The following is a 72089-nucleotide window of genomic DNA, read 5'->3' on the forward strand; positions in this document are numbered from 1 at the left end:
GAGCCAATGGTGTTTGGATTCTTGGATGCAGTAAGGCAGTCTCCTCTCATATTTACAACTGCACAAAATGCAGGAAGTTTAGACGGAACACTGAAGGACAAAGGATGGCGAACCTCCCACAAGAACGCACGGAGTTGTCTCCACCCTTCACATATTGTGGGATGGACTGCTTCGGGCCTATCTATGTCAAGGATGGCAGAAAGGAGCTTAAGCGTTATGGGCTTTTACTCACATGCATGTGCTCAAGAGCCATACATATTGAGATGCTTGAGGACTTAACAACTGATGCATTCATCAATGCCTTGCGTTCGTTTATTGCATTGCGTGGAAGTGTCAGGCAAATTCGATGTGATCAAGGCAGCAATTTCATTGGTGCAAGGCACGAGTTCGCTGAAGCCATGAAGGAGATGGATGGAGAGAACCTCAAGAAAATTGGATGTGAGTTTGTTATGAACACACCATCTGCAAGTCATAAAGGTGGGGTTTGGGAACGCCAAATACGCACCGTGCGTAATGTTCTGGCATCCGTTCTCGACCAAGCAGTTAAAAGGCTCGACAGCAGTTCGTTAAGAACCTTCCTCTACGAAGTTATGGCAATTGTGAATAGCAGGCCATTAACATCAGAGCATTTGCACAATCCATCTGGTCCAGAACCCTTGACACCTAACCACATTCTGACAATGAAGTCAAGCATTATTCCCCCACCTCCTGGAAAGTTTATCAAGGAAGATGTGTACCTGCAAAAACGATGGCGCAGAGTACAGTTCCTAGCCAACAGCTTCTGGGAACGGTGGAAAAGGGAATATCTGTTGAATCTTCAGAGCAGACAAAAATGGAACAGAGCAAGACGAAATGCGAAAGTCAATGATATTGTGCTTCTCAAGGATGATTCTGCTCCACGTAGTCAATGGAAGATGGGAAGGATCATAGATGTCTATCTGGGACAGGATGGAAAGGTGAGAAGTGTGAGGTTGTTGATCAGTGACTCAACTCTAGATGCTAGAGGAAGGCGCACCACAAAACCAACCTATCTGGAGAGACCTATTCAAAAGACTGTAACTCTACTGGAGGCTAATTGAAGAGTCACTTTGCCAATCCACAAGTTCAATTAATGTTAAATGTGATTTCTTGTTATATCCATACATGTTACGTTTTATGGGAAAATCACAGGTGATTTGGTGGGAGTGTAACTAACAGTGAAGTGTTCCAATGTTTTTCTTGTGTTTATATTTGTAAGTTTCCTTTAATTGTGGAACTTTGTTTTGTAATTGGTGGTAGCGGAAGTAACGTGCAGCACGGACTGAGTTTGTGGTGACACTAGAGCAGAGAAGCATGGCGCTCTGTGAGTTCAGCTGCATCGTCCTACTGCTTTAAACTGGACTTAAGTTTTAAAGAACACATAAGTTAAGTTAAGTTAAATTAAACCCAATTGTGGACTCACCGTTGAGAGGAGTAGCGGCTCGCGCGAAGAACGGACTTTCTCCCGTTTGGCTACAGCAGGCAATGAGGTGTGTTCAGGGTGCCTCTGTTAATTTCAGTTTCAATGAAAGTGCCATAAAAGGGCATTTATGTGTCTATACCTTTATTGTTTGGATTTACTGTGATAAGAGTTATTGTAAACATGTTGCTTATTGCAATCGTTTTCTTTGGGTAGTTCTCACGATGATGATGATGATGATGACGACGCTGAGTGATCTTGTCGCCGAACATTGAATAAATCATCTGTAAACAAGAACTTGTCCGGGTGGTGGCTAACGGGAGCTACAACCTCACCCAGGAGGCGCCCAGGGGGCATCCTTGTCAGATGCCCGAACCACCTCAGCTGGCTCCTTTCGATGTGGAGCAGCAGCTGCTCTACTCTGAGCCCCTCCCGGATGGCCGAACTTCTCACCCTATCTCTAAGGGAGAGGCCAGCCACCCTTCGGAGGAAGCTCATTTCTGCCGCTTGTATCCGCGATCTCGTTCTTTCGGTCACTACCCACAGCTCGTGGACATATTAAACAGTTTTTTTTAAAATGGCACAAGGAAAATGACATATCCAGAGTATTTTATTGACAAAAATGGTGACAATTATAATATAAATATGCTAGCAAATGGATTTAATGACTTTTTTGTAAATGTTTAGCAGCAAAGATTCCAGAACATAGAAGAGATGACAAAAGTGAAACTTTAATTTGAAATCAACCATATTCATTTTTTCTTTCTACAGTGGATGAGTTGGAAGTACAATCTATTGTTAATATGTTAAAAAAAATAAATTATCTACTGATTGTGATGGTATTGGTGTGACATTGATAAAAAAGTAGCTTTTAACATGCACAATCCCAATCAAAAGTTTAAGACCACTTGAAAAAATGGCACCAAAAATAATAATAATAATAAAAATAAACAAGAAGAAATGGGAGTAGACAGAACATTTTTTTGAGCATGTAATTTATCAAAAGCGACACTTACACTGAAACATGCTGTTTTACATGTGATAAAAAGTTTAGGACCCCACCTCCTAAAAATCCTGTAAAGCCCTAAAATACAAAAATCAATGTTCCAAACATGAACTCAGTAATGAGTAGCTCCACCGTTATTGTTCATCACTTCAGAAACTCGTTGCAGCATGCTTGATGCAAGTGTTTCCATGAGGTGAGTGGGAACATTTCTCCAAGTGGTGAAGACAGCCGCATGACGTGCATTTACTGTCTGCAACCGTTGTCCATTTTTGTAAACTTCCCTTGCCATCCATCACTGAAGGTTCTCAGTTGGATTTAGATCAGGGGAACACGCATGCATTGTGTACTGTAGCGCTGTCCTGTTGAAAAAACCAGCCGTTACCAAAAAGACCAGGGCCCTCAGTCAAGAGGGACACTCTCTGCAACATCTGGACATAGACAACGGCCGTTTGATGCCCCTGCACATCCTGAAGCTCCATTGTTCCAGTGAAGGAAAAAGCACCCCAGACCATTATGGCCCCCCTCCACTGTGGCGCATGGAAAACATCTCTGTTGGGATCTGATTGTCATGCCAGTACACATCAGGACCATCAAGCTTACATTTTTTCTCATCAGAGAATAAACCTTTCTTCCACCTTTTAATGCCCCATGTTCGGTGCTCTCTTGCAAAGTCCAAACGGTCGGTTCTGTGGCGTTCAACGAGACGAGACCTTTGAAGACATTTTTTGTTTTTGAAGCCCTTCAGTCCGATGCCTGTCTGATGGTTATGGGGCTGCAGTTGGCTCCAGTAATGGCCTTAATTTGGGTTGAGGATCGTCCAGTGTCTTGACGGACAGCTAATTGGATCCTCTGGCTCAGTGTTGGTGAAATATTTTGCGGTCTTCCACTTGGCGGTTTTGTTCCATAACCCTCAGGATAATTTAAGAAATTCCAATGGACTTACTGCATCCCTCAGCAGTGATGGCGAGCTGCGAGGGACCCTTCTAATGCAGTTCAGCTCAGTTATTTTTGAACGTGATCGGGTTGACCACAAAAAGGGATTTTTTTTGCCTTTGCCATCAGAACATCATGACTGTGTGACTACCTGACAGAAAATGACAATGAATACACATTTTTTAATCAATTTGGCCTTATAAAGGCACATGGTCCTAAAATTTTGATCAGCTGTAAAACAGCCAGTTTCAGGTTAAGTGTTGTTTTCGATTAATTACATGCTCAAAAAATGTTTTGTCTCGCTCCCGTTTCTTACTGTTGCATGTTGAAGCACTACTAGGAACCTTGTTAAGATCCAGCCATGTCAAATGTGAATGTTTGTCATTTTTCAAGTGGTCTTAAACTTTTGATTGGGACTGTATTTGCAAATTATCTTTTTAAACTGGTTAATTTCAAATAAAATGAAATTGTGAAGGTAATACTGATATTTAAGGCAGGAAATAAACATCTTTTCACAACTGCAGGCCAACATTACTCCTCTCCCAATTCTCAAAAAGTTTGGAAAAAGTTTTTAGCAATCAACTAGAAAAATAAATCACAAATAAATATGATTTAGTTAACCAAAGTCAGTATGGATTCAGCGCAAAGAGTTCAACTTCATTGGCAATAACTGAACCAATCGAAGCAATAACAAATGCACTGGACCTAAAACAATATGCAGTTGGAATATCTTTTGATTTTAAGAAAGCATTTTGTGCTGGTGTAGTTCTTCTTCCCACCAGCAAGAGTCACTACAGTTCTTTCTGAACCAAGAGAGGATAAAGCATCATCTGTCCGTTCAGAGAAATCATATGTGTCAAAAGGTACAAGTAGGTCATCTGCCAGTATGGTCGCCGTAAACGCTCGAGCCAAAGCTGAAGCAGCACGCAAAAGAGCTGAATATGCTAAAAAGGAAATCAAAATGCAAGTTAAGAAAGCAGAGCTTAACGTAGAAGAAACACGTCTAAAGGCCACATTACAAGCCCTCCAACAAGAACGTGATGCGGAAGCGGCACACGCCGAAGCAATAGTTTTTGAAACAGCAGTCAATGATTTTGAAGAAGAACCTCAAAGGGTTGACACTTTGGAACGCACCTTTAAGTATGTGAAAGACCAGCTCATCATCAAAGACAGCACAAGCCCAATTGGCCATACCGAGTATAATTCAATGCCTGCACCAAATGTCACATTCCTCACGCCAAAACAAGAGCCAACCAGGTCGGACACCTTAAAGGAATATATCCTTCAACCTCTGAGTACTGACAAAGGAGAAAACGTTTTCCAGTCTCCGAAATTAATGCAGAAAATGTCACCAGGTACTTCACCGAGATTTGAACATAAGGTGAGCATGCAACAAGGAAACATTTCTGACATAGCCAGGTTTCTTGCAAGACGCGACTTACTCACTGGTGGCCTCCGAAGGTTCAGTGACAAGGCAGGAGATTACTGGGGATGGAAATCTTCGTTTGAGAACGCGATTTGTGACTTAAACCTAACGGCCAGTGAGGAACTGGATTTGCTGATTAAATGGCTCGGCACAGAATCAGTGCAATATGCATATCGTTTAAGAGCTGTGCATATTAACAATCCCTCTGAAAGACATGCTAAGGTGTGGGAAAGATTAAATGAGTGCTACGGCTCCCCCGAAGCTCTAGAGAATGCACTGCTTGACAGATTGGACCGTTTCCCAAAAATTTCATACAAAGATCCACAACTACAGGACCTGCTCCTAGAGATAGATGAGGGTTGAGTGAAGGTTACATTCCAGGTCTACTCTACCTCGATACAGCGAGAGGCATTAATCCAGTGGTGGAAAAACTCCCCTATGCTATGCAAGAAAAATTGATGAACTATGGTTCTAAATACAAAGAGGACCATTGTGTGTCATTTCCACCATTCTCTGCATTTGTGGCCTGCATCAGTAGAGAAGCAAAAATGCGCAACGACCCCAGCTTTAAGCAGTCTGTGCCGCCGCCTCCTGCCCTTTCAAAGATGAATAAACTTTACGAAAAACACGCTAAAAGAGAACCTAGCTCAGTCATCAGAAACGAAGTTGTCAGTACGGAGCCGAAATCAACTCTTACAAACATTGAGGACCCAAATAAGGAATGTCCTATCCACAAAAGACCTCATGCTCTCAAAAAAATGCAGAGCATTCAGGGAAATGCCACTGGAGGAGCGAAAGGCCTATCTCAGGGGTGCCCAATCCCGGTCCTCGAGAGCTACCGTCCTGCAGCTTTTAGATGCACCCTTGTTCCCACACACCCGAATCAAATGAATGGCTTGTTATCAGGCCTTTGCCAAACATGATGGCATGCTGAAGAGGTTTGATTCAGCTGTGTTGGAGTAGGGATGCATCTAAAAGCTGCAGGATAGTAGCTCTCGAGGACTGGGATTGGGCAGCCCTGGCCTATCTCAAGAAAAACATGATATGCTTCAAATGCTGTGCTTCTACAAACCACCAGGCAAAGACATGTAAGTCAGAAATACATTGTACATAATGTGATTCAAAATTACACATTACAGCTCTTCATCCGGGACTGGCACCAACGACTACTGCAACAGCTACTATTGCAGAGCCCCTAACAGTTGACGGCGGGGAGTGCAATGCGGCACGGCCCACAGCTATCTCGACATGCACACAAGTCTGTGGAAGTGAATTTGAAAGTCACTCATGTGCCAAGATCTGTCTTGTGTTCATTTACCCAAAGAACTCACCTGAAAAGAAACTTAAGGCCTATGCCATCCTAGATGACCAAAGCAACAGGTCACTCGCAAAATCATTGGTTTTTGACACATTTGGCGTCACCAGGAACTCCTTTCCATATAAATTGAGAACCTGTGCTGGATTGGAGGAAGTGACAGGGAGGAGAGCTTTTAACTTCATTGTGGAATCGGCAGATTGCACATCACCTCTTGAGCTCCAGACATTTATCAAGTGTGATATGCTACCCGACAATCGCAGTGAGATTCCCACAGCTGAAGCTGCTTGAAACCACACCCACCTTCAGGAAATCGCAACCGAAATCCCGGCTCTTGGCCAGAGCACTCAGATCCTGCTGCTCATTGGAAGGGACGTTATTCAAGCACACAAAGTTCTTGACCAAACGCGCCATTTGCACAGAAGCTAGCTCTTGGATGGGTGATCATTGGGAACGTTTGCCTGGGTGGAGCTCACAAACCCGCGCGTGCTAACATTTTCAAAATGAACATCTTAGACAATGGTCGTCCAAGTCACTTCCTTCCATGCAAAAATGCCATTCAGGTAAAGGAAAGTTTCAACTCGCAAGGCTACAACAAGGTCAACTCCCCAATGCGAACAAAGCACTCTTCAATTGCAGAAACAGTTTTCAAACAAACAAGTTTGGACGAGAGCCTTGGCTACTCACAGGAGGAAAGGGCCTTTTTACAGATAATGGATAAGGAAGTCTACCAGGACAGTGCTAACAGTTGGGTCGCGCCGCTACCTTTTCGTTCACCCAGGCCACGCCTGCCGAACAATAAGCGGCAGGCTATGCAACGCCTCACGTCGGTACGCCACATGCTGAACAAACGCCCTCAGGTAAAAGGTCAGTTTACAGACTTTATGCAAACTTTGTTTGACAATGGCCACGCTGAGATAGCGCCACCACTTACTAAAGAAGAAGAGTGCTGGTACCTCCCCTTCTTCGGAGTGTACCCCCCGCCCAAACCGGAACAAATACGCATTGTCTTCGACTCAAGTGCACAACACAATGGAGTATCCCTCAACGATGTTCTTCTTACTGGGCCCAACCTCAACAATAGCTTGTTGGGTGTGTTAATGCAACTCCGTGAAGAAAACCACCATTTAACTACTCTACTAATCCGACACTACCACCAACAGGTGCAGCACCAGGGACGCCATTTCACAGAGGGAGCCATGAGATCGGCTGGCTTCTGGATTGTCAGTGGGAAACGGAGCATCAGCTCAGTCATCCACCACTGTGTAATTTGCCGCAAGCTCAGGTGGAATACAGAAACGCAAAAAATGTCAGACTTACCCATCGATCGTGTGACAGTCTGCCCCCCGTTTACCTACATTGGAGTTGACGTCTTTGGACCATGGACAATAAGCTCTCTGAGAACAAGAGGAGGCCTTGTCAGCAGCGAACGCTGGGCCATCATCTTCACCTGCTTGGGCATCAGGGCCATTCATGTTGAGGTCATCGAGACGATGGAGTCGTCTAGTTTTATCAATGCTCTGAGACGATTCATCTCTATCCGAGGACCAGTAAAGCAGTTGAGGTCCGACTGTGGGACCAACTTTCTGGGAGTGTGCAAGGAGCTCGGAATAACTTCAAAACATTGCAACAACCAGGAAATTCAAGACTTTTTATCCAAGAATAAATACACATGGATCTTCAACCCTCCTCATAGTTCTCATATGGGAGGAAGGTGGGAGTGCATGATCGGCATCGGGAAGCGCATACTGGACTAACTGTCAACCCAGTTCGCCTGTTGACCCATGAGGTTCTCGTTACCCTTCTAGCAGAGGTAACCACTATACCACTATTGTAAACTCTCGACCGCAACTACCAGTCTTGTCAGATCCAGATTGCCCCTTTCTTCTTACGCCTGCTACCCTCCTTACGCAGAAAACTGGATTACCACCTACACCACCCGGGCACTTTGACAATAAATATTTGTTCGGACCCCAATGGAGACAAGTGCAACATCTTTCAAATGTCTTCTGGCACCGTTGGAAAACACAATACCTGCCGACACTCCAAGAGCGAAGAAAATGGCAATCTGTGAGTCAAAATCTTCAAAAGGGAGATCTAGTTCTTCTAAAGGACAGTCGAGCTAAAAGAAACCACTGGCCCATGGGGGTGGTTGTTGAGACCTTTCCTAGCCAAGATGGACATGTCAGAAAGATTCAGGTAACGGTTACTTCTGGAGGAAGATCTAAAACCTTCTTAAGACCAGTGACAGAGACTGTACTCCTGCTATGAAATACTAATAGAGACATTGATCCTTAAAGATGGTGATGACATCCAATAGATGTCAGACAGGGAGTGTGCTGGTGTAGTTCTTCTTCCCAACAGCAAGAGTCACTACAGTTCTTTCATGCCAATATTTGTTTGTTATTAGCTGCAGAGTTAGTAATGCAGCACACTTTGAGAAAAGACTGACGATGTCATGGTCCTGGGCCATGTGGGCCCAGTATTCTTAGTTCCTTGTATTTTTGTATTTCGTTCCTTATTTAGGCCATGTTTCCTGAGTTGCCCTGTTGTGTTGTTCCCTAAGTGTTTTCCCTTCATGGCTTTTACCCCCTGTGTGCCCCTCTGTGTATCTGTGAGCCCTCGTCTCTCCTTATGTTTTATTCCATGTTTCCCCTGCCCGTTATGTCTAAGTTCTCCCCGTGCTCTCTCTCCCCCCTGTGTGCCCTCTGTGTATTTATGAGCCCTCGTCTCCCTTTGTGGTTGTTTCATGTTTCCCCGGCCCGTTATGTCTGTGTTCTCCCCGTGCTCTCTCTCCTCCTGTCTGAACCTCTGTGCACTTCCTGTTTACTTTGTGACTCTCACGCCTGTACATGTCATGTTCAGTTCACCCCGCCCTGTCTCGTTATGATTATCAGTGTCACCTGTGTTCCCCGTGTGTTCCCTCTTTCCTCGTTAACCCTCTGTGTATTTCTGTCTGCGTCTCCCTTTGTTCGGCGTCGCGTTCTCCCTCATGTTGTGTGGATCTTCCTGTGTCTTCCTGCGAGTGTTAGTTTACTTTTCCCAGTTAGTTCTGTATGTCCTGTATTCTACCGTGCCAGCATTAAAGCTGTGTTCTTTAAGTTTATCCCCGTGTCTGTGAGTCTGCATCTTGGGTCCTTCTCCTGCCTGCCACACAACGAACCATGACAGAAGAACGCGACCACGACATGGACCCAGCGATTCACAACCCCTCCGCTGAGCTCCGTGAGGATCTAATCCACACGGTGGTATATGACTGTCAGAAGTGGTTGACGCTGCCAAGGGGAGGATACCGGGAGATCTTAGCCAGCCGTCTACAGCGGATGGTGTCCGGACTCCCCTGGTTATTCGGCGCGCTACACCCCCGCATCCGGGACTTCCTCGTGTCCACCATGGGCATCCGCCCGGAACTGCCTCTCCGGTGGGAAGAGTCGGAGGACGTTCAGTCCGGTCCGCTGGAGGATTCGCGGCCCGGCTCAGCTCCTCCACCATCCCGGAGAAAACGGCGTTCACGCCGCCGTCGCACCACCCCACAGCCGGACATTCGGACTTCTAATTCACCTGCTGTGGTGAGTGAGGACTCTGTGTCTTTTCCAGACATTATGACTGTTCATTCAGGAGCTGTGTCTTGTGTGGCGGATGTCAAAGCGAGCTGCTTATCGCCTGTGCAGCTACCAGCGGCTCAGTTAGCACCCTCGCAGCCACCCTCAGTTCAGTTAGCTCCCTCGCAGCCACCCTCAGTTCAGTTAGCTCCCTCGCAGCCACCCTCAGTTCAGTTAGCTCCCTCGCAGCCACCCTCAGTTCAGTTAGCTCCCTCGCAGCCCTTCACAGCTCAGTCAGCTACCCTCCTGGAAGCCCCCGCTGCCTGGTATTCTCAGCATCGGCATCTTTTCCCGTCAAGATTTATCGCTAAATCATTCGATCCTCCCTTAAGAGAGAGACTGCATCCTCGCTGCCTTCACCCCAGTACACCAGTGTCACCTGGGTCTCCAGTGTCACCCCCAGTTCAGTCTCCAGTAGCTCCAGTGTCACCCCCAGTTCAGTCTCCAGTAGCTCCAGTGTCACCCCCAGTTCAGTCTCCAGTAGCTCCTGTAGCCCAGTCCCCGATAGCAGTACGGTCCGCTGGTCAGCTTAACATTCAGCCGGGGGTCTCAAATCTCTCTGGCTCTGCATCAGCTCCTGCTGGGAGCTCGGATGAGCTCATCCAGGACTCCGCGGCTCCCACGCCGCCTTCTACCTCGTCAGCTGGAGGGTCCGAGGGGCCCGTTCAGCCTCCTGTCTCCGCTGGAGGGTCCGAGGGGCCCGTTCAGCCTCCTGTCTCCGCTGGAGGGTCCGAGGGGCCCGTTCAGCCTCCTGTCTCCGCTGGAGGGCCCGAGAAGCCCATCCAGCCACCTTCTGCTACGCCTGGTCCAGCCTGTGCTTCGTCAGCTGCAGCCTCAGAGCCTTCGTCAGCTGCAGCCTCAGAGCCTTCGTCAGCTGCAGCCTCAGAGCCTTCGTCTGCTGCAGCCTCAGAGCCTTCGTCTGCTGCAGCCTCAGAGCCTTCGTCTGGCCCAGCCTCAGAGCCTTCGTCTGGCCCAGCCTCAGAGCCTTCGTCCTCGTCTGGCCCAGCCTCAGAGTCTTCGTCCTCGTCTGCTGCAGCCTCAGAGTCTTCGTCCTCGTCTGGTCCAGCTTCAGCCTGTGCTTCGTCTGGTCCAGCTTCAGCCTGTGCTTCGTCTGGTCCAGCTTCAGCCTGTGCTTCGTCTGGTCCAGCTTCAGCCTGTGCTTCGTCTGGTCCAGCCTCAGCCTGTGCTTCGTCTGGTCCTGTGCCCACCAGGCCATGGCCAGCACGCCTGAGACTGGAGAGCCGCTGCTGCCTTCCGCGCGGCCGGCCCCCTGAACTGCTCCGTCGTCTCCTTCGCCGCCGCCGCTGCCTCCCGCGCGGCCGGCCCCCTGAACTGCTCCGTCGTCTCCTTCGCCGCCGCCGCTGCCTTCCGCGCGGCCGGCCCCCTGAACTGCTCCGTCGTCTCCTTCGCCGCCGCCGCTGCCTTCCGCACGGCCGGCCTCCGGACCAGCTCTGTCACCTGTGCCACCCGCCTGGTCGGCCCCCCGACCGTGTGACCCGTGAACTCTTGTGCCTGTGGGCTCTGGGTCGGCCCCCTGAACTGTATTTGGACTATGGTCATGTGCTCCTGTGTTTTCTGTTGTTTGTTTTTGTTTCCCGTTCTGGTCCCTCCGTCCTGGCCCCCCGCCTCCCGCCCTGGGTGGGTTGTTTTCTGTTTTTGTTTTGTTTCTTGGGTTTGGGCTGTTGGGAGCCAGCCCTTAAGGGGGGGGGGTGATGTCATGGTCCTGGGCCATGTGGGCCCAGTATTCTTAGTTCCTTGTATTTTTGTATTTCGTTCCTTATTTAGGCCATGTTTCCTGAGTTGCCCTGTTGTGTTGTTCCCTAAGTGTTTTCCCTTCATGGCTTTTACCCCCTGTGTGCCCCTCTGTGTATCTGTGAGCCCTCGTCTCTCCTTATGTTTTATTCCATGTTTCCCCTGCCCGTTATGTCTAAGTTCTCCCCGTGCTCTCTCTCCCCCCTGTGTGCCCTCTGTGTATTTATGAGCCCTCGTCTCCCTTTGTGGTTGTTTCATGTTTCCCCGGCCCGTTATGTCTGTGTTCTCCCCGTGCTCTCTCTCCTCCTGTCTGAACCTCTGTGCACTTCCTGTTTACTTTGTGACTCTCACGCCTGTACATGTCATGTTCAGTTCACCCCGCCCTGTCTCGTTATGATTATCAGTGTCACCTGTGTTCCCCGTGTGTTCCCTCTTTCCTCGTTAACCCTCTGTGTATTTCTGTCTGCGTCTCCCTTTGTTCGGCGTCGCGTTCTCCCTCATGTTGTGTGGATCTTCCTGTGTCTTCCTGCGAGTGTTAGTTTACTTTTCCCAGTTAGTTCTGTATGTCCTGTATTCTACCGTGCCAGCATTAAAGCTGTGTTCTTTAAGTTTATCCCCGTGTCTGTGAGTCTGCATCTTGGGTCCTTCTCCTGCCTGCCACACAACGAACCATGACAGACTAAGCATGTTGTACGGATAAACATCTGCATCTAGGGTTGCCAACTCCCTGAAAAATAAATAAGGGACACCTCGTGGCCAGGGCCGGGCGACCCAATTGTCTTCACCCTTCCCAGTGTGGTGAATTTTCTAGCTCTTTTTTTGTGTGTGAAATTATTTTTTTAACCATTTGACTTGAATTTGATTTAAGTAGATGTGTATTCTTTGTGATATGAACACATGTGAAACAAATGATCATTTAGCCATTTATTTTTAGCTCAAAATGACAACATTAACACGATAAAACAGGTCTCCTTCTTAAACAGAAGCCTGTCATGCTTAACTTTTGAGAATATAAGTAAATCTTTCTTTAAAAGAACTCTGTCCTGCTTAACTTAAAATAATAGAAAACAATAGAAAGAAAAACATTCTTGTAACAGTGCACATTTAGTGCATTTAGTACAATTGGCTTCAGTTGAGGTATTATTTCAGCTTTTCTAATGCTAATCAGCTGCTCCTGTTTGTAAACCCACTTGCTCCCATGATTACGCATCTTAACTCATCATCATTATTCATCTATGTATTACTTTTATGTATTAATCATCTATTTGTTGTAATCATCTATTCTTGCAGTTGTTTATTACACAAAATAAATTATATTATCACACTTCTGGCCACATAGCGCTGATATTCACTGCACATGCCCATATTAACTTTTTCCAGCCAGGTGTTTTCCTTTTCCCATTCTTCCCTTTCTCTGAGGGGAACAAACATTGCTGCTCTAATGCTGGGCTTACACTGTGCGGTTTTAGGCCCATTTTGAGCCGATTTTGGCCTTCATCGTGCATCGTGTAGTATACGTGGGGTAACGAGAAGTGATTAACACCTCACGACCAGCTCCCGATCATCAATCGCTCGTGAGGGTCTCACCACAGCCGCTCACACTGCTCGCGCGCAAACACGTAAACGTTGGTGTAAAAGATGGAGCAGCACGGCTGTGCAGCGTGCGATCTGGACACAAGCGATGGAGGCACAACTTGTAGAACTTTGGAAAGCTCATCCGAGCCTTTTCGATGTGGCATCACAAAATTATCACGACCACAACAACCGTGAAAACAGTTGGATTTACACTGCTCCTCAGTCACAGCTGCCCGATCAATGTTTTTCATTAGCAATTTAGCAAAGTTGATGGTGGTGGTGTGTCTGTGTGAGTGTAAGACGGAGAGAGAGAGCGCGACAGATTTTCTGTTATAACCTTCATTTTATGGAGGCACAGTGTGAGCACTCAGGTCGCATCAGAGCATCGGGCCGTATAGTGTGAGACCTGCATCGTGACCTACCAACTGCGAGTCAATCGTGCAGTTTGAGCAGGAGCTGAATAACGTGACTGAAAAAAATTGCACAGTGTCTGCCCAGCTTTAGGTTTACTGTCGTCCGAGACTTGCACCGCAGTGTCTGCGTTTGTTTCCCTGTTGGCCATGCTTCTTGTTGTGGTCATTTGTTGTCTTCCGGTATTTTCTCCGTAAGCGACCTTTCCTCGACCAATGAGATGAGTGGTAATCTGAATTGTCATACTCGTAAGTGTGCTGTCAGCTCATTGGTCACAAAGCAGGAGAGGGGCTGGGAATTATGTTTTCAAACAAAGCGTTAATTCCATTAAAAGTTATAGACTACTTTTGATTCTCACTGTATTACGGGACAAAGTGCGTCCCTTATTAGCTCAATACGGGACGTGTACTTTTGTTTCTAAATACGGGACGATTCCGTATTTTAAGGGACGGTTGGCAACCCTATCTGCATCCATCCTCTTCGTTGTTTTACAGAAAGCATCGCTTATGAGTATTTAAGTTGAACAAGAGTTAATGCAACTATATTTGCTATTATTTATGCACTTTTATGGTTAAAGGTGTACTGTATTCAGATTTACTTTCTTTCCAATGTTAGCTAGTTTAGTCAACTGATTTGCATTATGTGAATATATAGACTGAATATTGCTTATTTTCTTCTGTTTGTAGATTCACTCTATTGATAATTGAAGGCAGTGTCAATAAAAGGGACGATACACCTGTCAGTTGTCGAGGAGTTTATCTATCTGCATAACTGTATCCAGTGTAGCAGTGAGGGCAGAATACATTTCATACAGTTAATCAATCTTTACTACTAGATAAAGTACAATAGGGGAGTGGCACTAAGCTGGATCAGAATGTATTCATCTAGAAGACAACAGTTTGTGAAGATGGGAGAATTTACATCTGGGTACATGGAAATTGCTTGTGGAGTCCCCTAAGGGTCAGTATAAATGATTTAAGACAGTTACAAAATTGTATGGATGGCAATAAATTATCACTAAATCTTAGCAAAACAATAGCAATGATATTTGGTAACTATAAAGTGAATGATAGGATACAAACACAGATAGAAAATTAAAAAATTGAAATAGTAGTGGTTGCTGGAGTACTTTTCTATGCTGTGGTGTGCTGGGGGAGCAGCACAGCAAAGAAGGACTCATCCAGGCTGGAGAAACTGATCAGGAGGGCTAGCTCTGTGGTCGGCATGAAGCTGGACACTCTGGTGACAGTGGCAGAGAAAAGGACACTAAAGAAACTGATGGACATTATGGACAATGCTGGGCATCCTCTGCACACGGCCATAAACAATCAGAAGAGTCTGTTCAGTGACAGGTTGCTTCTCCCCAAGACAAGAACTAACAGACTTAAAAACTCCTTTGTCCCACACGCCATCAGACTGTTTAACTCCTCCCTGGAGGGGAGAGGGAGGGGAAACAGGAGGACAAAGGAGGGGGGAACAACTAAGCTGCAGTGCCTCTGCACCTCACTGTACAATACCTTGTGCAATACTTTTTGTAAATAGTCAACAGTGCAATAGACTCAATACTTGAAATGTGCAATTCACTTGTATTTTTATTCCTATTTATTCTATTTATCCCCTTCGTATATTTTATTTATATTTGTCTCTGTATTTATATATGTGTGTGTGTGTGTATATATATATATAACAGTTCTGTAACTGTAACTTCGGTCGTTGCTGTGCTTTTTTTGGAAGTCGAATTTCCCAGAGGAACCCACCCGAGGGATTAATAAAGTTCTATCTTATCTTATCTTATCTTAGTAAAGGAGATGTTTGATATATGACAATAAAATCAGTTGGAAACCCTATATCAGATACATACAAAACAAAAGCATCTCAATCATGAACAAAATTAAACTTGTTCTAGATTATAATTGTCTCTAAATACTGTATTGTTCTTTAATTCTTCCATATTTAACTTACTGTGTAGAGGTATGGGGAAATAATGATAAAAAAAAGGGCAGTTTATATAATACACAAAGTTTGGTATCTTCATAATGCAAATTTCTTATTTTTAAAGTCAAAATTATTAAAACTTCATGACTTGCTTAATTACAATACAGCACAGATAATTTTTAGAGTAATATTCCAGATCTTTTCAACCAGAGACGGGGGCTACAATTTTAGAGGGAATGGGAATTTTAAGGTGCACGTAGTGACAAGTAAGTTTTTGTGTGTCTGCGTGTGGGGTTAAACTGTAGATTTACACAAGCTATGAATGTTTCTTAGAGCCAATTCTAAATAACTGGAGATTCCAACTTCATAACCTATTGTAGATTAAGTACAAATTATTTTTATGGGTCATCACTTTGCAAAGGTCTAGAAGAAGAAGAAGACAGAAGAAAGAAGGCACCTTCATACTTGAATTCAATTTGAAGCTGCCATCATGGAGCAGCTAAATACCTTCTGGAGAAATGTTTTATCATCAGATAAAATATTTGGTCACAATGACAAGAGATATGTTTGTAGAAATAAGGGAAATAAGGGAAATAAGGGTCATTGTAGAACATTCCATCAAATATATATTTGACCCTTTATGCATAATTTTGGCTCTGTGTGGATTAGAGAAAATTCCAAAGAAATCAAAATGCGTTTTGAATCATTAAAGTTGTATGCTGTGCAGTCATTTCATCCTGGAAAAAAATAACTCAAAGAAATCCCATAAGACCCCAGACTCATTTTTACTGTCAGAAAATAACTATGGAGAGTCAGTAAAGGTGCGGTGACAGGTGGGTTCTTATGGGTTAAATGGCGAAATTACCATGAAATTTAAGCCCATGGTGAGTGTATGGAAACTTTAACCACATCACTTTTTCCCCTTTCTTCTGTATGTGCTCTAGAAATTTAGAGTTGGCTTATTCATGTCCAATTGTTATTGTGTGTCCCTGTGTGTCCCCTTAGAAATGGCTGGTACACTGAGAACTCTCCAATTCTATTCTCTCCTTTTCCCACAGTTTTATTTTTGGCCTGAAAGCATCTACTCCTCATGTAGCCACCTGGGTGTCTGTATATCCATCTATTTGTATGGCTGCCCACGCCCCTGTGTTTTCTCACCAGGGTTTGATTTCAAACTGAACTGATAATGAAGTCAGCAGTTCCTTGAAGACTCAAGGGAGGAGAGGAGTGTGTGAAGACAAGGATTATTTAACTCACACTTTTGAGTTTTAGTTACTTTCCCAATATATTGCTTTTTTTTATTCATTAATTTTAGTCCTTTTTAATTTTGTTAAGCCAGTTTCAATCTTAACTTGTGAGCATTTATTTATGAGCATATTTGCCTAAAATTTCAGTTTTATTTCCATCTATGTCACAGTAATCAGTGTTAGTTTGTCTGTACATCCATGTTACATTGCAGGGTTTAATGAGTCCTCTCTCACAATTTAATCCGTCTATCTAACTTTTCTGTCTTTATTGACTATAAACAGTGATCTGCTGCTCAAATTAAGAGCTGTCATCATCTTTACAAGTCATTCTTTTATTTCAGCAAAATGTGCATTAAAATATGCATATAAAATATATGTTTTTCTTTGAGGAGGAAATATAAATCTTCATTACATTCTATAGTCAATAAATCTTTGATTTTATAGAAGACTTAACCAATAAAAAGTGCTTAAAAGTGAAAAAAAAAACAACCCCACTTTTTGGATTCATAATTAAAAGCTCATAAAGTATTTAAATGAACTAAATATAGCAAGAAACTTCAGGAGATCTGGTCTCTTTGGCTCCCGGAAATCTAAAGCAAACATGTCAGTTAATGAAACACAGAAAAGCCAGTAAAACTCTCTGAAGTGGGGAAACGTTTTAAAGTTAATCTGCATCATATATGTTTCCATTGCTCAAATATCCAAGAAGTCTAACTAAACCAGAACTAAACAGAAGTAAAAATGTTTTCCTTCAGAGAAGTTCAGAGTTTAAAACTGTGGATGCATTTGGCAGTTTCGAAATTTTGTGACAAATGTTGATTTCAGTCTAAGGGAAATATTTAGTAAAAATAAAAATTACTCCCAAAACAAACAAAACAAACACCACAAACAAATTTACTTTTTTAAGAAATATATTTTTGCTGCTTTAAAATTGGAAAGAGAAAGAAAATAAAGTTGCATTAAAATTCTTATTTCTAAATGTAGCTCTGAATTGGTGAGTTTTACACTTTAAACTGTTTCAAAGGTGCAAGGGTTTTCCAAACTTTGTGTGTTTCAGTCAGGTGAAACTTTGTAATCATTTTTACTCTATATAGTAGCTTATAAAAAAATCAGCTTTTTTAAAAACTACATAGGGTCAAATCCAGTTTCCAAAGTGCATGACTCTACTACTACTAGATTTTAAACCACTGAATGTCTGACTGGTTTTCAGCACTCATCTGTGAAATAAGTATTTTCAATAGTCTGAGCATTGTTTAGAACCTCACTGAGAGAAATAATGAATCTAAACTAGTTTTATTTTCTTCCTCTAGTTCTTATTCTGACTTTGGAACATTTCTCATTGATCCTGACAGTCTGCAGTGTCTAACAAATGAGTTGGCTTTCTAAACCTTTTTTAAAAATGTAATCTTAGAAACACAGGCCTTATTCACAGCTGGACACATTTGTTGTTTATCACATTTAAGGTGAGTAATGCATGTGTCTAGCTGTAGTCCAGTTTAAAGCAGGAAAACAAATTTTCACTCAAATTTTTCTGTTGAAACCAATTAGGGAGTTAAAAAGTAAAAACCTATTTCTCCTGGATGCTACTTTTACCTTGGAAAAAAAAAGAAACAAAGATTTGAAGTCGGAATTAGTCTTAATTTGGTGAAAGTTTCAATCCTGAGAGTTTCATTCAAATTCAGTTAGTCCCATGTTTGGTCTCTGATCCAGAAAATGTTAAACTTTACTCTTTGTGAATCTATCTGAAATGGCTCAATTCAGAACACTCGAAAAAACTTACATGTTTGGACTGATACCCTTGATTTGAAAGGTAACCTCAATATAGGGACTGAGATAGAAGTGGGACAGAAGTGTTTCTGCTGGAGTATCTCAGACATACTTAGAACTGTTCATCGTAGTTGGGTGGGTGGGGTCTTCTACTTCTAGGGACCAGAACAATGAATGTTGGAAGGCACTCTCACACATACTCAGTCCTGGTTCTTTCAAAATTGGGTCCTGGTGTCACAATGCCCAGAGGGATGTGCACAGGCCTGTCCAGCTTCTGGAAATGAAGACAGGAAATCAGCAGCAGCGTTCCTGCCACCAGGTGGAGGATGCCTGCAATCCAGCCACAGAACAGAGCATAGCCGAACTCCCAGCGAGGGACAATCTGAGGCACTGTCTCGTCGAAGAATCTCACAAGCGTCAGGTGGGCGACGTAAGAGACCGGGATAAGGCCCAGGATCCCTGTTACCAGGCACAGTGCCCCGCCTATTGCCTTCAGCGCCCTCTTACAGCTAAAGTCATCCAGGTGGTTTTGGCAGCCATTAACCAGGCGGATACCGGGGATGGCCAGCAGCACACCCAACAATCCCACCCCCAGCACCAAGGACATGAGAATCCGGGCCAGTATAATGTCTGGTGGCAGTTCAAACATGCTGTCATAGGGCCGGCACTCCAGCTTATCCGTCGCTTCCTGGCTCACACAGGTCACCCAGAGGCCCATGTTAGTTTCCTCAGTGGGAAGCAGGTCTGTAGACAGTGTGATCCATGAAGGCATCAGGATGGTGGTCAGGGAACAGATCCAGGCCACTATTGCTAAACCAACCCCCAGCAGCTCTAGAGTGCCATTGCTAGAGTCCATGACAGCGATGCTGTAGCTCTCAGAGGGTCCTGGTCTTTACTTTGCTCCTTTCAGGAGGGGGATCTGCTGGGACATCAATGCTAGCAGAGACAGACTTTGCAGTCAGGCCCAGCTGGAAAAGTTATCACACCCTGTCCAGGCAGAGGAAGGCTATGATTGGCCGACTGGAAACAACAGGATTGCTGTGAGGTCACCTGCAGGCAGGATTTTCTTCGAGAGAGGATGTTATCGATGCCTGCATCTCTGACTGTAAAGCATTTGATGTCAATGGCATTGCTCGCTCGGCTTCTCTGCTTTCTTCATCCTTGCCCCTCCTCCCCACAGAATCACCAGTGAAAACTGACACTTTTACACAATCAGGCAAAAAGTTCAGGCTTTCTTCAGCAGATCAACAGAATACAAGAAACAATTTGCACCTGCACACTTACAGAATCAACAGCACTGTGGGTGGAATACACAGTGAGAAAATGAACCTATTTAGGCAAGTCACTTTTCCTAATTCACTGAATTTTCTTTTTTCCTAACACTTATTTTTTTTCAGTTGAGCTTTTTAGTCTTCAAAGGTGTCACCAAATTCCAAACTCTATATCTGGTCAAAAAGAGGATTTGTAGGACACTTGTTTTGGAAATAAAACTGAAATTATTTTGTGTTGAAGATATTCACATTTATTCTATCAAAATATTAATATATCTTTAGTTTCTGTGAAAATGTACAGATAGCTTGAATGGAGTCTGATTGGGTCTAATTTTAGGTTATTTGTGGTGAAGAGAAGACTGATAATATTGAGATTGGTCAATATCTAATTAAACTAAAAATAATAAATACTGAAATATACACTTTTTTGTCCATAAAAAGATGTGAAAAGTTATTTTTTAAAATCAAATTTCAGCCAGTTTTTTTTTTGGGCCTGATGGTACCTCCTGCTGGTAGTTTGCAGAGACTACACATAAAGAAATGCAGTACATGTTTACATTCCAGGTTCTACTGTAAATAAAAATCTGGGGTCAACCTTTCCTAAAGACTCTTAATGTTGTAGGGTTGTCCTGGGAGACATGCTTTTGTCATGAATATATCCTTGGCAGACCGGGATTTTCAGGAATCAAGAACAGAGGGCTTGATCTTCTAGTGTTCACCCTTTTCATCCTACCTGAGAAGGTCTATGCCAGGGTGCTGGAACTCCTGGAAAGGACAGTCTATCCAACAGTTGAATATTAGGTCGAGGAGGAACAATCAAGTTTTCATTCTGGTCATGGAACACTGAATCACCTCTTTATCATCTTGAAGCTGCACAAGGGTACATGGAAGTTTCCCAAGTGTTTTGTGTACACTAAGAAGTCATTTAACTAGGACATCCTATGGGGATAGCTTCAGGAGCACATACTGTACTGTAATGAGTGAACAAACTCTTGGATGCTACAAATACAGTTTTCATATTTCCATAAAAGGAAGAAAATGGTGACAAAACTTAAACTTATACAAAACAATACTTTCATTATTTCCAAGATTCCTATTCTGTGTTTTTGTTTTTGAACTTACTATCAAACACACAAACATATATTACAGGTTGCAAATACATTTGATGCTACTTGTCATTTCTATATATAGTATCTATCCATCTATCTCTATTTATATATGCCTAAATGTAATTTTACTGTACTACAGTTAATATGGGCAGTTCTTTTCCTCCCCTTTAGATGGTGATACATACTCACCAATAAGCACCAAGCAGATCAGCTTTATGACAAGAATTGCAGTAGTATTAAGTTTTGCTTGGCCATTGTGGTCTGAATGTTTGACATCATACAAAATAAAAGACACATCTATCTATCTATCTATCTATCTATCTATCTATCTATCTATCTATCTATCTATCTATCTATCTATCTATCTATCTATCTATCTATCTATCTATCTATCTATCTATCTATCTATCTATCTATCTATCTATCTATCTATCTATCTATCTATCTATCTATCTATCTATCTATCTATCTATCTATCTATCTATCTATCTATCTATCTATCTATCTATCTATCGGTTACAACAACTCTTAATATGCAGGTACCTGCTGACTTTGTATTGGCCCGAATAGATCCACATAAATACACTGGAAATGGTGCATGCATGTGTTTGTGTGCTGTTTGTCTGAAATAGCTGGTGTCTCTTTGTAGTGACTTTAATCCCAACCCAAAATGGAAACACACATACAGCCAGCATATACAGAGTTTGCCAACAGCACCTGAATCTATGACATACTGTGTTGCATTTTTCCCACTGAGAAACTATTTGCTTACAAAAAAGTAAGCATTGCTATATTTCATGCAACTGAATAATGCTTCAGTGTTTTTCAGGGACAAAAAGATGGAGGGAAAAAATGTGGTTAATGGGTAGTCTTTTGTGGTTTTAGGCATTTTCAGGAATGTCCAGGTTTTGCTTTCATAGTCTCTCTGCCATCACATCCCACCAATGTGCATGTCACTGTGTAGCTGTGTCTATGGCTGACCTAGACTGACTAAAGAGTATATTTAATATGAATTGGTGTCCCTTTGTTTTTGCCTGACCAGCTCACCTCAGACACATTATTGTTAGAAGTGAGATTCGTTGATTCCTTTCAACCAAATTTGACAGACTTCTGCTAAATGTATGCAGATACTTAAACTTACAATATATAAACGGCCAGAGTATTTGATTTGTAAAAACAGAGGCAAAGTGTTAAATATCTTGTAATATTAAATTGACATAAATCAATTTTTTAAATACCTGGTTTATTGCTAAGTGTTTGTATTATATAAATGTGCCAACAGAATTAATCAATCATGCTTTTCGAACGGCCAAGATGTTTGTGTTCTGGGGTTGGTGAGCGAACATTTTGTATTTTATTTATTGGTTACTTAACACTAACTTGCAGGTTAGATTGCTAACCTAGCTACCTTTAAAAGGGAAAGCGGTGGGCTGCAGATCACAGATTAGAATTAACTTCTGCAAAAATGATAAATGTAAGCCTAATATTCCATTTCTGTCTCTTTAGCAGTTTACAGACTTTTTCTGCAATGTTTTTCTTCATTGCAAAGAATAACTAAATAAATTACATAGTCCAGATAGTACTTGATTCATTCAAAAAAAAAAGATTAAAGCATCACAATTAATTTTAATTAAATTGCATACATTAAGTGCCTTTTGTGTGAGTCCACTGAGTTGATAACTTTCTCTAAACTTTATTTTACGTTCCAAGATGCTGATTCTGTGGATGGGGATCACATCACGAGCTTGCGGCAGCCAATGGGAGGAGAAATTAGAAGTGGTGATTAAAGATGATGGTTGTTAAGGAGAGAGACATGTCTCCCTCCTTCTTATTCCCATCTAGGTCTGGCTCTACTATCAATGGGAGCTTTCACTTTGCTTTTGCATGAAAAAATATGATGGTTGTGTGTGTGTGTGTGTGTGTGTGTGTGTGTGTGTGTGTGTGTGTGTGTGTGTGTGTGTGTGTGTGTGACAGATAGAGTCCAACAGTCCACTCCAATGCATGAGTGGCTTGGAAAGGTGCCAGCATGCAAAAACCTAGCAACAAGATTTGACTTGGCCTGCTGAGAGAGAGTGAGAAATAGAGAGTGAGAGAGCGAGCGAGCGAGAGATCTGGCATGTGCACAGCATGGGCATATGGATCTTTGTTTGTCCGTTTTGGACCATTTAGTCATTCTGTCACTCCAACTGGACTACTTAGCGAATTGGTGCTACTTGGTTCTGAATCGCACACACACACACACAAATGTATTTGCAAAGACACACATGGGTGAGCCGAGCCTTGACTCTATTGCTTTACAGTCTGTTACTGTTCACATGGCCTGAATGAAATAAAAAACCTTTTCCAATTAATCCTTTTAACCAACATGTGTGATCCCTGGCTCACGCTGATGTGGCCTTCAAGCTAACCGAGTCTATGCCAAGTCAAGTCACTTCATAGCCCCTAGAGCCTTTGCTGACCATCAGCACTGATCAGCTATGAAGGTAGCCAGCTCCAACATTGATTTCCATTTACTTCTGAATCCAGTTAAATATATGTGGGGTTCACTCAAAGGCCTGTTTTTTTGTTTGTTTTTCTTTTGCTTCTTACAGAGTCTGACAATTTCTAGCTGGACTTATAAAAGATTATTTGAAGGTGCAAATATTGTTTGCTGAAATATAAAATACTGTATTTAACCCCTGTGTACTTTTTGCTTTAAAAAATAACCCTCAAAATCCATACCTCTAATTCAAACTTTTTCCTTGCTGACAACCCAGTTTGGTGAGCAGCGGTTTTGTCTTGGTCTGTCTTCCATGGATGCCATTTTTGCAATGTCTCTTTCCTATTGTTTAATCATGAGCACTGATCAAGACGAGTGAGGCCACCAGTTCTTTAGATGTTCTTTTGGACCTTCTGGATGACTCATTGATGCACTCTTGGAATAATTTTGGTTGGCTGGCCAAAAAATAAATGGTTCTTACTGTGGTTCACTGGAGTTCCAAAGTCTTAGAAATGGCTTTCAAACCCTTTCCAGACTGATAGATGACTTTGTTTCTCAGCTCTTTCCTAAGGTTGTGGCATGTTGTGTTGCTTTTTGGGATGTTTATTTGTCAGACAGATTGTACTATTAAGACATTTCTTGTTGAATCAAGCAACCACTTTATGTGGCAGTAAACATGCGCTTTCCAAAAAAGAAAAAAAAAGGTTAATTGCAGTTAATTCATGATTTAACTACTTATTTGATTGCTTTTTTGCACAAGGCCAGGTAGGTTTGGTTAACTTTTTTTTTATCTCATTGAATTAAATCATCATTTAAAAACTGCAATTTGTTGATGACTTTAAACATTTAAGTGGGTCAAATATGCTTCACTGCACTGCAGGTCCATTTTTGCACCATCCAGTAAGTATAAATAATACCTGTGAGCTAAAATTCCATACTTTAGACTGCTCTAAACAAGAGGGCTGTTGAAAACATTGCGCACTCACCTTGCTGTTTATGAGGGAGGCCAATCAGAAAAAAACTGGCTCAAAATTAGGGGAAGGAAGCTAAATTGGTTTCTTTCAGTCAATGGATGAACACAGCAGTCGTCCAATAACCAGTGCAAGGCAAGTAAGGATTATTTGACTGATAAATTGAAAAAATGCTACCTGAGCAGAGTCCAAAGAATAAAAATAATAAGCTGAAAAAGAGCATACCTTTTTCGTTTTTCTCACTGTCATTTTGTAGCTGTACTCAGGCAGCTCCATGCATGCTGATGTTCAAATTGAGTGTTACCATTTGGAAAAACTTTACTTCATTAGACATTTTTGGATAACACTTTACACAAACTATGGGTTTAAAGCATAAATCTTAGAAAGATAGATAGCTCAGTCACAGGACTCAGTTTATACTCAAAGTAATGACCTAAAAATCTTAAACATATCTTAAAGATATCTTTAATTCCCAAATTTGACAACTTAATAAGTGTCCTTCCATGTACTGTAAGGGTGAACAATACAACACTCACTCCCTACCATTTGAACATACTTTTTCCCCATTATCTGAACTGTTCCCAGCAGGGCTGCTGCCTGGTTTATCCCAGCAGTAAGAACCCTTTTAAACTTAATGTATTTTTTAAAACAACCTGCTTATACCACTGTCCCATCTCCTGCACAGATCCAGGTTTGAAAAAGTTTAGAGAACTCGTTGGTGTATCATTTTGTCAACATGGCAGCATGTCAAACAGTCCCCCAGGGTTCCTAGCAGCTTCAAACCTCTGCTAGAATTAAACCATTTTTAAATTAGCCCCGTACAGAAATATTCTAAATCTGTCATGCTTTAACGTGGTGTCACATTTCCTCAGATTACCATCATTACAGTAATTAATGCTTTAATTTCTGAGTATGTTTTGAAATGAAACCCAAAGTGCCACGATTTTAATGTAATATGGGACTAATGTGGTGTGGAACATTTGGTAATCTGGCTCCCATATGCCTCGGATCTGCCGAATGGGTTTTATCAGCTGTAATACGGTTCAAACACTGAGCTGCAGTTAGTTCGAAGGAAAATAGGCTGCAGAAATAAACTTTCTGTTCAAGTCCTGAGACATTTTTAGCACATGCAAAGTGCAGAACGAAAGGAAAGTTGTGAAGATGAAATTGAATGATGCAGATTTTACAGCACAAGTAAAGTAACTAATTTATTTCAGTTTTTTAACTGGCTTCTGTTTTGTTCGGTTTATAGGCTTGTGACTAATTTTACAGCACAAAGGGAAAATGGAAGAGAAATAATGGAATATGCAGATTTCATAACCTGTGATTTCTTTTGTCCCCAAATAAACTGACCGACCTTTGAGTGAATAAAATGAATAAGCTCTTTTCTTGTCACCCACAGATGAATCACTAACTAGGTTACAGGTTCCCATAAATTACTTAATGGGCTACACTTCCAGCTCCACATGGCCTTTCTCTGGCCTTACACACAGTATCTAATATATCTAGTTCATTCAAATGCTGTTACGCATAATGAATATTGCCAGCTGTGAGGCTAGTATTGAAATATACTATTAATAATCCCGAACACATGAATAACACTCTTTCTCATTCCATAGTGTAAATCTAATCTTTTGTCTGTGGTGGTTTATACCTTGTTGTGAAGCTTTGCTGGGCTCTGATCCGCTCCTGTCGCTGTTATTCTCTACACCAACCACTTAGCACTTCTCCCATGGGTTCCACATCTGACTCAATTCCCCTGTGATTGGTTTATGGCAACCATATCCCAGACCTGATTAAACACTATGGATGCTTTTACAGTAGTCCTGAGATGGAGAATTACTGCTCTCCTGTCAACACAGGATGGAAGCAATTTGTATTTAATAATACACTATATTGCGAAGGAAACAGAGCATCAATACTTTACTAAATATTAATACTACTTTACATAATCATTGCCAAATTATAAAACGACTACTTCACAGACTATGGATATCTGTCAGGGCAAGCAAGACTAGCAGTGCTTGCCCAAAGAAATTTAAAAACAGACATCGGTTAAAACATGTAAAATAAAAGGAATTTCCCTTCCTTCAGCTCAAACAACACTCTCAAGTTATCTGTATTCATCTTGTGAGTTATTGCCTCTCTAACCAGCTCCCAGTTTGAATGTGGGCAACCTTTTAGGATCAGCCTTAAAACTTTGCTTTTTGATAAAGCTTATAGTTAGGGCTGAATCAGCTGACCCCGAACCCTGCATAGTTACGCTATCATAGGTCTAGAGTCTCTTTATCGAGCATTTCTATTTGACTCACCTCTATTCATTCACTTCTGTATTTATACACTACATTTAGTCATCAGTTATTATTCATCTGTGACTCTCTCCCACAGCGTGTCTTTTTTGTCTTGTCTTCTTCCCCTTACCCCCAGTTAGACATGGCTGATGGTCGCCCCTTCCTAAGCGTGGTTCTAACCTGCAGGTTTCTTCCTGTTAAAAGGGAGCTGTTCCTTCCCACTTTCACCAAGTTGTTGTTCAGAAGAGGTTGTCTGGTTGTTGATTTTTGAGAGGATTAGATTTTTTAGATTAGAGGATATTTTTAAACATTTTTTTTATTGTTAGTAAACCAGTGATTTTTGATAGAGACTCATGAGTGACTGCTGTGCTAGACAGACTATCCCTATCAGCTTTCACTGATCTGTGGTCAGTTTTGAGCTGCACATTTTTGTGCTAATTTGCAGATATGTTTTTAAAACCAAAATACTATGATTTATTATCTTAGCAGATGGATTTTTCATGTGCTAAGTACTTTGGCCAACACGTGTTGTAAAGAGTTGATAACTCTGTAGTAGGTTAGCAATGGATGCCAGTACAGAGATCATTTAGATGATGAAAATGGGCCATCAATACTTTAAAAATCATTTGGTGGGTTACATCACCGTAAATCATCAATAACAGGCTTCAATTATATATGAATATATTTTAATATACTTTTAAAATCAAGATGTACAGTACTGTGCAAAGGGTTCTATATTTCTATACATTTTCTTTCTAAGGAGGATGTGCTTACTGCCATCTATAAATCATGGTAGAGTCTCTGTCAAGGTTTGGAGCTGCATTTTAGTCGCTTGTATTAAAGATCTTGTGCAAATGGAATTATGAACCCAGAAGAATATTACCAGATTTCGATCCATTTGGCAGCATAGCAGTGATCACAAACACTCTGTCAGCACAGTAAAAGCATAGCTGGATAGAATAACACACAGTGGAAGATGATCAGTCATGGATTGGCCTCCCCAGAGTTCAGTCCTCAGCATTATTTAAGCAGTGTTGGGTCATCTTGATAAAGAACAGAACAAAAGGCAGTCATCACCCAAAGAAGAGCTTTAAATGTATTTCAAGAAACCTGAAGAATGATTCATAAGAACTACTTAAAGATAATACAAGAAAACTGCCTTAGAGAGTTTGGGTTGTGTTGAAGAATAAAGTGGTGATACCAAATATTGACTTCCAAGCTTGTCTTTGCCTTATACACTGTATTTCCATTTATTTTTGCACATGTTTTGATAAATCACTGCACCTATTTTTCATTTTTCTACCAAAATATGAATAGTACTGTATTCAATTTTCTGGAGCTCATACAGACATATTTTCTATTTGTTTTCTTGGGATTTTTAGACATACAGTAACCTCACAGGTTGACAACAAAACACATCTGACTGTAAGTTTTGATATCTCCAGTAATGACAATACTGATGGGGATTCCTCTGTATTTTATTGTTGTTGCTAGTGCTGCAGAGAGAGCACTGGAATTTTTTTCTCTCTCAATGTAGCCTGTATTTATCATTACTGTTATAGCTCCACTCTTATCTTTGCAAAATGTCATAGTATGGAAATAGGAACAGATATGAAAGTGGAAGATTTGATTTTCCTGGTTCATAGTTACATTGTTATTTCTTCTGTGTTTATTGTTCAGTGTACTATGTTGATAGTGGTTGATAGGCTACGAGGAAAAACGCAAAGTGATATGATGTGGGGCAACACTTTTGTCTTTTGAACATTGCCTACTGTAATATAATTTAGAATCACTAGAGGGTCAAAGGTTATCTACTGTAGATTTTTATTTTATGAATGTTCTACTGGTGTGTTAATTACTATATAGCACAATCATATACAAAATAAAAGATGGCTGTAGCTACTGTTATGTCACCCACTGGATTCTGAAATTCTACCTTGAAGCCACGAGATGAGTATTTTTGCCATCACCATCTTGGTTAAAAAATGCAAACAGATGGGATGCAGGACAGGTCATACTGTAAAACCGTATGCTCATTGGCTAAAGATGTGATTTACTCTCACACCCCTTCATTTTGAAATGTGGTATGACCATGAGCTACAAATCTGACTTAATTTTCATTCATTGTGACCCAACACGAGTCAGTGAGCCTATAAATCAGGCAGGAAAGTGTTTACAGAAATCAACTTTTCCCATAGACTTCTACAGGACAAGGACTACAGCTATCGCCATCTAGTGGACTTCAGATGAAATGCAGATTTAGGACACTCCTTTTTTGGGTTATTTTTTCTGACGGGAAGATACGTCCATGTTTTACATTGTCTATGAGTGCAGTGCTCTGTTAAGGCGTCTATTATTAAAGTATTATATAATAGCAGAAATAATAACAATGTGAAACACACTGACAGATGACAGGGTACATGCTGTGCATACAGTGAAATACTGTTTGTGTGGGTTTGCGTTAGTTCCATTGTTCTGACAAACCATCCTACTTTGGTAAAACGTCCTACCATAAGTAGTTTATGCACATTTCTGCTGGAACAGAGTAATTCCAGCACAAATGTAAGTAGGTATGACGGTTTGCCACTTAACTTTGCCCATCAGAGTATGCTTCCAGCTCATATTCATAAAGCCAGGACAGTTTGGCACTTCATTTTACCCGTTAAAGTATGCTTGTAGGTAACATGCACAAAGGTAGCATGATTTGCCCATTAATTTTAGCCGTTAAAGTATGCTTCTAGCTCATATTAACAAAGGCAGAATGTGCATGCGCAGAACGCAGAACAGGTAGGATGGTTTGTCAGGTAGGATGGATTCCCAGAACACCGTACAGCAGGTGTGAGCAGTAACTCAACCTGTTAACAAGATCTAACACACACACACACACACACACACACACACACACACACACACACACACACACACACACACACACACACACACACACTTCGCAGTGACTTCAATAAACAACTATTTACACCCACAAGGAATTTCCATTACTTCAGCGACAGAGAGTTGGTCGGTGTGTGTGTGTGTGTGTGTGTGTGTGTGTGTGTGTGTGTGTGTGTGTGTGTGTGTGTGTGTGTGTGTGTGAGAGAGAGAGAGAGAGAGAGAGAGAGAGAGAGAGAGAGAAAGAGCAAGTGACAGAGAGAGGTGGTAGTGGTGGTGATGAGGGGTCCCTTTCTACTAGCTTTGAGATTACTGCTCATCATTGCTGAAATAGTCAGCTTAAATGGAATTGATCTGTATGTGTACACACGTGGGCTCGTGTTCAGTAACATGTTTCCAGTTCGAGTTTTTTGCCTCCAAATGAAAATAACATAAGTGGCAGCTGAAACTAATAACAACCATCGTGTACTTAATGTATGATTATTAATTTTTAAAACATTTTTATATTAAAATCAAATCACTTCCTTTCTTTCTGATTTGATTTTAAACATTGCTTTTCCTTCTAGCCAACCTGAAATCCTTCACCGTGGCGAATGACTCCTGGCTCGTAACTATTGTGAGCACACCGCATTAAACCCTCACAACGCGAACTCATCAAATGAACGATCGATCTAAGCAAGAGGAAACTAGGAGACTGCCAGTGTGTATAAAACTCAGAAATGAAAGGACATGAGGTCGCATTACTTGGATTTCAGCACTGAAGATTTCAGCCGATGCAATATTCTGCTGGGCAATTAGTGCTGAAGATGAGAGAACATTACATTGCTTTGCTGATAGTTGTTATCTATTAAGGTGGAATTCTGAAAGTTGCTGTTTCAGATGGTGTTACATTGAAATCAAAGGCGCTTTGTGAAAGATTGATTCAGAGAAGTTTCATAACCTTGACAAGTACATTTTCAAGAGACTCCTATGGGCCTGAGACTGTCTGTCACAAGCGCTGAATACCTAGGGTTAGATTTCAGCTGCCTGGCCTTACTCTGACAGGGCCTGTGGACAACCTTGAGATAAGCACATTTATTTTATAGCATAGGGTGAAACTGACTTATGGTGCCTTCCTTTTTTGTCAACCAGTCGCTAGAAAACTCAAACCATTCTGAGTGAATGTTTTTAGCAAAAATGGTATGTGTAACCAACAAATGATGCTGGTGTCCCGGGACTTACATAGATGAACCTCACTTATGCCCTGGCTGGTTCTTGTGTTAGACAAAAGCCTGCACATACTACTATACTGCTGCTGTAAATACTCACATATTATTTTCAAGACTCAAAAAATTATTAAATAATAAAATTAAGACAGAATTTCTTTGTGCTATTCACAAAAAAAAAGCCCTGCCTAATATTCCTCGGGGCCCAAGAACAGCTCTGATGCACCAAGAGATGTACCCAACAAAATCTCTGGAGGTGTATAAGGCAACATTGTGGAATACTGTAAACTCAGAGATTAGGCCTTGTTTGCATTGGGTTTGTTTTCCAACACATCCAGTGGATGCTGGATCAAAATTTGGGTCCAAGTCAACACTTTCTGAAACTCTTAAACAGTGTTTTGGAGTTTGGCAGAGCACTTTATGCCCCTGCAACAGTGTTTAAGTAGGTGTTATGTGAGAAATTAACGACTACAGAGATGCATGGAATGTCACTTTCCATTGTTTTTCTACCTTTATGTCTTAGCATGTATCTGGACATGCACGAAACATTGTTCAGACCAGAGGCCTGTACTACAAAGAAGGATTATCCAGGTAATTGTGGTGTTAGTGCTGGGTTTTCAGTTTTACGGAGGCAGTTACTTCTTACCAGGGTACATCACCATAGTAACTTATGCTGCAGGACTAACCTGCTGCAGAGCAAGTTATGTTCCAGATTATTAGCAGGAATACTTTCACCAACCACTGACCAATCAGTTCTTGGGAAAAATGTGTCCCCTTCCTGAAAGATCCTTCAGACCTCTGTGTGCAAAGAGCCAAAAGGTCCTAAGTTTTTTTTTTATAACATCTAAAGTCTTTTGATGAGCACCTGTAAGGAATCTAGGTTCCTAGATGAAGAGGGGAAAGCTCGTTCTCTTGTCACAAGAGGTCGTCACAGTAGGCTGATATTAAAAAGAAGCAACAAAACAAAACTACAACTATCTTATGCACAGACACACATAAAAATTTAATGGAGTAATAATTGTAATTCATTAGATTATCCTGTGTTTTAATGACAGAATGTTCATATTCTGTTAACTTACAATTTTGCCAACATTTCTCTTTAAATAGGCTTTATTCATATATTCCTATTTATTCTATTAATGAACTCGGTCTTACTGAGCCATCTGAAAGTGTTTAAAACACACATACATTCTTACTGTGTGTGTTTCAGTACTTAACTACTGTAGACTACTTTTCCCATGACAAGGATGAGATATAGGTTTTCTTCCCTTGTAAGACTAGCTGCTCTGCTGTTAGTAGACTTATCCATGGTTGTGACCTGTCAAATCCTGCCAATGCCACCCTTTTCAGGAGAACTTGTTTGCAGCCAAACCAATAAACCCCGGGTTAACTTATCAAACTGATAACAGCCATCTTGTGACTGCTTAGCTTGACTGTCAATGTTAGATCAAGAGAAAGCAGATAAGAAAAAGATATTGTGGGTATGTGGTTTGTAGTACAGGAGCCAGGCCAGCCTTCTTTCGTCACTCCATGGTCCAGTTCTGTCAATAGTCTTCCATTTGAAGGTGTTTTTGGTGGTGGATAGTTGTCAGCATGCGAGCTCTGACACCTTGATCTCATACCCACTATTAAGATTTTCAGTAATGTAATGTAGCTCTTGTATGAGACCATGCAGGACAGTCAACTCTCCCTTCATTCATAATAAATGAACAGATGAGTCTTGTGCACATGACCCTGTCACTAGTTTACTTTTTGTGGAAACTAACTGCTTAAAAAACTTGGAATATCCCAGAATAATGTCTGATTTGATATATTTTATTCATGTTTTGTCAAGGTATCTTTTTGCCCTTTTTCAAAGTCGCCGAGCTCCTAACACCTGTCCGTGTTTTTTCCTTTTTCAACCAGAGCTGCCTGTTGATTTTCTGCCTAGCTTGTTACTCTGGGCTGAGAGCCACAAAGAGGAAGCAGACAGACTAAACAAACTGATGTTATGTTAAAACTTGACATGTTAAAACATGACATCAACTTCATGCTTTAATATTGGTTTAAGATTGGCTGCATTGGGCTTTAATCATAAAGATGACATTTGTTTTGTGCTTTGTCAGAACTGTACTTTTCAGCATCAGCTCCGTGTTTTTCAGTTCCGACCAGAAGCTTAGTAGATCTGAAAAAAACAAGAAATTTTAAAAATAAACGATTCTATTTCCACATATATTCTTACTCATGGATATTCAAACCTTCTATTTATACGATTCAGAACGTGTCCTGCATTCTGTTTTCTGTTATATTTGCATTGTTATTGTTTAGTGCTGATTGAGCTGGCGAGAGAGGGTTGCCTATGCTAACACTTGAGGAATGTAATGGTACAGTAGGAGATGTGTGTTCTGATTTGCAACCAACTCCCTCCTTAACACCCTGACAAGGCTCACTGATGCATCTCTATGGGCAGAAATCTGTGCCATCAGAAACAGAATTTGAATAAGTTAAATTTGAATTTGAATTGCTCAGATTGAATCTGAATTGTAACTTGAATAAATGCTTTTGAAAACCGAATTTGAATTAGTCTAATTTGAAATTGAATTTATGGTTTGAAAATGATCATCACTAAATTGAAATTGAATTTTATATTTTGAAAATGAATTGATTTGCTTTGAAACGGCATTTTATCCTTTAAAAATTCAGCTCTCGAATAATTTCAGTTTCACTTCTCACCATTCAGTTTCAGTTCTACAATTCAATTTCAGTTCCAAAATTCAGTTTTTTGGAACTTACATCCGGTTCCGGTTCAAGCGCAGATTAATAGAACTACGTTTTACTAGCGGACCGAAAGTGTTACCGACGGGAATCTACAGCGTCTTGAGCTGAATTAAGACTTCAGAAGTCATTCGTCATGTCGAATGACCAGCGGATGAACTCTCAGGTTGGTAATAAATGTACTACATGTATAAGAACAAGCGTCATGTTAACAAATGATAGCCGTACGGTAACTTTTATGCTTATTGTAGCTGCTGGCTAAAAACGCTAATTTAACGTAGTTTGCCCTGGATTCAGCTTTGACAACAAATATGATCGACTGTTTCTAGTAGAATTCCAAAGTTGTCATCTTGGACCCTCTCAGAGTACCCCCTCTGTATGCTTGCAGAGACCCCTACAGTAGGGAAACATGCAAAACGGTGTCCAAACCTTTGTATTTTAGCTTTATTTATGTCTTACACAGCATCCCAACTCTTTAGCTAACTTAATAACTTTAGCTAAAGTGAATAGTTAGTCTAATTCATTAGTGCAGCATTACTGGATCACCTCTGTTTGAAGTGATATAATATGATATACAACTATCACTGTGTTTAACTACCATAATAATTCTACTTAATTAGATTTTATTTTTTTTAAAAGCATACTGCTCCATTGCTATGTTTGACAGGCTGAAGTTGTCAGGTCACCTCCTAAATCGACCATCTTTTACAGGTGTTTTGTGCCAGAAATGGAGTGTTCACTGAAGACTGAAGATACTGAATCTCTACGCCTTGCCATCCATCCCTCTTGTGCCTTTATCTAGACAAGAGACAAACTTAACCACTCTCATATGCTCTGTACCTACATCACCTTCCCTGACAGTCGTAGCTTGGCTCATCTGAGGGTGAAATTATAAGAATGTGTTATTTTGCAAAGTGCTCTCAAGGGTTCCTAAATAAAATATGACATTGAGGTCATTTCTTTTGAATTAATCCCTTCTTCTGAAATATAAGAACCTCTCCTGGTTTTAATGGCACTTTGGATTTCCTTACTTTCTGTTCCACTCCCAACCCCAAATAGATGCTGACAAGCTGCCACAGTAACATGGAAGAGGGAAAGAAGTTGGAAAGGACTACTACAAATAAACCTAATGCCTAACAATGTAAAATAAGAACAATAATAAAGATAAGATGAAGTAACAAGTTTTTAGTTTTTAGTTTATTCCAAATGATCATCCAGATGTCTGTGACATGTGATGACAAACACCATAATGGAAGGCCTTAGTCATCACATGCTTAAACTCATATATTTTTGCATATGCTGAACAGGCAGTCAGACATGCTGTAACTGTGGGGTAGAAAACAGCATAAACACCATACGGCAGGGGTCTCAAACTCCAGTCCTCGAGGGCATGGAAAAGTTGCATGACACTGGCCCTTGAGGACTGGAGTTTGAGACCCCTGTCATATGGAATATGACAGGTGTGGTTGAACTGCATGAAGACTCTGAAGCTTCTCTTCTCTTCTGGCAGGACAGGAATGTGGCCTTGTCCTGTGAGCCACTGTAAGGATGTACTTAGAGTAGAACTGGACTGTCACCGGCCTCGGGCTCTTCACCCTTTTCAAAGACAAAGCAGTCATTTAGATAAAATATTAGATATTGTTTACCTGTAAATGCACAAAGTAAATTTAGAAATGTAATTATTGTTAAGAGTGAACAAGCACTGATAGTGTAATCTACAGCTGTGGCCAAACGTTTAGAGAATGAGAAGTGTTGTTTGCTTATTTACAAAGTTTGCTGTTTCAGTGATAGTTGTATATCACATTATATCACTTCAAACAGAGGTGATCCAGTAATGCTGCACTAATGAATTAGACTAACTATTCACTTTAGCTAAAGTTATTAAGTTAGCTAAAGAGTTGGGATGCTGTGTAAGACATAAATAAAGCTAAAATACAAAGGTTTGGACACCGTTTTGCATGTTTCCCTACTGTAGGGGTGTCTGCAAGCATACAGAGGGGGTACTCTGAGAGGGTCCAAGATGACAACTTTGGAATTCTACTAGAAACAGTCGATCATATTTGTTGTCAAAGCTGAATTCAGGGCAAACTACGTTAAATTAGCGTTTTTAGCCAGCAGCTACAATAAGCATAAAAGTTACCGTACGGCTATCATTTGTTAACATGACGCTTGTTCTTATACATGTAGTACATTTATTACCAACCTGAGAGTTCATCCGCTGGTCATTCGACATGACGAATGACTTCTGAAGTCTTAATTCAGCTCAAGACGCTGTAGATTCCCGTCGGTAACACTTTCGGTCCGCTAGTAAAACGTAGTTCTATTAATCTGCGCTTGAACCGGAACCGGATGTAAGTTCCAAAAAACTGAATTTTGGAACTGAAATTGAATTGTAGAACTGAAACTGAATGGTGAGAAGTGAAACTGAAATTATTCGAGAGCTGAATTTTTAAAGGATAAAATGCCGTTTCAAAGCAAATCAATTCATTTTCAAAATATAAAATTCAATTTCAATTTAGTGATGATCATTTTCAAACCATAAATTCAATTTCAAATTAGACTAATTCAAATTCGGTTTTCAAAAGCATTTATTCAAGTTACAATTCAGATTCAATCTGAGCAATTCAAATTCAAATTTAACTTATTCAAATTCAGTTTCTGATGGCACAGATTTCTGCCCATACATCTCACTCATTATCATCACACATGCATGCTCACACACACACACACACACACACACACACTAATCCACCTGTTGCGAGAAATGCTCAGGAAAGTCGTTTTGTGTGTAGCAATGGTCAAGCCTATTGACCATAGGTCAGCCATTAGAAAATCATTATTGTGCATGTGTGTGATTAGTCAAACGGATGATACTTTCAATGTGAAAAGTGGGACAGATAACAGATTTGTACAAACAAGGACCTTCTTTTAATCTAGAAAATAATTGTGGGATGTAAGCTTTGTCACATTAAATTGACTTGCAGCCACTTGACCAGAGCAATATGTAACTCCATTCACTGCACAGCATGAATGCTAACCCAATAACCTGGAAGGAAAGGCGAATGCCTGTGCTAGCAGTGCCACACTCACCAAACCTATTTAACATTGTGTAAAATGTAATGTGTAAAAGTTTATTTAATTTTGTAACAGTAAAAAAAAAAAACACTGTTGAAATGAAAATAACATGAAATGAAACAAAACAGTAAAATTTGTTTTATTGCTTTACAAGAAAGCTTGTTTCTGTCCCAACCAATGATGAAATAGTCCAACAACCAGTGTTTTCACTAAAAATCTAAGCTCTACAGATCACTAATAGCTCTTTCAAACTATATATTACAATGTAATATTTGTACATGTATATTTTATCATCGCTTTCTCATTATGTCTTTCTCCATTACCACTGCTCTCTGTCCTGCCTCATTTTCAGCTCATTCTCTTCTTCCTCACCTCAAGCCTTATCTCCTTAACTGAAGTCGGGGCTCTAACACATGCATAAACATGATTAGCTATTCCAGATATTTTAGCAATTACTTACTATCAGCACATCAGACACATGACCCTCCTGTCTCTGCACAGCTGACAACGAGCCGCCTAAACAAGCTGGTTGTTTAGGTTGTTCAGCTGGTTAAAAGCTGAAAGTACACCACCTAATGTTTGGCCAGAGTGCCCTATAAATCTAATTTTCCTTTCGGTAAACAGCTTGAATATATTTTACATATAAGAGTTTATTGACTAGATGTTCGAGTCAGGCAATGTTTGAGCCACTTCAAAGAAAGTTTTGCTAACGCCAGCTAATGGCAGCTAACCACATAATAGCAGCACTACACTCTAAAAACTTGCTACATTTATTTAAGAGAAAGCATGCAAGTTGTGTGTGGTGTTAAGTTAAGTTCAGGATATCCTCAACAGCTTACCTCGTTAGTAAGTCATCATACAGAAGTGAGCTTCACCGACTCCTCTCACGAAGTTCTACAGCCTCATCCAGTGTAGATAAATATGGACACCTGGTTGAGCTAGACAACAGACTGACAGCCTACACTCACTATAGATACATAGCAGGCTGGGTTGTTTGTTCTACAATGGCCACCACAGCTAGGACTATACAATTAAATTGGGAAGCGTAAAAAACAAAAGCAAATTATCATATACATAATGTAAAAATAAATTAAAAAAACTGCCCAATTATAGACTACAGTCAGATTATCCAATTAGAATAATTAGAGATAGTTGTAAGTAAGTATGAGCCAGTGTAAAGATGTTTAGTTTTAGTTTCGTTTTTTTTTCTTTTAAAAAAATAGTTATGTAACATACTGTGCCCTATATGGCTTGGCTTGGGTCCCCTGTGGGTGGTAGACTGTGGCAGACAGTGACACACAAGTGAAAGGTTTTTGTTTTGGTTATGAGGGATGTTTTCAGCCACTGCGACATTGTTAAAACTCTCACCTTGTATCATTAAAAAAAGCTTTTTTTCCTGTTTGGTCTAGTTCTCACACATTCCCACATTAAAAATAAAAACCACACACACACACACACACACACACACACACACACACACACACACACACACACACACACACACACACATGCTTGCACTTACACACTCATACAGGCCTGATTAATGGCACCTAATTAGCAATGGTAATGACCAGGTGTCTGAGAACCAGCCAGCTTCTTCCAGCTTGAGGGGGCTGATGTGTGTGAGTGTGTGTGTGTTAAATGTAATGTGGTGTTCCTGGAGGCTCCCAGTTCCCAGAAAATCTATTCCTACTGACTGTCACTCCCTCTTTTCCTGTCTCTCTCTGTCTCTGTCCAAAAAGAACACACACAAACACACATGCAGCACACACAGCACTAACAGATGCACACACACATACATACACACACATGCTGAGCTAAAAGCCAAGATCAATTAAGGTTTTGGGCAACGAAGATGTGGGAACAGTGTTGGATGGTGCGGATGGCCGTGGCAGGGGTGCTGGGAGCTGTTGTTAGTGATGGTGTCTATGTGTTTGTGTGTGTTTGCATGTGAATATGGTTGTTGAACAACCCCGGAGAGCGCCGAGGCCCAGTCTCAAAAAGTAAATCAGTGTTTTCTTAAAGAACAGGTTTGGATTTTTAATATATAAAAAAGTTGGTTTTCACACAAACCAGTCTATAAGATATAAGATTGTCAGACTGCATTCAATGACAGATGTTATTTCTGTTGTCAGTGTACACAGAGAGCTGTATAAGTCAGGCTTAAAGTGCTATACAGGAAATACTCTGAAGCCAAAAAACAGCAAAAGTTGAGTTTATCTTAAGGTAAACATTAGAAATTAAGCTCACATTATTTGTTCTTATCCATCTCACCTCTTGCAGGATGATGTTGAGTTGCATTCTAGCCAAAGCAGAGCCAGATTGAACTTTTCTGTCATATGACTAAAATATTTTTTTTAGGTGAAAACTAAAACTAGATAAAAAAACAAAAAACCCCAAAACATTTTAGATAACTAAAATAGAAATAAAAATTGGATTCTGGAAAAAAAAAAAGAAAATTAACTGAAATTATTTTGTGAAAAAACTTCAAGGTTTCTTCCTGTTAAAATGGAGTTTTTCCTTCCCGTTGTCACTAAGAACATGTTCATAGGGGGTCGTCTGAGTGTTGGGTTTTCTGTCTAATATTGTAGTGTCTTTACATTATAATATAGTGCAAATTGCCTTGAAGCTTATTGTGATGTGGTGCTATATAAAGAAAACTGAATTGAACTGAATCATACTAAAATCTTAATCAGTCATTCGTCCGAGTGTGCTGTGTAGTGATTACAATCTGCAGTTTGCACCTTGGTCGATCAAACCCTTCTTTCCTAAGTCTGGCACTTTCTGTTCACTTGGTTTATTCAAACACTCACATGTACCACTGAATGGCTGCGCACACAGGGAGACGCACACATTTTCCATCAGCACATGCATATGCTCACACATTCACACGCACCCAGACCTCCTGCTGTGTAGGATTTGGTGATAACCAGTGTTAGGTAGGCAGGTGAGTGGGTCATATGGCAGCGATGGGAAAAGCTCTTATCGACCTACCCTGTTCCCACACGCACACACCGATACACACATACACGCAGACACACACAGGTTTATCACCCTCTGTCGTTCCCACACACTCACCTTACATCATTACCTGACTACAAGAGCCAATCAGCCAATCGTACCTCGAGGCTGCAGTCAGGTGACCCGATCAGGAAACTCTAGCAGTGGGATGAGGTTACACACGCCCCTGCTCTGATAACAGCTCTCTGTCTATCCCTCTCGGCCTCTCTCTCTCTCTTTCCTTTTCCCTGCTCTGCAATTTACAGATTCAGTTTCACCTTTGCTTTCATGCTAAGCTGTTGGATCCCAAAGCCTGGTGAATCTGTGTGTGTGTAAGTGTGTGCGTTTGCAGTTCTCAGGTTAAACACTCTGACATCGCGAAACAGCCAACGGCATAATTATTATATTCTTGGATATCCCGAAAAGTGGACACATCTACAGTATAGTACGTCATATCTGTGTGTGCCTGTAGCTGCTAAAAACTGCAAACACATCAAAATATACAGCAGCATTCTGTATGGAGTAATATGAGTATAACCAGATACAGAAACCTAAATGAGGGAAAATAAAGCTCAACGCACACAAAATTCAAATAATAAAAGAAGTCACCTGTATAAAGTTGAATGAACTGCCTCTGTTTTTTCATCTTCTCAAGAAACTTAACATTTAGTCTTCCTGACTTCTTCTATCTGCTGAAATCAGTTTTTAGGAAACAAGGTCATAGCCTATTAGAATAACTGTGATTTCTTACTGCTGTGTTCTTCTTTGGGACTGCTACATTCATGTGAATGCTGTTGTGTGATGTGTTTTATTGCTTGTTTTTTAAAAACTTTGGATGTGGGTATATTAAAATTCATTCTCGCAGCCAGGGGCCAGTTAGCACTAGAGGGAGACAGAGAATGGCATTAAATATAAAGATTTCAAAACCAGTGAACTATGTGCAGATGTACAGTAGATATTATTTCTAGTTTAATGCTGGTATAGTGATGTCATATGGTTATAATATATATTTACATGGTTTAAAACGATGCAGTGTTACATGTGATGTTGTGACGTCTTATATGAATAGATTAAAAAAAGAAGCCATACAGTACCAAACCCATGTAAAGCATCAAGTCTCACATCACATAATGTAGTGTACAAACATGGAAAACATGCTTTTTACGTCAGGCACACTTGGCATGTGGATAGACAAACATTTAAAATGTTTCTTTTTGCATTCAAAGGGTCACAATTCAGTGTAATTCAGCATAGAATGAATGGTACATGTGTGTTAACACAGGGCCAGACTGCGTCTGCATGATGTTCATGATAACATCCAGCGGTGTTACATAATAGGCAGTACTGGCCACTGAAAGTGGCCACTGATGATATACAGATTGGAAGGGTGGTTCTTACTTGAAGCTTTATTAGCTGGAAGACTGTGGTTCACATTTTGTTTGAGCCTCTTTGCTTTGCTTTCTTTTCACTCTACCATTTGATTTGTTTTTTCTGGCTAGCCTATGGTAAGGTTCATCACTTCACACCAAGACTATTTCATGTTGAAAAAATGATGAGGCTTTTTCACTAATTCCAAAATTGGGCAAGTCAAGGTCAAAGAACACCTTGTGTCAGAAAGAGAAATGCCAAAGGCTTTAAAAAAACTGCCTAATTTCATGCTGGAGGAATGAGAACAGCCTGAATATACACTATACATATTAAAACACAGACTTTGGAGCATGATGGTTTTGTGGAGTTACATTAAATTGTGCACTTGATAAAATGGCCACTGAGTGTAAATCTGTATTAGTTACTGTAAGAAAAACTATTTCTGTCCTCCAGATGAATGCACTTCCCAAACCGTTCATTGCAACGACCACGTTGCTCTATTTAAAATTTCAGTGATCTAAGAAGTTTGAACACTACCTTGAATTTGAATTTATGTATTTAAAAGGGACAATGCATATTAATGAACATAAATTAATGTAAATAGGCCAGATTTAGCCAGAAGGCTACTTTTCGGCTGTAGTTGAAAAGTAGTGTTTAGCTGTTGTGTTTTTTTGTTGTTAGCATTGCTGAATCATGACAGTTTCGGCTTCTAAAAACCACATATCTCAAATCTGCAGGGCATTTAAACATGAAACATAAAACTTTTTGTTTCTGTAACACTTTCCTATCACTGTGCATTTTTCAGTAATGCAGTACTCTAGTGCATTACCGTACTAAATTCATTACCGAATGTGCTCTTGTGCTACAATCAGTAGATTTCAGTTTGTGTGTGGGAACAGGAAACCTTCAGCTTTTGAGGATTGGCGATATGGACATTACTTTTATTTTTATTGCACAAAAGGACAAGGGTGCAATGGTAAAGCACAAACTGCCTCCAAGACAGAATCAACTGCATGACACTGCTAACATAACTTCAGCTGTCTGCATCATCTGCGCAGGCAGCATGCTAACACAAAGCAAGCCAAAAACCCAGAGTGATGATAAAACTCAGTGTATGCAGACACTAGCACAGCAGTCAATGCCTGAATTTCAAAAGGAAAACAGAAGCAGTGATTTTAGAGTCTTTTAGGCTGATTTTCATCTTTGCTTTCTGTTCATATGTAAAAACTTCAAGATGTTGCTAAATGGAACTGTAGCCTGAGGCTTATATTGTTAACTAGTAACTATTTTTACAGTCTGTTTCATGTCAATTTATGGAGTAATGAGAGTAGAGTCGTAGAGTAGCAAGTAGTCTACAAATGATCAACTAATGTACTGCATTATTTTTGTGAAATGACCCCCCAACACTGGTATTATGAATGGGATTAGTGATAACTACATTAGAGTATGGTCTACCACCCATTGTGGATGAAACAAGTTTGATTTGAAGTCTCTGTGATTGTCTCAAGGTCAGTAACTCAATATTGATCCATATTTAAACATCTTTCCTGGTCCTTGGAACTACAGGCCACAGTGCTGAGAGATTTGTCAGGGAGGTGAAGGCTATGGTTCAGTGCTATGATCTGCTGACAGTGAGTGACAAGACCCCTTTCCTGTCTCCTCAAGTGTAACATGACCCCTGTACCTGTGCATAGTGCTGACCCTGTAACCTCTGACCCTACCTGCCAGGTCATTCTCATGCCACCCTGACCTGCTATGAAACCAGAGAACACCGTAGGGGAGAGGAAGCGAGCCTGCATCAAACAGTTAAATCCAGGTATTATTAAACGTTTTTGTTTTTTTGCTTCATAACTGAAATAAGAGATCCATGATGGTCATTTTCAGCTATTCAGCTATTTTCAAAATTCAGCAAGAATTTTCAGCTCGAAAAAACAAAACAAGAAAGAGGTCTTGCCTGACGACATAGACACCTGCCTTGGCCTGGTTGGCTTGTTGGGGGCATCCTCATTTCATGCATTGATCTGACTGGCAGATGAGAGATGGTGCAAAATAAAAAAACAATTACAGCATTACGTTTTAATTTTTAAACCAAAATTAAAAAGTATTGACTGGGCCATGAAAGAATCACATACAGTACACACTGCTGATGAAGAAGTGCTTTGGGTCATTATCAAAACAATAGGATAAACAGCTGCACAATACTAATAATTATCCTTTTTTTGTAAGTTGGAACATTTGGCTAAACAGAAAATCAGGATGTCTGTGTTAGTCCCAGTCTCATTTTCTTTTCTGAGAAAAACGCCAGGCGTCCGAGGTCATCTACCCCTGGTGTTTATTAAAGCAGCTGGAAGGCACTGAATATAACTGTAACCTTGATGTTCATTGAAGCTGGAGCTAGATGGAAGTTTTGCATCTTGGAGTCACTGAGGCCAAGGCTAGCTGCTGAATATGTTCTTTTTCTGTGTGTGTATGTGTGAGCAAGAATAAGTAGCAGTCGATGAAGGCTTCTGTCTGACACTCGGATGCTTGTTGGGAAATGCCTGCAGTGTAATTAGAGGTGACAAAGCAGCAAACATATTCAGCAAAGCCCTCAATGCTTTTATCTTTAACACATAGCATATGGCACTTTTTTGCTAAACACACTTTAACTGAATATATTTGAATCCGACTAGTCAAAATTAAATAAATTAAGCTATAATGCATCAAATGCACAATTTGCTCATTCAGTGGAAGTGTTCATTCATTAGCTCAAAAACTACATGGAAAAAAATATTACATTTGCGTAATGATTTGGCAGAAGCTAATATTACTTTTTCTAATGTGAAAGTTTTTGGGGTTTTCTTTTTGCAGGTTATGCTGATTTTAATTTGCTCAATTGAATATTTGTTAAGAGATGCCTTGTTGATGCCAATGGTCAGGGGAGTAACTAGACTGCTTTAAGTTGAATAGAAGAGTCACTCAAATAACCACTTGCAACTGCCAAAGTATGCAAAGGAGCATCTCTAAATGCTACAGCAGCTGAAGGACACACCTGGAGACTGAAATCTGCAGCAACCGTGTGAGGCTATCAAGTCAAAATGGACCAAAATCTTTAAGAAATCTATGCCATGAAGAGCTAAGATAGTTCTGAAGGCAAAAGCGTGTCCAACCTTGACTACAACACGCTGCAAAAAATTTCCATATTGGCCAGTTAATATTTAAAATATGTAGGTTTGGTTTAACAAACATCAGCTCAGCCACAAATTATTCTTTAAAAATAACAGTTATGTCAGAAAGGCATAAAAGTGGCGACTGTGCATCTCGAAGGATGTTCAACAGCACAAACATTTTATTCATATGGTACTTTTTATATGTTGCAGTATCACTCAATCAGCCATTTAAACACTTCTAGACTCACCTGGCTCTGACCATAAACCTTGAACTGCTAATGCGTTTGAGGCTTACCCTTACAGCTAAAACCTGTGCTTAAACCCTACATAAACCTGTAAGTTTAAAGTCATGCTTTCAAACTAATATTTAGTCCAGAGAACAGTTTTTCCCAAATAGTTTGCAAATCTCTTCAGTGTAACTATAAACAGCCCGTTCCGCCAGTGAGTGATCACGTCTTGGGATCTGGTCTCATCGGTGACCAGACTATCATTGATACTACACACCTCTTATCAAATTGCTTTCATGTCACTCACCTGAGGAATCTTATTGTTTACTTCAGTGTCCTTCTGCTGATCAGAACTGTTCCCATTCGAGTCCCCTGGGATTGGGTGGAGGAGCTTCTTCTTCCCCTTTCTCTTCAGTTAGTGTGGCAGTAGAAAAAAAATCAGATAATTCTTGGTATCCAAAAAGTGCATTAGCATGAATAACACTAATGAATCACAAGAAAATAAAAACATTTCATATACTTTTAGGAGGCCTTATCATGAAGATATAGCAGTTATACAGTATATACATGCATTACATATGCACAAATACACATATTTCATACAAATAGTCCCTCTAATTGCCTTGACAATCCTTTAACTCAGTGGTTTATTAGTTTTTCAGGGTAGTTCATGTTTTGCTGTATCAGTTATATGTTTAGTGACCTAAAAAATGTTACAGTATCCATGTGTGTACACCTTTTTTCTCCCAAATAAGGAAAATGGATGGTTTGATTCATGGCATCGATACCAATGGTGGTATTAATATCATATCAATACTAACATGTTAGGTTTGATCCCTTTTTTGTATTGTTTCTAAGTTCAGTATGTAGCACACTGCACTGTGTTGAACACATTTAACATTGACTTGATACCCTCACACAGTTGGTGCAGATTTATGTGTAAAATGCCAGATGTTGACTGTTTTTTTTACAGCCTATAGCACATTTAAAGAACAGACGCTAGAGCCAAAGTGCTTTAGGGACAGGCACATTTATATACCAGGTCTCCAAAAAAAAAAACAACCCCAAAATACCACAGTTTAAAAATACATGAAACACTGAAAGGTGTGTTTTATTATGTACAGCACTTTAATTATGTAAAGTAAAATCACAGTGATCAATAAAATGTCTTCATAATTTTCATATTGGCAGTGATTCATCTCATAAATCATGACACACTGATCTCCACCACATAAGCTGCCTAAGTTGATAGTATTAGTGTTGGTATCGGCAAAAGTGCCATACTGCAGTACTGTATTTACTTGGTATTGGATTGATACCAAAATTTGCAGTATCTCACACAACAACAAAAAGTATTTCAAATGATTTGGTTAAACTGCCTGGTTTGCAACACTCGGCTTAGTGAAAACAGGACCAAAGGGCCAAACTTAATAAAGCAACACTAAAGTTGTAATAAATCAGGATAAACTGATTAACTGTGATCGGAACGTGATAGTGCCTTTCTGTAAATGCCAATCCTCTATTTCTGGGACAGGACAGCAACTGTAGCCTTCATTGCTTTCCCTCTGGATGATGAGTTTTTGTCTCTTTTTGTGTTTGTGTGTGCGTGTGTGTGCCACAAGGGGTTCCCGTCCCACTGACCTCAGTGGAAAAAACCTTGATATTAACGTGCTTGCCTCCGCTTTCTCTGCCTTGCTCGCCATCTCTCTCGTCTTTCCCTCCTCCCATCTCCCTCTTGCTGTACCTGGTTTCCGCTGGTTCGATCTTGCCTTTGTCTCTTTGTAACTAATATGACACATAAAAGGGCGCTGACAATGGGAATGGTGGTAAACCCAAATCAGCCTTCACCTGATACCAAGCCTTTACTCGTGAGCCTCGGGGTGTGAGTGGTGAGTGGGAGGAAGGAGGAAGAGGAGGAAGCAATCACAGCTTATTTATGGTTTTCATGTGGCTTTCTCAATTTAACAAGTTATCGGTCTGCTTCTTTGCTAGTTGTGTAATTTTTTTTATTCCCTTCAGGAGGATCTTTTGTTTGTCAGGAGTTTAACAGCGAGACCCCAGGGGTTAATAATAGGTTTGACCCCACAGATAAACCTGTGTGCATGTTTCCCTCTCTGTCTATCAGAGTGTTTGTGCATGCATGTGTGCAGCCTCCTTCTCCTCTTTAAGTTGATAGTCAGTGTAATAAGTTGTTTTATAGATAATGCCAATTGTCTTTGACTGTAGCAGCGCTGCGATAAGCTGCCAAACGCTCTGTGGCTGCTTGACTCCAATTGTTCTGCTTGACTCGTGCTTTGTTACACATTAATATTATCATTAAGGGTGGATATTATTAAGTGGGCACCCCTGTAGGTGCAGGGTTAAACAGATAATGCTTTCTGTTCATCAAATAAGTGGTAACAGTAATCCTCATGTCCCAGATAACAGTTAACAGATGGGTGCCGATTCAAAGAGAAGCAGAAAACATTGGCCGGTTATTTTACAGAAAGAAAGCAATCTTAGAGGAGAGCAACCAGTCTTTAGGCTATTTTATTGTGTATACTTCCTGTGATGGCTGACAAAAGCTCTGTGGAGCCTTGCAGATTATGCAAGAACAGAAAGGTTCTTGCATAATCTGCATAATCTGTTTGCTGCTCTTTGTTGGTGTTCTGTAATGATGACTGTAAAAGCAGTGTTATATTAATGCATTAGCTTTCAGTACTTCTATCTGTTACCCGTCTGGGCACTGCATCTGCATATATGTGTCTTGCTTCCATACCAGGCCACAACTTCCAAGATGTGTTGCTTTACTATTGACATAAGCAAGTGAACTCCATTTATTTGTTACACACTGTAAATTGGAAAAGGGGCTAATGTTTTGTGCGGACATTCGTTCATGTGCATTTACCTGAAATCTTACTGAAACTACCTTGTGGTAATCAGTCCAAGCAATTTTTAAGTGATTATCTACTAACAAACAGATGATACCCAATGTTTAGTTAGAACTCTGGACCAATGAAAGACAGTTTAAGCAACTGGTCGACACTTGGCTATTGATTTGAAGATGTTGACTAGCTGAGCAAGAAAAACCACCAAGCTGTCTTTAATAACTTTGTACTTTTAGAATCACAACTCTTAGGAGGAACTGCAAATAATTTGTTAATATTTTGTAGTCAGTTATTACAGAGGAACACAGGAACACGTCATTTCTTTCTTTCTCTTTTTCCTTCTTTTGATTTTTTTAATGGTTTTGTTTAAATTTGTTTGCTATGGCAGAAAAAAATATAAATGCATCATCCTGTTTATTTCAATAGAAACTAGGCCTTTCTCAACACCTCAGATAGTCAGGAACCTTCTGATGAAGGGGTACATACTTAGTTTCATTTTTTTTTAAATTCACCAGGATACCCTATGAAGAGCACAGAGTCTTTTCTGAAATGAAGTATTTTTCACTTTCAGGATTGACTGGCTCTTAAGTTTAGGTTTAGGGAGGGGAAAAAAACGATAATTTTGGTTCAAATACCCCCTTTCACAGCAAAAAAGGTAAATTTCTTCTCTTTGTAAACGATAAATGGATTAGTACTTATATAGTGCTTCACCACAAATGACCATGTGAAGTGCTCTGTACAACAAGCGTCATTTGTCTAGTTACACACACATTCATCCAAGCCCTTTTTCTATGGTAAGCTCTTTGTCTAACATTTATATACACACGCACATCGATGGACTCTTCAGGGGGCAACAGGTTCATTAACTTGCAAGGTTCAGTAATTTCTGTGTTTATCATACTTACGCATGAACTCCTGTCGAATGCAAAAAGATTATACTAAAGGGGTACCACTGAGGCCCTGACCAAACATCAGTATGTGACATTTAAGGAATGAGAATGGGCTGTAAACACAACTATAATATAGTCTCCTCTAATCCTTTTGCTTTGACACCATATTAAATTGTCTGAATAACATTCCAGTAATAAAAAATACCAATTAAAAATGAAATAAATCTAAGAAAGACCAAATATCTAAAATATTAAAAGAAATTCTGCAGAACAGAAACAGAAGAAAGTGCGCGTGCAGTTCTTGAGAACTCAAGCTGTACTCATTCCAGGATTAATAGATTCAACTAAAAGCATCGCAACTCAGACATGGATCCAGAAATACTTTCAGCATTAGTTTTCCAAAGCTGATCCCAGAGTGATCTGCAAACCCAGCACTTACACACAAACACACACGGACATGTTTGACATTTAACCAAATAAAGTTGGTTTGGTATTTGTTATGAGTTTAACTTTCAGGGAAACGTTAATGAGGTGCCAAGACATAAGTCATGCCATTTTGAGTGTGTGTGTGTGTGCTTACATCTAAAAGTTGACACTGAGGTGGAGCGCTGAATCCTGTCCAACAGAGATAAGGCCTTTGATGACAGGGCTGCATTAACCTACCTGACATACACTCACACAGACACACACATGCTGCTTAGCAAGGGAGGGACAGGGGGTGTGTGAGAACATGCTGTAAGAAGCCTTGGCTCTCTGTGTGTGACAGTAAATCCTTTTCATTTTGGCAACAAACACACTGACAGAGCTGCAGGAGTGAGATGGAGGCGCAGAGAGGAGGTTTATTACGCACCGACATGGCATACAGTAGGAGGAGACTGTGGGTGACACACACTTGGCTGTCATCTTCTTACCAGGAAGAGGAAGAGAAGAAGAAGCAGAAGAAGAATAAGGGGACCTGTGGCAAATGATACAGCCATACCCACAGGATATCGTGTACAATGACAATCGAAATATCACTCCAAATGCGTCAGAAGCACAGAAAAGCCTTTTCACTGAGATTACACTGAATGAATAATTGGATACTGCAGACTGTACCTATCACTAAATCTCAACTCAAATCACGCTTGGTTGCTTTTATGATTTCTTTGTTCTTACTTTTGTGAATTGTATTTACCTTACCTATTCATTTCAGTTCTGGTTACCGCTTGTATTTACAGGCTTGTGCTGTCGGTGTTTCCCTCTGTGTTATCATCACTGTTGAAATCATTCATGTTTTTGGGTTTCCTGGTTTCATTTCATTTACTGCTGGAAGTTATATATTATGTTTCTTGTGTTTAGCTCTACTTCTTCCCATCTGTCTTTACCTGTGTCTAGTTTGCTCCACCTGTTTCCACTTCACCTAAATTTTGGATGTGTTATACTGACGAGCAGTGGAAAACCTAAAAATGACATAGATGAGATGAAGTATGGCAACTATGAGTATACACCAAGTGTGTTTACGCTCACATAGGAAGTAAAACACTTTCATGACAAGCATCTTGTTTGTAATGTTGAAACTGAGCAAGGGAGGACTGAAGGTGGATGTTAGCTTACTCCCTCCGAATGTGCTTACTGATGCTGTGAAGTACAATCCTGCTACTCTCCTCGACTTCACACCACATAATTTATATCCTTCTGTTATCAACAACTGCTCAAATTATACTGGATGAGATCCAAAGGCCTACAAAAGTTTGCATGCTTATCGGTATTTGTGTCAAGACAGGTAACAAACCCCAGTCACTGGACGTCTCTGCATACTATTCCTCACATTGTCAATGAGTCAACGTATCTCATTTGTGATGATGAAAGGGATGCTGAGGTGAGGACATCTGTAATTTTCCATCAGTAAGGTCTGCTGTTTTGCCTCTGTTAGCTGCTATTAGCGCCTGTTTGCCATTAGAGTATGACGTTAACTGGCATGACGTTAGCTTCTAACATTATGTTGTTGTTTAGCCGCCTCTTGCCGGCTATGTAGAGACAGGAGGGCCTGATCTGCTGGTGATAACTAATTGCCAAAATATCAAGATTAAATAAGCAAGAAGTGACGGGCAGTGAGCAGATGATTTAAAATGCACATAGGGCTCTACAGAAGGCCATTTCAAGAAAATGCTGTGAACCACAATAAAATATTAGCACAACATACTTCCAAAAACATTGCACATTCCTTTACATGATGATCAACTGGTACTAAAAAAAAGGATTTTATAGTAAACAATGCACCACTCATGTATGAAATATACAACTTTAAAAGCATGTAATCAAAGAGTGATACAACTACTAATGTCAGGAGATGAAAAAGTCACTATGTTGTGAGTTTTAGAATGTTCATGTATCAAAAGTCCCAAACTGTGGCACAGAAAAACACTGGTTGAAATGTAGAGCTGTATGGAAGTATGAGTGAAGAAAGATCGCGTTCAAGGGGAAGAAGGTGGAGAGAATCAGCAGTCTACATGTGGTGCAGTAATGACAGGCCTCATCCCACAAACCTGTCCTTCTCCACTCAACAACACGCCTCGGGCCAACTGCCGTGTGTTTTCGTGAGTGTTGGTGGGTGTGGACAACGTGTTACATGTCTCATTTACTTCCTCACAGCTTGCAAACGTGAAATAGCCGAAGGGCAAAAGCACAATACTTTCTCTGCTCTTTCTGTTTTATGTTTTACCAAGATCATTTATTTAATATGGACTATTTTTTATGTGTAATCCAAAAACAAAGTGAAAATGAAATAAAGATTCATGTTAACAATCTTTGTACCGTGAAGCGTAAACTCTTAATGCCAAATACAATTACTAAAAACCTAAGTGGTTACGAAATTTTCATGCAGATATGAATCAATACATTGAAACATACAACAAAGTATTTATTATAGAATGAAAAGTGGACCAACAGGTGGCAGGAAGGAAGTAAAGATGGTACTGGCTAATGGTTATTTGTTGAATTTAATCCTATGTCCTCCCATGAGGACCTCTGACTATGTCCTCTCATTATTTATGCAGATGTGTTTAGTGGTGCTTTCTATCTATATGATCAGAGACAGACTGGGAGGCAGTCCAGCCAGACAGGTGTAAGAGGCGACAGTTGTCAAGCCAGCACCAGAAAACTCCCTTTTGCATAATTCAGCTGTGAAGGGAACATAAACACGCAGGTATCACAGCATTGGTTAGGTTTAACTGTCTGGAATATTATCGCGTTGTCATTCTTTATCATGCTTCCATCTGTTATAAATATACATGTGTTTAAGTGTGTTCACAGTGTTTACACATTGCTAGAAACCTTTCCATGTTTTTACGGGAATAACGGCGGAATCTGAAAAAGAGGAAATGGTGCGGATGGGACAAATTGACACGCTATTTACAGTAAATCAGCCATCCAGCAGTGAACAAAACATCTGTAAAACAAGTATGACTTTTCCTTTATTTCCAAGGATATACTCCATCCTTGTACATTCAATTATTTCACTATTTCCTTAAGAATGTGTTATTGACAAAATAACCTTAATATACTTTAAAAATACACATATCTGACTTTCCCATCAAGGACAGATCCACTCTAAGACACTGAGTTTTATTCATCCTTTTTTTCCTGTTGCTATTTTAGCATTTGACTGTAATGATGGAGATGATGATTTTATTTTGTCTCTGAAATGCCATAAGGATCAGAGAGAAAAGGGCCATCTAACAAACAAAGCAAAAAAAAAAAAGATATGAGTTTACTTTCACTTCATAACTTGTGATATTTTTACTAGGAGCAAGTGAGCAAAGATGGTTGAGAAAAGCAACAAATTCATTCCTGAAATCCCTCTTGGGCTTCGGTATATACAGTTGGTGACCATAGTAGGGTTGTGAGGCGATGACTGTTGATGAGTGCTGTCATCCTTGTTCACACCTTGGTTAAATCCCGCCCTGATAACTGGTCTGTCTCTCAAGTCCATACATAAACTTCAGTTGGGCTGCGTTTCACCCTGCTCAGTGTGAATCTGCTTTCATCTGTGAAAGGCACAGGGTGCCCGTGGTGGATCTACCAATTCTGGTATTCTATGACAAATACCTATTGGCCTCCGTGTTGCCAGGCAGTAAGTATAGGGCTTGCTAGAGTCTCTTGGGTCTTCAGGTCAAACTCGTGAAGTCTGTTTTTGATTGTTTGGTCAGAGACATTCACAGCAGTGGCCTGCTGGAGGTCATTTTGTAGCTCTGGCAGTGCTCATCCTGTTCCTCTTTACTCAAAGGACAAGATACCAGTCCTGGTGATGGGTTAAGGACCTTCAGCACCCCTGTCTAGGCTCCTCCTAGAGTAACGGTCTGTCTCCTGGAATCTCCTCCATGCTCTTGAGATTATAGTAGGAGACACAGAAAACCTTCTGACAAAGCTGTGCCATCACACACATTAAACTACCTGTGCAGCGCCTGTAGCGTCCAGGTATCGTGTTGTGCTACCAGTTGTGATGCTGAGCCTATCCAAATGCAAAACTATAAAAAAAGAAGACAGCCGCTCTAGTACGTGTGCGTTTGTGTGTCCGTGTGTAAAACAGGGGGTTATCGGGGGCTATAGGCTGAGGGCTGCCTGTCTAAAAGCCTGTGCCTGGCACATAGAAACCTAAAACTGCTTCAAAGGTGAGGTGAACTCCCCCCCCCCCTGGCCTCACAGGCCTTAGGCTAGTACCATAGTTACCTCTGTGACAAAGCATGACTGTCACTGGGTGCCACAGGAAATGATGGAAAAAAAATTCATGCACCATAATTTGGTAAAAACTCTCTCATATAACTAACTTTATACTGCAGACAAATCTAGTATATAGCAAAATGGAAAGGAAAACTATAAATGGGTAGGTTTGGGACCGGTACTCAATAAGTAATCTATTCACTGCCTTATTTAAATAAAAACATGTCTACACAGCCAAAAACAAGTGCAGTACATGATCTACAAAAGACAGCACTTGTTTAAGTGAAATAACACTGATTAAAGTGAAGTGATATTTAAAAATGAGTGCATGTATTTTAGTTAACCTTTTAGCTTGCAACATCGGAAGTCATTGTGTCATACTGTTGCTCTTCCGCTAATAACCCCCTAAAATTATAAGCTTGTCATTTCCGCACCGTGTGAAACAAATAAAGCAATATCAAAAGAACAACCGAGGCCACAGCCCGGAACTTGGGCTTTGATTGGCATGGGAAGTTTATGGAATGCAGTCAGACAGAAGTTAATCACATGAACTTTGCGCCAACAACAACAACATTAAACCATCTTTGATTGATGATCTGTCAATTACAGGAAATATTTTTTCCTCCCTAAGAGCTGTTCTTCCTCCCACTCTGCTCATGCCAATTCTTTGATGTTAATTTGACAAGTAGGATTACACCAAAAGGTACTTCCCACAGCTCATCCTAATGAAATGGTCCTCTTGAAGCGGAAACTGAATCTATATTTGGCGTCCTAAATGGTTGTGTGGTATATTAGCTCCACTTAGCTCCGGATGAGAGGCTGTCAGAAAGGTAGAGCGACAGAGAGTCAGAATTAGTGTTAACTGCGTCCTGTAATAATAGTTACTTGTTATAGAGTTAATCCAGCTGGAGCTATAGCGGCTGTTGTAATATATATCCCGGATTATAAGACATGCTGAGGCTAATTGATCTCCAGTATACATAGCAACATAGTCCTATAGCTACACTGGAGAGGATACAGCTGCTTGTTGTAACCCAACACATACACCAATCTGCTATGGCTCACATGTTTTCAAATTAAAACTCTAAAGTAAATCAATGGTAATTGGGGGAAAAAATCCACTGAGCAGAACAATTCAATTTTATTTATATACCACCAAATTACAACAGCAGTTGCCACACAGAGCTTTAAATTGCAAGGCAAAGACCCTACAATAATACAGAGAAACCCCAACAATTAAACAGCCCCCTTTGAGCAAGCACTTGGCAACAGCGGCAAGGAAAAACTCCCTTTTAACAGGAAGAAGCCTCTGGCAGGGTGGTGCAACTATCTGCAACCGGTTGGAGGTGAGACAGGAAAACAGGACATTGGGCAGAACTGAATCCTAATTGCTAGGAGACAGGATTGGATGTTGATGTTAGATTTAGATTGTTCTTTCCCAGTGGTAACAGATGAGGTTAAGGTCAGTTTATTCAACAACAACCTCAAAAAACCCTGTGGTCAAGCTTATACTGGGCAAACAGAGAGCATTCAAACAATACATTTTAGAACCCAGAACAGCCATTTGCACAAAGAATATGGAACATGCCACAGCCGAGCAATATCATGGGGGTAAACATGGCTTTCCTGTCACTTTGAATTTAACTGGATTTGAATATGTGACTCCAAAGAGACAGTCTATCAAAGCTTCTGTCTGTGAGATTGGATCACAGGTCTGAAACAACTGCCTCCTGTTAAAATGAATGACTGAAGTTGGTGATCATACTGCACATATAATTGCTTTGCTTGCTGTTTCCTTCCCGCACACACACATACACACACACACACGCACACACTTTTTGGTGGGGCAATAAATTCAGTCAAAGCCCATGAAGTATGAAATAGACAACTTCACCGAGCAATCTCTCACTCACTTGCTCTACCCTCCATGATCTAAGTTGCTCTGCCTCTGGCGGAACACAATCATCAGGTAGCGGATCCACCCATGCATCCTTCCATCGTGCCCAGGGGCCCCCCGGGCCACTCCTAACCCTAGAACACTGCACCCTCCCCGGGATGAAACCTGGCCACACGCCCCCCTCTCCCCTCCCTGGAGCCTCCAAGGAGCTGCTGGCTTCGACTCGTCTTACAGGGCGTCAATTCAGCCTGAAATCAAACCCTGGTGAGAGAACACAGCCCTGGACAGCCAGACAGATAGATGGATATACAGACAGGCAGGTGGATACGTGAGGAGTAGGTGCACCGACGCATCCAGGCCAGGTCGAGAGAACGAGAAGACATCCACAGGGAGAAGCAGACATGAATAGAGGCTGGAAGTATGTCATTTTCATGCAGGGGGTGTGGGGTGGGGATGACACATTTGCAGCTCTTCTGAACTTTATCAAGTCTGATGCTCCTACTGTATCTAACATCTGACCCAAACCATGAAATCTGTTATGAAATAAAGCTGTGGGAAGGGGAGAGAGTGGAACTGGAGACTTCTCTGTGTACCAGCTGTTGTTTCTGGGAAGACACACACGAACACACACACACACACACACACACACACACACACACACACACACACACACACACACACACACACACACACACACGGAAGAGCAATTCCATGGAAAAGTGAAGCCTACTGTAAACTTCTCAAGAACAGCACATATGGGAGACAGGGGACGAGTGATAGCGTGCACAGGCACACACACACACACACACACCTAAAAATGTGTGTATCGGATATATATATATATATATATATATATATATATATATATATATATATATATATATATATATATATATATATATATATATATATATATATATATATATATATATATATATGTCTACACACCTGATAATGGTCATATATTTGGGGTAAGGGTGGCTTGGTATTGAAATATGAGTAAAGTTAAAAAACAAAAAAAACTGTACAAACAGTTAAGATTTATGACTCGTGCACTTTAGTTACGATATGCAAGTCTGAGAAAGTCAGAGGTGTTTCAGATTATATCTGAACTGTGGGCAGATGTTTTATTTTCAAACCCATGTTGCTATAAGGCGGTGGAAGGAATACTTCGAGGACCTCCTTAATCCCACTGACACGTCTTCCGAGGAGGAAGCAGAGTCTGGGGATGAGGGGAATGACCCGCCAATTTCCGGGGGCGAGGTCACTGAGGCAGTTAAACAACTCCTTGGTGGCAGAGCCCCTGGTGTTGATGAGATCCGCCCCGAGTTCCTGAAGGCTCTGGACGTTGTAGGGCTGTCCTGGTTGACACGCCTCTGCAATGTTGCGTGGAGATCAGGGGCAGTACCTGTGGACTGGCAGACCGGGGTGGTGGTCCCCATCTTTAAGAAAGGGGACCGGAGGGTGTGTTCCAACTACAGGGGGATCACACTCCTCAGCCTCCCTGGGAAAGTCTATGCCAGGGTGGTGGAAAGGAGAGTTCGTCCGTTAGTCGAACCCCGGATACAGGAGGAACAATGCGGTTTTCGTCCTGGTCGCGGAACACTGGACCAGCTCTTTATCCTCTCCAGGATACTTGAGGGTGCATGGGAGTTTGCCCAACCAGTCTACATGTGTTTTGTGGACTTGGAGAAGGCATTCGACCGTGTCCCTCGGGGTGTCCTGTGGGAGGTGTTGCGGGAATATGGGGTGTCTGGCCCATTGCTACGGGCCATTCGATCCCTATACAACCGTTGCAAGAGCTTGGTTCGCATTGCCGGCAATAAGTCGGACTCGTTCCCGGTGGGTGATGGGCTCCGCCAGGGCTGCCCTTTGTCTCCGGTTCTGTTCATAATTTTTATGGACAGGATTTCTAGGCGCAGCCAAGTGGCGGAGGGCTTTCGCTTTGGTGGCCTCAGAATCTCATCTCTGATTTTTGCAGATGATGTGGTTCTGTTGGCTTCATCGGGTGAGGGCCTCCAGCTCGCACTGGAACGGTTCGCAGCCGAGTGTGAAGCAGCGGGAATGAGGATCAGCACCTCCAAATCTGAGGCCATGGTTCTCAGCCGGAAAAGGGTGGAGTGCCCACTCCGGGTCGGGGATGAGTTCCTGCCCCAAGTGAAGGAGTTCAAGTATCTCGGGGTCCTGTTCGCGAGTGATGGGAGAAGGGAGCCGGAGATCGACAGACGGACTGGGGCTGCAGCTGCAGTAATGCGGACGTTGCACCGGTCCGTCGTGGTGAAGAGGGAGCTGAGTGTAAAAGCGAAGCTCTCAATTTACCGGTCGATCTACGTCCCTACCCTCACCTATGGCCACGAGCTGTGGGTAGTGACCGAAAGAACGAGGTCGCGGATACAAGCGGCAGAAATGAGCTTCCTCCGAAGGGTGGCTGGCCTCTCCCTTAGAGATAGGGTGAGAAGTTCGGCCATCCGGGAGGGGCTCAGAGTAGAGCAGCTGCTGCTCCACATCGAAAGGAGCCAGCTGAGGTGGTTCGGGCATCTGACAAGGATGCCCCCTGGGCGCCTCCTGGGTGAGGTGTTCCAGGCATGTCCCACCGGGAGGAGGCCCCGGGGCAGACCCAGGACATGCTGGAGAGATTATATCTCTCGGCTGGCCTGGGAACGCCTTGGTATTCCCCCGGATAAGCTGGAGGAGGTGGCTGGGGAGAGGGAGGTCTGGGCCTCTTTGCTTAGGCTGCTGCCCCCGCGACCCGGCCCCGGACAAAGCGGATGAGGATGGATGGATGGATGGATGTTGCTATAAGTTTGACTTTACACCTACCTATGCCTTAACTGTTGAACATTGCAGTGACCCAACTTCCACAGGAAATGGCTCATATGTTTCCTAGTTTTGGCATTAAAAAGCAGATAATTGAGGATAGAAGAGTGTGACTTCTATCACTGTTTAGCTTACGTGCTATGGCTCTCGCTTATACTGTTTTATTATCACTGCCATAAGTGGTTGTTTTTGGTAGAACTTGTGTCTTTCTGTCTGTAAACGTTGAGTTGAAAGTTTTGATTGGATTCTGATAAATCTTTGCAGAGGTGTGGAGTGGGTTCATGTTAAAAAACATTAAAATTTGGCTTACAACTGGTCAACTTAATGATTTATTAGTCAACAACTGACAAAAAACTTGCAGCTTGAAACTTGAAGCTATGATTCTAGTATGCACACAAGTATGATATGCATTGCTAACATATAGAAAGTACTGCATAAAGATTTAATATATCATTTCAAATTTGACCTTCTGACCTGAAAGGTCAATAGATTGATCTGAATATTAATAATAATGCTATTTAGAACTATTTAAAACTATGTTTCTCGTTGCCATTGTTTGTATTAACAACATATACGCATACAGGCAATAATATATGGGGATACATTATTTTATTATTTTGTTATATACGTTACACTAACAGGATAAAACGGGTTAAATACATAACAATTTGAATACATGCACAATGTTCCCAAATAAGTATAATTTTATTTATTTATTTTTTGGTAAACAAAAAATGCTTGATATTTATTACTTAACATTTAAACAAATTTATTAAACAATGAAATGAATGTTAAATTAGAACTATAGACATTTGTAAAAGACTTAAGATAATCATATTGAAAATTTTATCGAGTATATTAAAATGGGTTTCAACAGGACAAATAATAAGAGCCTGCACTTTTCAAAAGAGCAAGACTTGTTGGAATTATATCTGTACCTTTATAAAAGAGATAACAATGATCAATATTTGCTACTCACTCCGCTTCATCACTGCGGGTAAAGTCATGCGTACAGCACTTCAGATCATTCGTTCTGCATTTATTTTCAGGCGTGAATTTGTGGAACAACACTTGCATCTTTATATGAACATCACTATATTTGATACCATTGTTATAACCAGCTGGGAACAAATGTTTTATTATTTGTAAAAAATCAATCATTAGCTAAAGAGTCCCTTTAGAGGATCACAACACTTATAATCTGGAAACTTTCCTGAGAAACTTTGAACTCCTGGTTGATGAAACTTTGAAATCCCAAAATGTCTTTAGGTGTGTACCTGTGCCTTTCTTTATCGTCCGCTCTCTGGTGCTATAACCTTCTCTTCCCTTCTCTCCATTTCAAGCATCCATCCAAAAGTTAACATGGAGGGAAATAAACTTTGAAGCTTTGCGACCTCCAGGCACGAAAGAAAGACAGCAAGAAATGCAAGTAGATGAAGAAGGAGTGAGGACGAGGCAGACTTGTTACTGAATGTTTCCATCCAACTATCACGCGGATTTTACGCAAACTTTTGAAAAGTCCCAGGAAGTAAAATGTGAATTGGACATGCTGCCATCGGTGGAAGTTGGAGTTGATGAGAATAAACGGCTTTGATGGACGATAGAAGACAGGAGACAGATTTGACAAAGGCTGAGTTTGTTTTTTTCTTTCACTAAATCAAGCGCTAAACAACGTGTCTGTCTCTCCATCTGTCTACATAGCTTGAGCTGAAATCTTCCAGCTCTGGCTGCAGTATTGAGTTTCCTGACATTAGTAGCCCCTGTGGCGGCTCTGAGGCTGCTGCTCTTTGAAGCTTCAGCGGTGCTGCTCCGGCTCATTTGGTAACAGGTTGGGAATGGGCCGCTGGCGAAAAATGAGACCCCTGTCGCCTTGGAAACAGGTCCCCCACCCACCTTTACAACGTGGTTTGGAGTGAGCGTACAGTGACATTTAGCCAGTTTCTCAGGGCTGAGGGAACGACACACGGAGGGTTAACAGGTGAACACACAGTAAACTCTCATTCTCCGCTCAGAAGGTTTCCACTGATATCAGGCCCAAAAGTCTACAGTCTAGAGTACGTGTGCTTTTTTGTGTGTATTTGTGAAGGCTAAACTCCAAGCAGTGTTGAAATTCTGATCTTGGCACCGGCTAACTACCACATGAAATCAATTTAAAGTAAACACAAGATGTTACCAACAGAACAGAGGAGAAACACACAGATCCTCGCGCTGTCACTCTGCTCTCCAGAATCGCACCAGTAGTCTGAAGAATATGGCTGAAGGCAGTTGGTTTCTGTGTAATAAGTTTGTCTTCACTGTGACGCTTGATCATTACTGTGTAAAAAACAAGCTAAATGTTTCACAGTGTGTAATCTAACAGGCCTCTTCTCTTCTCTAGCAGCAGCTGTCATTTTAGCTATATAATAATAATAACTAATGTCAGTTTCTGAATGTCAGGTGTATTTGTTTCTTGCACATTACCTCATTCTATTGTTGTCTTGTGCTTTATAAATACATATATCGACATAATGAGCAAAGAAAAAGCAAGTGAACACAAACATCTGACTCATGCAATAATTACTTTCTCATTCCCTTGAAATGGATTTAAAGCAATCATGAACAAAAATCTGTGGATCTGCATAGCAACGACGTGATAAATCATTTGGTCATCCATCCGTTAGGTTTGATTATCCTTATACAGAGATTACACCATATTGCGTTAACAATCGCATCTCACAGTTCTGTTTTGTCGAGTGAAACTCATACAAAACTGATGTAAAATTCATATAAAATCTAATAATTAAAGACAGACTTTACAATGACAGAGTTCTCTATAGCTTTCCCAATTTTTCAACTGAAAGACACATCTCAGTTTCTCAAAACAAAAAATAAATAAGTTGCATCCAGGAAGAAACGATGAATCATTCAAACAAGTGATGTTTTACAACATTATTTACAAAGCCATAGACCAAAGCACTAAATGTCAAAAACTGTGCTGACTTCTGTTTTTCACAAATCACTAATTACATTTGTCATACATCTACCTTTTTGTGCACTTCTATATCCGCCTATAGAAGTAGGTAAGTACTTTGAACTCCAGTGTTTGGAGTCTGGGGCGCCGTCCTTCGCTATTTTAGATGAAATTATGCTCTTGTGCACTTTAAGCAGTTAATCCTAGTCATAACTAATTATCAGCTGGCTGTATCACTCAGATACGTAAAACTATAAGCAGGTCGTGGGCATAATCAGAAACAACTTTTTACTGCAAACATCTTTTCCTCTGAGTAATCAAGACGAGAGCAACCTGATGCATTTTAAGTAGTTTACGTTTCACTCCATATATGTTCTCCCTGCCTCGCACCCTCTTTATGTATCCCACCTTCTCATCCTACTCACTTTTTCACTTGTTTTACCTCATCCCCGTGCATCTCCACAGTCTGTCGTGTCTCTCTCCCTCTCTGTGCCGCTGATTAAGAACACAACCTGTTGTTGTTGCCACTCTGTCTTGATTACCTGCTGCTATTTTTTTTCATCCCTTCATTTCATTCCACCTCATCTCCATCTCTTTCTGGCCTAGCTGCTCGCTCAACCACACAGCACCTGTATGTGTGCGTGCATAGGCGTGCTTATGTGTGCGCCGTTGCATGGTGGCCTAACGAGTTTGATAGCTGTCACCTGATCCTGGTGATGAGGGTTGCTGTAGTAGCGAGAGGAGCGGGAGCGAGAGGAGAGTTAGGTTTCTCCGCTGTAATTAGTTTTCCCAGCCTCTAATTATACCAGACGGAATTACAAGCCTGATTGACTGTCATTTAAGCATTTTAATTCATGGAATTACCCTTTTTCTCTTTAAAAAAAAAAGAGGGAGAGTTGTTGTTTTGACAGGCGGTTGTGTTGGGATGGAATTGGCAGAGTGCAGACCATACCCATGCATACTGGCAGCTTTGACAGCGGTAAACACACTTTGTCAGAGTACAACAAAGAAACATACTGTATTACAGTGAGTTAAAATGAACTGGTAAACACAGTGATTCACTAGGAGTGGATTCACAACAGTCTGCAGATTCATTTATGATAGATTTTCTGTCAGAAAATAATTTGAAATGACAGAATAATGAATCCAAATTAAAAAAAAAAAAACTCTACTTGAGCTAACTCTCCTCGCCTCTCTTCTTAACCCTGGAAGCTGTGTTGTTTTAACCCTCATCTTTAATTCATCCCAACCACGCAGCCTGCACTCAGTGCAGATTAGAGAATCTGGGAGGTGAGACAAAGAACTTTCCTCATTCGAAATGAGAGGCTTCAAGAACCCTCTGAATGTTTCATACTGAACTACTTCCCTGTATTGTAATATTATTACATAAATAAAATCATAATCATTGTCCTACACTTAAAATGAAACGCAAATTTCTCTTTGCTAGAGTATTCAGTCAATCAGCTGATTATGAGTCATCCCTAAAACAGATAGTCGATTTTTTTAATGAATCTTCTTTAATCTTAAAGTTGGTTTAAGTAAGAAACCAAACTTGCTAACGCTAGCAAGGTTAGGAAGGCACATTCACATGCAAACGTATCTGTTAATTAGTGCTAATTAGACTAATAGGATAGCAAATTGCCACACCAACACTGAAGTACACGTGTCTTGGATGTGCTGCATCACAAAGCAAACCTGAAATTCCATTAAAATCTTCCAACAGATACCATCTGTCAATGCAAGTAGCCACTCCCCAAAATGTAAGACTTGCAAGTATCTAAGTGGACAAGTTTTGAGAAAAAAGATAAACAAAAGAAAGAAAGAAAGAGAGAGAAAGAGAGAGAGTTATTGTAAATGATTAGCAGATCGCTTTCACCATCAGAACCTACGTGGATGACTCACTTTTAGAGCCAGTCTCCAGTGGCCGTTACAGAAACTGCGGTTTTTGGCACAGTTGAAGGCTGATGCTATAGATAAAAACTTGTTGACTTCAAGGCTTCTCACATAAAGAATAAGGATCATATAGATTTTGTTAATTTTTATAGCAAGTTAGACTGTTGGTGAACAATTGTATGTTGTTCTCAAAGTTAAGGCCAGATTTGTTTCTGTGCAAATTAAATTTTTTGTTCTTATACATACAAAAAGGAAAAAGAAAAAAAAAAAACTGGATTAGCCATGGTACCATATATACAGTGAAATTACACTATGTGTACTATATTCACTATTATTTGCTTTATATATATTCTAAGAATGAAAAATGTCATGAGTGAACATACATACAGTAGTTGTATATAGTAAGTAATACATTAGTAGTGTGCGTTAAATAGTATGTTTTCTCTAGGAGCATCTTGGGCCACCAAAAGCTGATGACTGTCAGGTCACTGCGTTTATTTTAAAGGTCAAAGGTTCACATTAAGTGATTATACTTTACAGCCTACATCACTGCTTCTGCTCTATGGAGCTCGATGAAACTAGAATACCGGCTTTGCTTTTGTAATGTACACACATGCACACAATCTGTAATTCAATCCTGTGCCTCATATCGGGTGTGATTCCTGTGAGCACACTGAAGTGATAAATGAGTCAGCACCCTGCTTCTGTGCCCGTGTTTTCATACGAGGATTAGATCATCAGCGGCAAAATCCTGTGATTTGAACCGACAAGAAGAGAACTATTGTATGTTTGTTGCTGAACATTTTACGTCGTTACGCCATTTTATTTATTAGCACTTAACCTTTTTAATTACTTCTTAAGCAAAACAATTCATCTGAATTGCAATTTTTTGACCTGATGTTCAAACTCGATATCTCAAAGACAATGAAAGCAGCGTATTTTTTTTCCTTTTCATTTTTGACTGCGCACCAGGCTACTGTTTTGTCTTTGCCTTGCTGCTCATTCTGCTATAGTGACCTGAGAACTCACTGATCTCATTAATAATCCGGCTGACTAAACTGAGCGCGCTCCATAGAGCCCCATGCCTTTCCCCTTATCGTCTTTTGTTTCGGTCTTCTGCGCTTCTGTTTTTCTTTTGTTCTTGCTTTTTCTGGTCTCCTTCTTTGCCTTCCTTCGTCACCATCGCGTCTTTCTGTCTCTGCCTCTCCTGCTCTTTCTCCCCATGCATTTCTTGCTGTCTCGCTCTCGTTCTGTCTGTCCCCTATCTCTTTCTCAGTCTGTTACTCATTCACTCTCCCTGCAGACTTCTGCCTCTGATAGAGCGGCAGCCCCTCAAACGATTAACTCGGCAATCCCTTAATAACAATCTCATTCCCTCTATCCCTCCCTCCCTCGGTCTCTCTCTGAAGCCCTCCCAGTTCATTTGACCACTTTATTTCAACCTCCCATTCATGGGGCTCAGATCACACAAGGGGCTGTAATGACAGCACATTTATTAATTAATTGCATGTGTAATTGCTAAAATTAAGTTTTGGAAACTTGGTAATGATGGGAGGAATTACAGGGATGGAAGGAGGGAGCGAGCTTTGAAGACAAGCCTCCTCAAGTTCTTTTGGGGCTGGAGGATGGGGAAGGCGCGGATGGATGGATAGAAAGGGAGAGACAGAAAAAGAAAGGAGGTGGGGGGAGTGTAAGAAGAGTAATCCAGGAGGAGAGCCACACTGTAGGGCTGATCAGAGGCGAGAGTTTTGTCTCACAGCTAATCTTCTCTTCTGAAGTGGTGTCATGGCCGTCACTCCGCTCTTGCCGTCAGTCTGTTGGTCTGTCCATTGCACGGCTGCAAATTCCCCCATTGATTCATACTGGGCCACTTTAATTAACTTCCTTCCTGAGATAATGGCGAGCTCAGAGGAATCTGCTCGCCGTGGAAAAACTCTGAGAAAAACTTTTCCCTACATCTCCAGAATGGCTAAGGCGTCCCCTTCAAGCCGCGGCATAATTTATTGCTTTTTATTGTCAAGACTTTGTCCGAAAAATGAGATTTGAACGCGAGGAGTGAATTGTTTATTGTCTGGGGTATTGGGGAGCAGATGTGGGTTCCGGGTCTCTCTGTGCTGAGAAGATAGGAACAGACTCCATTGTGTGTTGAGTGTGTAATTTGACTGGATGGACGGTTGGATGGGGAAAAACGTCCTTGGAGGGATAAATAGTTTATCAGACACGTGAACTGACGAGAAGGACAATGCCTGAAAGAGGAAGAGAGAAAGAGAGAGGGAGCGAAGAGGAAAAATGGGAGAAAGCGGTGTAAATAGAACACTCTCTGCTCAGACATGCAGTAATATGCAGAAGTTTTAGGCACTAAAGTAAAGTGAGACGCTCTTCAAAATAACAGTTCGATAGTTCGAATTTAACTTCTTTTAACTTTGTTAGAAAAACAAAATGTGGAAGCTTAACCAGTGTTTGAGTTGATCACTGTTTCGCTTTACAGATGGCCAGATTATTTAAGGCAGTGGGCTGATAGGTTGTTCCTCATGTAATGACTCGATCAGATGTCTGTGGGCCCATGACGTTTGTTTTCCGTGTCAATATACGGACAAAAGCACTGGGCTACCTGCACATTACAGATGTAAGAGCTGCTTGGCCACGGAAACCCATTACAAGAAGCTCCTGGTGCACGGTTTTTGTGCTGATGTTAATGCAACCGGAGGTTTGGAGCTTGGCAGTTATTGAGTCAAGAGTGTGCTGGTGACGTTTGCTGTCTTAGTGACCCCGCTGTGGATCATCGTGGCTGAGCTGCTGTGGAATATCTAGGAGGGAACTGACTTGTTGGACCGTTATAGTTGTAGGGATTTTGCACTAAATTTTGGACAAAATTTTGTTGTCACTATCATACTGATGTTGATGGTCGCATGGATAAGACACAGCCGGCTTTGCAACCTCTAAAGACATACAGTGCTTGTTCACCGCAGTCACCTTTACATAGTGCTGGCAGGGGTTTGGTAATTAAAACTCTTTTATTTCAGACTGTTTCTAGTCATACTCTGGACCGAGGAATTTTCTTATGATTTCTAAGGAAACGTGACAAATGCAGTATGAAGGAAGGGAGGTTTAGGGAGAGAAGGCCTGGTAATATAAATAAAAGTGGGATCTTTCCTTCCATTAATGTCTAGTAATGCTTTTTTAACTCTCAACTTTTGGACAATTAGCTTTTGTATAATATAGAAATACTGGTGGCTGCCAGTGCTACTCCTCAGCCTCATGGTAGTTGCTATTGCAATCACATGATTTCCAAAAAACTTAACCTCTGACCTTGTCCTTGAGTTCAAGTTCACTGAGATTCAAACTCATCTCAAATTTTTAGTAGATGCACCTCTGGTATGAATTTCAAAATCCTACGTCGCCTCGTTCTCGAGTTATCACATTCACAAACTTGAGTGTCCAAACTGCCCGCCCGCCTGGCACGGTGACAAATCCAGTTTAGGTTCTTTAAAAATAGAATATTAAAATATTTTGAAAGTAAAACAAGTAACAGTATATGTTTGTTCCAATTTATTTCAGAATGGTACTTCTTTTTTTCTGTAGCCCACTGTGCAACTTCATCGTCTTTGATAATGAGTTTATGATAATGTGACAGCAGAATAGTACATAAAGAGTGGAATCACAGAGCAAATCCGTATTCAAAACTAAAATAGCTGAATAGGGCAAATACAGAGTGCCAGCTTTTTATTTTATTTCTTTTTTTAAATTCATGCTTCCTTCTTCAGTTTTAAAACCCGATGCCTACATTACTCACAAGCGTAGGCCAACAGTTTGGTCAGTGATTCAGGTGTGTTATGCCATTTGAGCTGCTGGCCTCAAGCAGAGCTGAGGAGGGTGCTTGGAGGGGTCTGATGAGCTCACTTCATTGCCATCTGGGACCCCTGTCAGCTTCTCGGCTCACTCAGCCTCTGGGGGCAACTGTCAGTGTTATCTGAAAAGTCATGGTACCAAAGATCTTGACACTTGCATACATATTGTTTGTATTCATATGCAGAAATCTTATGAGATAGCACACTCACTGCTCTGTTTGCCATTTCTCTTTAACAGTTTGCTTTGTCTTTTTACAACCTGCAGCTTGGCAGGTTTGATGTTTGCACATTGAGATTTTTAAAGTAACTGACTCTAAACAAGTCCCACTGTGTCACAGACTGGCACTCACATAATGCCTGCTAATAGCTGATGAGTAAAATTTAGCAGCAAAAAATAGCATCTGAAAGCCAAACCAAAAAAAAAGATGGCTTAGCATTGCCTGATTGATGCATTCAAAGATGATGTAATAGCCAATTATAAAGTTGCTCTTTCCTACTTAATATAATCAGTCTGTGAAATCTGTGTCTCACTAAAGTGTTCCAGATTTGTTGTCTTCATTATCAGGTAGGCAATGAAGCTAATGATAGCTGCTCAGTGTTATTTCGGTAGCACGAGTAATCCTAAAAGGTTTGCAAGTTTAAAACGCGTAAACATCTCCTCATCTCTACCTGTCTGCTTCCACTGAGAGGCACAAAGAGGGGGCTGCTAATCCATGTTGGTGTGGAGGGGGGAGAGAGGGAGGTAAACCCATCCAGCCGGCCAGCCAGCCACTCCGATGTGAGGGCTTGTGATAGCGGAGACACTTGATCACATTTATCTGCAGTTTACACCTTCCTGTCTTGATCTCTGAGCTATACAGGGGATCGCCTTTCCTGCTCAAAGAAAGAAAGCTAGCGAGGGTTAGAGGCGGGAGGTGGGGTGGGTGGATGGATGGATAGGTGGATGGAGGGAGAGAAAAGGGGCCAGGGCCCTCTGTGTGAATGCTGGTTGGGATTGTAAAGCGAGCTGAGCGATGACAGCTAAATGCGCTAATTTTCTACTGGGACTCAGGCTTTGTCTCACAGGCAGGACCCAGGCAAGGAGTTGTGACACTGAGGGATCAATGACCTTTTTAAAAAATAAATAAATAAAGTGATTTGGCTCAGGGTTTATGTAGTCCAGAATATGTTTGATTGGTAGCCAAAACTGACAACTAACAAGCAGAGCTTTATGTGTTCATTAGCTGAAAATGCTGTATCATTCATGCACAAGAGATAAATCACAAGCTGCAAATCAGCGATGTGATGCACAAACAGCGATGTGTGACAAAACTGATCAAAATTTGTAAGCTTTTCATGTTAAATGTCACCTGTTTGCGAAGCAATTCATGTTTAAGGCTCACTCTTGTTTTTTAATGCATTTACTGCAGAAACTCAGAATAGAAAATGCTCTCAAAAATTCAATTCAATTCAGTTTTATTTATACAGCACCAAATCAAAACAACAGTCACCTCAAGGCACTTTATACTGTGAGGTAGACCCTACAATAATACATACAGAGAAAAACTCAACAATCATATGACCCCATATGAGCAAGCACTTTGGCAACAGTGAGAAGGAAAAACTCCCTTTTAACAGGAAAAAAACTTCCAGCAGAACCAGGCTCAAGGAAGGGGCGGTCATCTGCCACGACCAGGTGGGGAGAGAGAAGGAAGACAGGATAAAGACATGCTGTGGAAGAGAGACAGACATTAATAACAAGTATTATTCAGTGCAGAGAGGTCTATTAACACATAGTGACTGAGAAAGGTGACTGAAGAAGAAACACTCAGTGCATCATGGGAATCCCCCAGCAGCCTTCGCCTATTGCAGCATAAGGGAGGTGAGGTAAATGAAAGAATTTCTGCCTGTTCCAAATTTCCCATGAATGCAGTTTTATTTTTCATTTCTGTTGTCTAAAACTTAACAATTACTTTGACAGTATAATTAAATGCAAGCTGATCATAACTGAAGAACAAACTCAAACTACAAGAAATTCAAGTCATTCATGGGGAAAGTTGATGTTTTGGGACCTTTTCTGGGTAAGAGTGAAAGTGGACTGAAAGAAGAGCAGAGCGAAATTGGGTGAACACTGGGAAGGATGCAATCTATTGTTAACCCACAGACTGTGCAATGTGTCCTAAACATCCCACACTACTGTATCACCTCAACAGAGCACTTCTTTCTCAGATTGCTGGTTTCATTGTGATTCCGATCATATTTAAAGGTAGAACGGGAGGCAGAGCCTTCAGCTTTCAGGCCTCTCTTCTCTGGAACCAGCTGAAACCAGAGACAGACACTCTACTTTTCAGATCAGGCCTATAACTTTGCTTTTTGATAAAGAATAAGGGCATTTAGAACTGGATCAGGTGACCCTCGGCCCTGCCTTAGTTACTTAGTCACTCACCTTTTTTCACTCTTATGTGTTTCTAAACTGATCTGTATCCCCTAATCTGTTGCCCTGTCTCTCGCCACTCACCCCCAAATGGTTGCGGTGTTTGTCTGCCTCTCCCTGATTCTGCCGGAGGTTTCTTACTGTTAAAAGGGAGCTTTTGCTCATAGGGAGTTGTCTGATTATAAGTGTTTTCTCTTTATTAATAAGTGGCTTGATCTGTGACTTGGTGTGACTGCTATATTAAATGAAGCTGACTTCAATTGAACACAGTATATAAAACACTGACATAGCCTACAAGGTCTCAGAAGTTACTTTTACTAGTTAAAGGTGAGAAACCACAAGTTTATCAAGGTCCAGCTTTAATGAATGGTGGAAAAAGAAGCTGCAGATTATCATTACTACACTAATGATCCAACACAAAAAGGTGGAAATAAACTCTAACCTTAACTTAAGAAAAGGAAAAGAAACAAAGTGCTCTGATGGTGAATAGAAACATGGAGCAAGTGCTATCACCTTATGCCGAGGGAAAGTGGTAGAGGACAGTTAAGGCAAACCTCACACACACACACATGCACGCACACACACGCACATGGAAGCTCTACAATGTAAGAGTGCAATAAGCGGTGATAATCCCCCCCCTGGATTCTTTATGGGAACAGGCCCCTGTTGTTTAGTTGTAATTATCCTTTAATATGGACTCTGATGTCGTCTCTGCTTTCCACTGCGCTGACTTGCGCGCACACATACAGTACATTACGTACACACAACTTCTCACTCATGCGCACACACACCGTTACTATGTGCATCACTACACTCACTGTATTGCCTTACACAGGTAGAAACCTGAAGACTGTGTTAAGCTGTTTAAGACTCTTTTAGCTTCATTAAGACAGACAGAGCTCAGTCAGACAAAGTAGCTTTCACTGAGGTCCACAGTCTGTGGCATTCAGTCATGGATAATTTAACACAGACCAAAAGTCAAGTGATTTTCAACTTTTACTTTGATTCTCCTCCACCTCCCTATTCTATTCTATTCTATTCTATTCTATTCTATTCTATTCTATTCTATTCTGCAGCAATAATACAAATGTGCTGACTGAGATGTATTCTCTTGTCTCGCAGCCAACGTCAATCATCCCTCCTGTTTGTGGAAATCACACCTGAGCCAAAAAACGCTCTGCAAGTGGTTTCACATGTCTCCATTACGCCTGAGGAGAGCCTGATTTAACTTCAGAGCCACTCAGAGAGGCATCAGAAATTAAAAGAGGGGAAAATGATCTGACAGCAACACCCCTCGTGACGAGACAGAAGTTGGTATTTTTTTTTCTTTCTGTTGGTGCAATTGCTTTAATGTGGTTTCACAAGCAGGCCAGAGATGAAAGAGCACTCAAGTGATTCTAAATTAAGAATATTACAATGGCAGAGCAAAATTTCCCATATTGCTCAAGCCAGAACGCTTCCGTAGCAATATCCCATAATTTATATTTGCTCTCTTATGTGCTCTTTTGTTTTTTCATTCCTTTTCAAATAAGAAAACCTGTGGTGTGTTGTTTTCTGATTTCCCCTTTTCTCGGTTTCCCACCTAGCCAGATGACCAGCTTATTTACATATTGATTTTTCAACACCAGTACGGTGTTCCATAAACTGCTTTTAATGATACTAGAAAGTGAAGGGGAAGAAAAAGGGGGATATGTGCTACTATGGGACTTGGTGGTGTCAAACACATGCTGTAACAGTAGCTTGTCACCAGGGGGCACTGCAACTTCATGCGCCTTGATGGAGCAAGGGAGGAACGCCTATGAGGAGAGTGCTCAGAGAGTTTGTGACAAAGACTGAAAGTGTGACAGGAGAAAACATGGAAGGAAGCAGATGGAAAGACTGAAATGTTGGGAAAGGTGATATAAAGAGTTATATAAAGGACAGAGCAACAGCGTGAGACAGAAGTTAAAGTTAAGGATAGTTAGTGAGAGTTGGTGAGTGTCTGTCTGTGGACACGCTCGTCCGTTCTCCCTCATCCACCAAAACCCCTTTACTACATAATGTCGGTCTCAGTTTTTCAGTTGCGTTTGAGTGTTTTTAGGCAGCAGGTGTCACACCTCTACAAAACTGTGTCCTCCATGAAAGTTCAAGGTTTAGTGGAGATCAAGGCTCCACTCAAATACGCTTTATATGAATGTGATTAATTTGTGATTCACAGCATCAAAGCCCGGCGCCTTGTTCTGGCCTTGTCTTAGAATTGACCTGTAAGTTAGTGCTTTGTGAGATCTGACTTTTGCTAAAAAGAAAATATATATATGTTTTAAAAAGTAATAATCTGTGAGTCATTACTGCTCACTGCGGCAACAATGACTAACAAAGGGGAAAACAGCACAATACTGTGAAAAAGCTCGAACACTGACAATACAGCCCACACCGTGGGGGTCAGAGGGTCACAGCCACAAAGCCCGCAGAACAATTAACAAGCAACTGTAGGTTAGAGAATGTATACACAGAGATAGAAATTAAACAGTCAGTAGTGCCATCCAAAGTTAAATGGCAGATGTTAGAAGGTTGTTCCCTGCTAGGACTTTGACAGAAAGATCTACAGTCGTAAGCAATTCTCATTTTTTTTGACTCGGATAGTTTTGATGACACTCAAATCTTTTTCGTTGATTTACTGAATCTAAAATTGCTTTGATTTTCCTTGACTCACATTGCTGTACTCAACATATAAAACTTGCTTGACGATGATGTAATCAAATTAATACAAAGAGCACAAATTTGTGTTGCTTTACGGGAAATATATGCCTGGTGCAATATTTTGGAGAGAGATATCACAAAGAATGATCATTAGAAACCAAATCCATAACCTCAAACGTGGCAGCTGTCCCTGCCCGTTCCCACAGTGAGACAATCATCTACTTTAGTACAGCTTAGCTGATAGACATACAAGCCGCTTGTGTTATTGCCATAACACAATGAAGTGGTGACAGACCTATCTGCTTTTTATCATAACCCAAATGTAGGTTAAGTGTATTTTACTGGCCTGCTGAACTACAATTACATCTGTTCAAGAGGCAGAGATGTTCATCAACTCAACTGAGCCTTAAAATGTTAAGCTGAAGCTGGAGACCCGGCCTCCTCAGCTCACAACAAGTGCATTACCAACATGGCTGCTGAGTGGCATGACGTGCTTCGATGAGGATCACCAACTTTATACTGGAAATGAAGCTGCTTCGTTTTTCTTTCAGATCTGTCACTTGTAAGTTTCACAACTAGTAGAAGTCTGTAAAAGTTCAGCAAATTTCTAGTCTGTCAAGTTAGTTAGTTTGGGTTAAGGTTGTTCTTGGGAGAGTTGAGAGTTGAAGATATAAACTGTGTAAACTATCTTAACAAAACATGCCCAACTAATCGGTAGCCAGAGCCTAAACTCTAATAAAACAATTTTTAAAAGTTTTTATTTGAGGCAGCACAGTGGACTGGACAAAAAAGGACATTAGGACTTGAAGGAACGATTAAGAGGAGGAAGGGAAAAGAAAGCGACACAAAGAGAAGCCAAACTTAGTGAGAGAGTGAGTCAAAAGCCTGGAAGTGTTTCCTGAGCTCTTATTTGTATGTTGTGGTCATCTGTGTGTGTGTGTG

At 40.9% G+C, this 72089-nt stretch overlaps 1 protein-coding gene across 1 annotated transcript; it reads right to left on the minus strand.

The window, feature by feature from the left end:
- Positions 1–18597: 18597 nt before the first annotated feature.
- LOC101480519 (claudin-22-like) lies at positions 18598–19263 on the minus strand. Its single transcript, XM_004562151.1, has one exon. The coding sequence runs from the start codon at positions 19261–19263 to the stop codon at positions 18598–18600; it is 666 nt and encodes a 221-aa protein (XP_004562208.1).
- Between the last annotated feature and the right edge of the window lie 52826 nt (positions 19264–72089).

This window comes from Maylandia zebra, linkage group LG17 (genome assembly GCF_041146795.1).
Source record: "Maylandia zebra isolate NMK-2024a linkage group LG17, Mzebra_GT3a, whole genome shotgun sequence".
In the NCBI taxonomy this organism is placed as follows: domain Eukaryota; kingdom Metazoa; phylum Chordata; class Actinopteri; order Cichliformes; family Cichlidae; genus Maylandia; species Maylandia zebra.

Bases quoted from the DNA above. Each gene is read 5' to 3' on its own strand.
- LOC101480519 (XM_004562151.1), bottom strand. From the start codon at position 19,263: ATGGACTCTAGCAATGGCACTCTAGAGCTGCTGGGGGTTGGTTTAGCA.